Here is a 72,089-nt window from a genome sequence, read left to right on the forward strand (position 1 = left end):
CTTGTTGCTGTAACAAATTACCACGGACTGCGTAATAACATAAATCTATTCTCCCATGGTTCTGGAGAGCAGAACTCAAGGTATCTGTGGGACCATGCTCGCTCTTAAACTCTACACTCTTCATTTTTCTAGCTTTTCTGTGACTCTAGGCATTCCTTGGCTATATTGCTCTAATCACTTCTACCATCTTCACCTTACCTCTTCTGTGTGTAGAATACCCTCTGCTTCTCACTTATAAATACTCTGGTGATGGCACTTAGGCCACTCACATGATCTGGGATAAACTCATCTCAAAATTCTTAATTCCTTAATTTCATCAACCTCTGTGAAGACCCTTATTCCAACTGCATTAACACTCCCAGGTTCTGGGCTTTAGGATGTGAATATATCTTTGTGAGTCCTTCTTCATATCTCATAGGGTGCCTTAGTGGTTGTGTGTGGGGGAGTAGTATGAGAACAATGCAGGTGCTAGCTCTACTCTCTTTTCTTCAAGCCCAGACATCAGCATGATTTATACATTCACTTCTGAGCCCTACAAACTTGAAGAACAAGGAGAACCTGGGGATCATTCAGAAGTAAATAGGATGGTAAAGGGCCTTTCCAGGAAAGGACAATGGGACATTTAGTAGGGAGAAGTGAAGGCTCAAGGCAGCAGGATGGGGCACATGAGTGGAAATACTAAATGCAGGTTGAGGGATGACCTCTGTGAGTGAGGCTGGAAAGTGGCCCGAGGCCTTTGTGTTTTTGCCGAAGTGGCCTTGTGAGGTAGAGTCCAGAGGAGAAGTTGGAGGAATGGACTTTGAGATTCCCTTTGGTCTCTGGTTCCTGTGATTCCAGAGGGTTTTCATCCATTAGGGAGCCCAGCTCATCACCTTAGTTTCAGGACAGGGACTGCATGCTGTCAACTTTTGGATGCAAAGGTATTTTCACCTGTTCTGGGAGAGTTATGGAGCCATCACAAATTGAGAAGCGAAAAGCAACAGTATTCCACATATTTTTTGCAAAAGTCTGTGACCATTTAAATAGATGTATTCACTGAAGAAAGGACTCCAACATGAAAGCATTAAATACATGAGGAAGTGCTTCTGTACTAAGAACTGCCTATGGCCAAAAATGATTTTTCTAGCATCACTGGAGGAGTTTTAAAAGAATGCTCTCCTGAGAGCATAAACAATTTCAAATAGAAAAACTATAGAATAATTTACTGAAAACCTATAACTAGACATAAAAAATACAATTATATAAAACTATATGTAACTATATATATGTGTGCACATACTTTTTGCTCTAAAGATCCTCAGTGTAGGTCTTTTGTATTGAAAGCTGCACAGATGTTTCTGTGCATCTATCTTCTCCAAATAGAATGACTCATTCGCCATATGCCTGGCACTTGGTAGGTCATGGTGTCCTCCTGTAGCAATAATTTGGAACCATTTCTGTGTTGTCATTCTGGCCACAGATTGGAGGACAATGGGGAAGTAAGAGGTCTTGGATCTTGGCTAAGAGACTGTTTCTGAGTGCCCCTGGTCTTGGTCTAGAGGCCAATTTCCTGTCCCCAGCTGACTGCATATTTGTGTGGTTGTATTGGGTGAGATTAGAATTTTAGCTGTGGAGAGATGAACAGAGAGAGGAGCAGCTGTCAGCAGTGGGTAGACGGTCTCCTAGGATTACCTGGGTGTCCCGCAGTGTTCCAGCAGCATTACTATATCTGCACAAGTCACCCACCCCTGGAAAAGGTGTAATCTCTGAGCCCAAGGAGTCCAACTCATTTATTTGCTGAACTTCTTAGTGAAGGATTGCCCACTTTCAGGTAAGTAAATAAAGTCTAAATGTACAGCCTGAGCTTTTCCTAAGTGTACTCAGCCTTTTCTGAGCACGCCTTCAAGTGAGAGAACACTACCATCACCCCAGAGATTTGTTTTGGTCTCCTCCAGTTCCTGGACACCAAGAGTGATCAGTTTTTTGACTTTCTGACAGAGTATTTTAGAACAATCTTACCTGTTTTTGTACATTATATAGATGGAATCATGCCCTAGGCACTCTTGGTTGTCTGGCTTTTCTACCCGTGTATGCTGTGACATTCATCTGTGTTCTAGTGGCTGTTTGCACATTCTCCTGCAGAAGAGGAATCCCAGTGGTGAGTATACCACAATTTATCCTTTCTATTATTGATGGAGTGGTCGATTTCTCTGTTGATGGCCAAGTACTGTTCGTTCTACTCTTTGGGTTGTCTCCGGTTTGGGGGATATTACAAAAACTATAAACATTCTTGCACATGGTGAATGTCTATACACATATCTGTTGGCTACATACCGAAGAGAGAACTTGCTGCCATGGTGTAGGACTATGGTCACCTTTAGTAGACATGGGGGCCTTACATTCATGGGGGCAACAGGGAGACCCCTCAGCAACACTAAATGTAAAGGATGTGAGGATAAAAAGTAAGCTTGATGAACTAACTGAATTCTTTTCCTTTCTTCTTGCACAGAGCTTTCCATCCTTTCTGCTGCTCTGATTTCTGGGCACTTACACACTGTGTCAGGGGCTGGACATGCAGTCATCTTGTTCAATCTTCATGATAATCATAGGACTCTGGTACTACTTCAAATTTCTATTTTACAGATGAGAAAGCTGAGGCTGCTAATGACAGAGCCAGATTCAAATTTGACTATTAACTCATGTATATGCTACTTTAAAAAACCCCATGAGTTTAATTCCTTAAGACAGTCCAGGGGGAATAAGCCAGTGGGTTGTCATCTGTATATTTTCCTCCCTCCATTCTTAGACGTGTTTATGTAAAGATGAAATAGGATTAGATCAGTAATTAAGGCACATGTCAATTTTTAAAGAGAATTAAAACCATGACGTGAGCCCATTGGGACTTTTCTATCAGTCTATTTTCTTTCCAGCCACCATCCAGTTTTCTACACACACTTTAGGATGATGGACATTTAATTATCACACCAATTTTATTGCTCAACAGTGCATGGGTGAAAGGGAGCCTTCACCTGCCCTTTGCACCTTTTAGCAAATTTGCCTTATGGTGTTTTGAGCTGGGAAGTGAAAAGATAATTACCTATCTAATAGAGTTTATAAGAATGAGTGCAAATATTTCAGTGGCCTGTTTATTAAACAGGCCACTGAGATTTCAGGAGTCAGGGAAAAGTCACACTTTCCTTAATGCAATTAAAGTAGAATTATGCTTTAAGCTTGTTTTCTGTTAAAAGCTTATAAAATTTAACAGGTTGTAGTATCCTGCAATGTATCATACTGCATAGTAGCACCCAGATATTCCTTACAAATGGAATGTATGTAATTTAGAAAGGTGACCGGGTTTTATAGGAGAATCTTATGATAGTATAGTCCAGTTAATGGACTGCCTGGGTATGGTATAACCCAATCAGGAGAACGTCTCATTTGGCAGATGTGATCTAATTCCCTGGCCAAGAAACAGTGTGGGCCTGCTGTATACAAAGCCCTATACTGGGAGCCCTGGAGTCTAGAAGGTGAAGAAGAAACAATCTCTCCCTTTAGGAGCTCATATTGTCTTTAGAAAGATAGGTGTGCAAACAACTAAAAGTAATATGAGGTAGAAGAGTGTTGTACTAATGGAATCCTAAGGATGTTAGAATTTCTGCCCTTCCAGCACCCCTTTCCAGGAGAAAATGCCCCACTTGCCTTGGGTAGGGTTTTCTAGCAACAGATCTTGAGAAAAGAGTGTGACTGCAGGTAGTTCATTTTGGAAGGTGATCCTAGGGCCCTGCAAGGAAGTAGGAAGAGAGACATGGAAGGCAGCCAGTAAAGGGTGTTATTAAGCAAATAAATGATTCTGCTGGGCAGGTCTGGGACAGTGTGATAAACAGCCTGCATCATTATCCCAACAGAGCTCTAGAGCTGGGCTAGTTACTATTAGTCATTGGTTGAAAGTTTTGATGGGGTACCAGTTCCCCAGCACATCTGACCTTCTCTATGAGGCAGCCAGAGAAAGCTCTCAGGACAGTGCTTTAGGTGCTGGCAATAAGGCACCATTGGATTGGTGTGCAAAGGAATGGTGGGAGGAAGGGAAATGAGCAGGGTGTCCCCAGCAGATGGGCTTGTCTTAGGATACCACTCAGTGGTGTACCTAACCTGGGAAGAGGCAACATTGGTGGGGTGAGAAAATGGGCTTCTCTGGGAATGTGAATAAGTGGCAGAGACCTGTTGAGGTGGCACTGGACATTAGCCTTCCAGAAGGGTGGGAGCTAGAGTAGGGACCACAAAAAAGATAGAAGGCTAGGAGAAGGTGGAATGTGGGCAGAGAGAAGAGCTTTGCTGAGAATGTCAGTCTATGGAGGGAAGCAAGTGATGGAGGAGAGAGAAATAGAAGGGACGTGGGGAGAGTCCAGGAGATCTTGGGGAGCCAGCAGCCTAGAATCCCCACTTGAGGGTTTGAGTCTTCATGTGGCTTGGCTGCCCTTTATTTCTTGTCCTAAGAAGCTGTGAGACTGAAAACAGTGTCCCCTGGTGCACATCTCCTTTACCTAAGCTACCTGTGGAGGGTTTCTGTTTTTTGTAGCTGGCCAATCTCTAACTAGAACCATGGTGCCAATGCTGCCAGCACAAGGAGTGGACTGGAAATGATGTTTGTCGGTGTCTGAAATCTTGTAAGTAATCAATAAATGTTGTCATAATTTGATATCCTTCTCTAAGAATTATGGTCTAAAGAGTAGCTAGCTATTCTAGGAGGAGGTAGAATGAATAGGATATTGTAGTTACTCAAATGAGAGCCTGAACTATTAGTGTGGCTGAGGAGGAGGGAATGAGTTTGTTTTAGGATTACTGGATTGGGAGGAACAGAAAACCCAATTCAAATTAACTTAAAATATAGAGAGATCTACATATATCTAAGTGGAGTCCAGTGGGAAGCCTTCAGGCAAGGCTTGATCTATCAACAGTGTCACCTGGCTCCCTTTTCATATTTCCAATCTTCTTCAGGTGGGTTTCCTCCTAGACTGGCTGCCCATGAGGTCACAGGATGATCACTGGCAGTAACCAGTGGATAAGTGTTCTCTTATCCATCTAACAGGAGAGAAAGCATTCATTTCAGTAGTTCCCATGGAAGACTGAGAATATTCCTTTCCCTGGTGCTTTCATCAAACATCTCACATTTCATTGGTCTGAACTGGATCTTGTGCTCACTGTTTATACTCCCTCCTGGGGCTGGTGGTGGCCAAATCCACCTAACTGAACAGCATGATTGGGAAATTCAGGGTCCTGTTGGGAAGGGGAAAGTGAGGAAGGGGAGGGTGGTGGGATCACAAACCATTCCAGGAATTAAGACACATTTCCGAAGGATCCTCACAAGTATGACATGGGAACAGATTGGCTGGGAGGGAAGGGAGAGAGAGGTGGAAGACAAAATGCAAGTTTCCAGCATGGGCATCTGGTAAACAGATAGGTTATCGACTGATGATAAAAACAGGACAGGTTTTGTGGAGAGCAAGTGGGGAACAGGCTACTTTGTTTAACTTTAAATGTATTGATTTCTAGTTATCAATTGATCACTCTCCTTGGTCACAAAATATCAGATTAATTTTAATCAATGGAATGGACATACAAACCACCCTGGAGAAGTGCTTTGTATCACTTTTGAAGTAGAAATCATAAATATATGAAGAGATGAGGTGTTCATGTGCTTTCCATTTCAAGCTTTCAAGTGCTTGCAATTTTAGAGCGAGTGTCCTTTGGCACCTTAGCGTAGTGTTCCTCAGGGGCTTTTTGGCTTGCTCCTGTCAGGATTGTGCACACATTCTCTGAAAGGCTCGGGCTTTACAGAGATAGCAGGAACAGAATAGGTCCTCTGGGCGGATCTGTCCCCACAGTGAGCATTCCCTCTATGCCAATGGAGCTTTGGTATGGGCTTTTGAAAACTGAGTGCTTAATGTGTTCTCCTAAATCCTTATGTGGCACCTGAGTGGTCTGAAAAACAGATTCTGCTTTGTAAAGGACCAGAGAATATATTTTTTTCAGTAGGTTGAAGTCCAAGGACATTGGACTCAAATCATGTGGGGCAAAGAGCCCTGAACTAGGAATCTGAAGTCCTGACTGTAGCCCTGGTTTTACCACTGACCAGCTTACTGGTTTGGGCAAGACAGACGAGCTCTCTATGCCCCACTTTTACTGCAACACAGCAGCAACGAACTGGATTTCTACCGTATTCTATCTCTCAAGTGTGAAGGTCTATAATTCTAGTGCTTTTCTTAGACATAAAAACCTCACCTAGGAGAAGGTGAGTGATAAGTAAATGGGAGATATGGGCTGTTTGACACATATACCACCAAAAAAGAATGAAAGGGCAATATGGAAAGACATAGCCCTTATGTTCTTGGTAAGTTAATAGCACAGCAAAATTACCATGTCTGTATCTATCTAGACATAAATATATTCATGGGCCAGCTGCTAATGGATCTGAAACAAATTTTCAAAATTGCGTACCTGAGAAGCATGTTATTTCTGAGGACACGGAAAGGTGCTCATTACCAAACAGTGATGGAGGAATTATTACTAGTATGAAGTTCATCTCAGAGACCAGACTTTTTTTTTTTTAAGATTTTATTTATTCATGAGAGACACAGAGAGAGCGAGAAAGAGAGAGAGAGAGAGAAGCAGAGACATAGGCAGAGGGAGAAGTGGGCTCCATGCAGGAAGCCCCACGGGGGACTCGATCCTGGGACTCCAGGATCATGCCCTGGGCCAAAGGCAGTGCTAAACCACTGAGCCACCCAGGCTGCCCAGAGACCACACTTTGATGCAATGTGCTTACAAGGCTCTTGTTAAATCACTCAGATTTCAGGTGTTATGTAGAAAACAGTCAATTAAGTGGTTTCTTCCTCCCTGGTTTTTGATTATAATATGGCTCCTGAGTGGTTAATCTTCCCTGGGGAGAGTCTCTCATTACATACCCAACTTGAATGTTATGCAGATGGATATGAGATAGTTAATGGAAAAAACATAGGTTGCCACACCCTTGGGCGTGATTAATCTAATAACACTAAAGATATTGTTGAGTTCATGAGTTCATTTGAGGTTATGTATAATTTGGATGTTCATTCTTGCCAACAACAAAAGATATAGAAAGTAGAACTCTTCTCAGGCGGTATAGCTGGTTGAGATCAGAAGCATGCATTCTGCAAAGCTCGCATTCGCAGTATCAGTAGTTCTAGACATCCTTGCAGGTGTTAGGTGAAATGAGGATGCTAAAAACTAGAGAAAATTCAGTTCATGATGACTTTGTACTTGAAGCCTAAACTCTGAGCAACTGAAGTCAAGACAGCACATTCCTGACAGGTATCATGAAAAGCCCAGTCTGAGGAAGAAACCATTGGAGCATTGACCAGACTGATGATGTAGATCTTTTTCTTTCACTCATTCACTCATTCATTCATTTATCCAATTTGATGCATTCTGTTTCAGACGTACTAGGTTTGAGTTTTCCCTAGCACGTTCAGAGGGAGATGACAAATAGCTATAAAACAGCTACTACCCTTTGGTGAGGGCATGTCCCATGGCACAATGGCGTCCAAGCTTCTTGAGAGTTTATCCTAGGCTAAGCCATGTTCTTTCCATTTCTCAAAAAAGGGGCAGAAACTTAGAGTCCTAATTGCTTGTCCCAAATCACACAATTAGAAAGATAGCAAAGCCAGGTATTTTTTAAAAAGGCTTTTTGTAACATTTAAAAAAAGATTTTTATTCATGAGAGAGACAGCAGACTCCCTGCGGGGAGCCTGATGCGGAACTCAATCCCAGGACCCCAGAATGACCCCCTGAACTGAAGGTAGATGCTCAACCCACTGAGCCACCCAGGCGTCCCTGTAACATTTTATTATAGAAAATTCCAATTCTCACAAAAGGAGAGAAATAACCCACGTTATTTATATAACCCATATATTGATACTAATGTGTAGCGTCACTCAGCTACAACAATGATCAGGTTATCTTGTTTTATTTATACCTACCATTGGATTATTTTGGTAGCAAATACCATTTCATATATAAATATTTCAATGTGTCTCTAGAAGATAAGGGCTTCAAAAACCCCTCTAATCCTATCTCCCCCCATTAACAGTAATTTCTTATCAGCAAAGGTCTAGCATATGGAGTCCCCATTGTCTCATACTTTATACTTTTGTTTAAATCAGTCTCTAACAGGGTCACATATTGCAGTAAATTGATATGTCTCTTGTCTACTTTAATTCATGGTTTTCTTTTATAAATTGTTGAAGAAACCTATAGAAGTTCACTTGTGTATTTCTCTTATTTTCTTCCCACAGGGAGCCACTTTCAAGAATTATTTAGTCTAAGATCTTTTCATGCCTTACATATACACATATACAAAATATGTGTATTTTATGTGTAAATGTGTATGCCTTGACAATCTCTGTGTGTTGGAGGATACAGATTCATATAATTCTTTTTAAAAAAATTTAAAAATTTTATTACTATTGTTTTTTTACATTTAAAAAAAATTTAAATTCAATTTGCCAACGTATAGTGTAACACCCAGTGTTCATCCCATCAAGTTCCCATCTAATCCTTCTAGGTGCTCTATGGTAATTCCATGGGGTGAGTTCCTATACTACAGTGTATTCCAGTGAGGCACATTTGAAAATTTTTTTTTAATATCTCTGACTCTGGCTATGGAGCATAGTGGGCAGGCTCAAAATCTTTCTGTTCTGTTGTCATGGAAGTAAGAGAAATAATAACTGTTAGTATTTGTAGAGGGCTTGACTTCTTTACTAAATAATTCTATACTAAATATTTTCATAACCCTTTTCTTGTAGAACTTTGTAACTTAATTAAAAATATTTCTTACTCAATGGAAAGTAGGCTTGGTATAGGAATGAAAATTCTATTTTGGAATTATTATTACTCCAATCTATTTTAAAGCATTTGTCTGCCCAGCTTCCAGGGGCAATATTAGAAAGAGTACTATTGGTGGGGCCCTCTTGTGAGAAAACTGTATTGTCACCCAGGAGCATGGAGGGCAATGGGTCAGGCAGTGAGAAGTATGAGCCAGAATCAAGGGGACAGAGGCAAAGGTTGGTCATTTTGGTAAGAGTCAAGGAAGGAAATAGCTCGCTCTTGGTGATTATAAAGACGCAGGAAAGTTTATCAGTTCAGAAGCCCAAACTGGGAAACTGAGGCTGGCCCTGCCTCTCTTACACTCTTACTGTAGAACTGTATCCCCATTGTTATCCCCATAACCCAGAGTCTCCGATGCTATCACCAAGATCCTGACAGTACCTGCCATGTGCTAAGAAGAACAAGAGAAGTCAGTCTAACTTACTGAAAACTCTGAATGGCATCCTACTAATATAATAACGTAATAGATTGAACCAGATGAGATGCTAATAGGTTTATTTTTGAGCTACAAAAATGCCAAATTTGGGGGCATCTGGGTGGCTCAGTGTGTTGAGCATCTGCCTTTGGCTCTGGTCACGATCCCAGGTCTTGATCTCAGGGTTAGGAGTTCAAGCCTGGAGTTGGGCTCTATGTTGGGTGTGGAGCCTACTTAAAAAATTAAAAAAAAAAATCTGTATTGCCCCTTAAAGAAATTACCATGGTATCATTATATTGTACACCCAAAGCTAAAAAAGACTCCCACTGCATATTAACTATACTGGAATTAAAATAAGATTAAAAAAAAGAAACTGCCATAGACAAAAATCATTTAAATCAAACTCCCCCAACAGTTGATGGGAATATAAGAGCATTTAAAAAAAATTCTTTTGAATAGACAAAATTCTTGAAAATGATGGAAGTATGCTAAGTGGAGTAGTATTCAGACTTTTCTAGAGACATGATTAAAAATGTTTCAGATGATGATAATGTTGAGGCCTGAAATTGCAGAAGAGGTGAGAGGCAGTTGATGTGAAAATGGGACTTGTGTATCAGAACACATTTATGTCTTAATGACGTCTCACAGGTAGTGTGAGAAAATCTACCAGCCTATTGTACTTTTTTTTTTTCTTTTCTTTCAAGTTCTGGTTTCTAAGAGCTGTTTTTATCCTTCTATAGACCCTTTAAGTCTATCTTATGTATATGGAGTAGCCTCAATTCCCTGACTTCATCTCTTTCCCTTTCGACCTATTGTCTATGCTACAGTCAGAATGACTTTAAAATACAGTTCTGATCACACTACTCCCTGGTGATGAGGCTTATCCATACCCACACAATAAGGCCTAAAGCCTTAATATCTGAATCCAGGCTTTTCATCCTTTGGCAGTAGAGAGGTATGAAAGAGCCTGGTCCCCAGAGCCAGACGGCCTATAGTGTACGCGTGAAGAGCTGAGGAAAGTGCTGCACACAAGGAACACTTAGCTATGAGGATGATCTGGCTCTGGCATATCTCCCATCTCCTTTCCATCCTCAACCCCTCATGTCATCCGTCTTTCTAAGCACTCTCTAGACACTGAGTATTTATTACTCACCCCTCACGACAACCCACAGAACTGAGTTTTTAAAATCAACTCCTATTTATAGTGAGCTCTGGGGCTCATATCGTATTGGGATCAGTTGGTACCCTTTTAAAAATGCTGATGCCTCATCCCACACCTATTGATTGTGGTGTAATTGGTTTGGAGAGGGACTCAGGCATTGGTTTTTATTTTTTTAAGCCTCTGATTGATGCTAATATGTGGGTAGAGATGCAGCATTCTGGGTTACTTTAGAGAACTGGCCCAGTTCTTTTTCCCTCTGTTGGACTTCTGGGAAGAGAAGTTCTAAAGTCTTGTTCTGAGCATGACCTGTATTATCCTCCACTTGATATTTTGTAGGTCAAATCCTTAATGTAGGAAATGAGTCTGAGTTTTCATTTTCCTCTGGGTCTTTGGAGGGAGGCATGGGTAACAAAAATGTAGTTTCTTACCATGTCCTTCAAGAAAAAGTCTGGCTATCTTTCTTTCCTGAGAATTTCAGGGTCTCTGAGAAAGACAGTTGAGCTTATGAAAAGCAGCAGTTCAGGAGAAGGAGAGATTGGACTTGTCCCTTGGGAACAGAAGACTGTGTTGTGTGGGTGCTCTACCCTGGAGTTACTGTCCTTCGCCAGCCACGTGAGAGCCGATGGTGTCCTGTGGTTCTAAGCTTTGGGAAGGTTGCTGACCTAAGAGCCTTGTGCTCAGGGGGTGGCCTTGTGAAATTAAGATGCCAATTCTGCTTGGAAAATGCAGTTAAGATACTCTATATATCCAAAATAAGATTCCCCAAGTCAACAAATTGTTTTTCTTTCAACTGTAAGATTTATTATTTTATAAAAAAAAGTTGAAACAGGGACATGCAATGATGATTACTTACTGTATCTGAAAGAGGAATTACATTGTTTTCAAGTTTCTATCAAGAGAAGTTGATTCTCTTTGTGTGTGTGAAACCGTTAGGGATTATAGTTTTGGCATGGTAAAGAATATTTTCTTACTGTGTTGACTATTCACGTTACAAAATTACCATAAACTATGAATAAACATTAACGGAGATGTTAGAATGGTTATCCTTTCAAATCCCCAGGGTGTATTTGTGGAAAGCTGATTATTTTAACCCACCTTAATAGGTTCTAATTCTTCTAATAAAACAAAGGTGTTGAGAAAGAGTGGCTCGAGACAAGTTTTAAATAAATGAATCAGCTTTCTGTGAATGTTTTAATGGATAGTTTTGTGGGGTTCAAATTTTAATAGTGTTCTAGTGCCACTATGGATTTCTTTTCCCTCATTAAGACACTTTGATTTTATAAAGCTTATTGGAGAGGTTTGTAGAGCGGAGAGACACGCAACTTATATTGATGTGTCTATATAGGTAGAGGCATTAAAAGTGGCTACCAGGTGTAGAAATAGCTGAATTTTGGGTGCCCAGCCATCCGCATTATCAGCTATGCAATTTAGGCCTGGGTGGACACATTTGATATGAAAGGTTCTCCATGACCTATTTTGTAGTGATTTTTTTGTTTTGTTTTGTTTAATCTTTTTTTTTAGCGGATTTGACAATTATTCTTAGGTGGGTAGCAATCACTTTTTTTAAATAATAAATTTATTTTTTATTGGTGTTCAATTTGCCAACATACAGAATAACACCCAGTGCTCATCCCGTCAAGTGCCCCCCTCAGTGCCCGTCACCCATTCACCTCCACCCCCCGCCCTCCTCCCCTTCCATCACCCCTAGTTTGTTTCCCAGAGTTAGGAGTCTTTATGTTCTGTCTCCCTTTCTGATATTTTCCTACGCATTTCTTCTCCCTTCCCTTCTATCCCCTTTCACTATTATTTATATTCCCCCAATGAATGAGAACATATAATGTTTGTCCTTCTCCGATTGACTCATCTCACTCAGCATAATACCATATGCCTCTTGTGTTTCAATGAGTTAGTATTTTACCACCATCAGATTGGGGTCAGTTTTATTTCAACTTAATGACGAAAGCAGAATGGTTGGTTACCTGAATCCCCCTGAAAGACATAAGACACTCAAGGAAGAACAGTTTGGCAAATATATTCTTCACATGCCATAAACAAGGATCCAAAAAAGTATATCTCCCTCCTGCCCAGTGACTAATGTGCTTGCCAGCAAAGATTGTCTCAGGATGGGGCTCTTGTATTTCTATCATAAATTATACTTCTCTTGGTAACCTTTTTCATACCAGACTTCTTTTTTTTTTTTAAAGGCCAACACCTAATCGAGGCACTCTTTCCACATTAATTACCTTAAGATGGTAGTTACAATAGCATCTAGAATTTCCTTCTAGAATTTTCCAATCTTTAATCAGTAGGGTAGAAATAAGTGTTTAATGATATTTTTAATAGAAAACTTGGTTCCTAACCATTAGCTTTTTGAGAGTTTCTTTGGTTTCTCCATGCTTCACAGAGTTTCTGGGGTCTTTTAGGCACCTAACAGGTGTTTATTAAATGAACAAATCTTTTTGCCTGGCTTAAATCACAGGAAAAAAATAACTTTAAAAAAATTTTATTACTTGACAGAGAGAACACAAGTAGGCAGAGTGACAGGCAGTGGAGTGGAAGAAGCTGGCTCCTCGCTGAGCAGAGAGCCCAATGGGCTCCATCCCAGGATCCTGGGATCATGACCCGAGCCAAAGGCAGATGTTTAACTGAGCCACCCAGGTGCCCAAAAAAATTTTTTTAAAAGCAAAAAATAGAAGTGGGATAGAAGTGTTATAAATATGGGGATTTTCTTTTATCTGCAGCATGATACAATCTGTGGTAGAAAATGTGAGGCAGGTCCTATATGGTTCCTTGCTCCTTCCCACCCTGTTTTTTCAAAGTCATGCCCTTTAAATTCTTTGGTAAAGAAGGGAATTGTAACCATTAGTTAGAAGTTGACCTATTCATCCCCTTTAAAAGTGCTCCTGTGAAATACAGACATGTGATTAGTTCACTGGTTCAGATTTAGCACGTGTCAGATCATGTTCCCTAGACAGAAAGAGCCTAAGAATGTGGCAGTTGCCTAGGGTTTGTTGTGTTCCTGTGAGAGGTATTGTGCTCTGTAACTGGGGATTGTGGGAGCCACAGGGAGGAGAAGGGAGGTTACTTTCTGCCTTTCAATGGCAAATTTTTAGATCTCTACATTTTTAAAAAATATTTTATTTATTTATTCATGAGAGACACAGAGAGAGGGGCAGAGACATAGGCAGAGAGCAGGTTCCCTGCTGGGACCCTGATGTGGGGCTTGATTCCAGGACTCCCAGGATCATGACCTGAGCCAAAGACAAATGCTCAACCACTGAGCCACCCATGTTCCCCAACCTCTACTTTTTAGAACAAGCAAAATTCCTTATAAGGACTATCTAAGCTATTTTCACCCTGGAACTCTGTATTAGTTGTCTAACCTATCTGGATTGAAATTTCTTAGTTTCTATGGGAAAGAATTTTATATGGCTACATTAAATATGGTCAAAATTAATGCTTAAGTAGTTTAGAAATATGAATTTTTGTAAAAAAAGATATGAACTCATTACATTTAAAACTCAGAAAAATATACAGATGCAAGGTAAAAAAAATCTTGCCACCTAGAGATAACCAGCTTTTTAAAATATTTGAACATATGTATACACAGAGTGACAGATGAGCAAAAATGGCTTGGAAAAAATTGGATTATAGTATATTTGCTTTTTATTAACAGACTATTAAATTACAATTGTTTGAATTTAATTGAAGAAAAATAAGTGAAATAAAATGAAAGGATTGCTGGATTTTAGAAAGATGTCTCTGTGCCGCTGTTGGTGAGATTCTTATTGCTCTCCATTGTATCCTGCAATACCTTGTCTAAAGCAGTGACCTTACAGATATTTGTTGAAAGAGTGTATGAATATGTTTCTGTATTGTTTTTGAGAATTGATTTTTTTTTCTCAAGACAATAATTCAGCCTTGCGTGGCTTTGAACTCAAGGTTGATTTTGTGTTTGTTCATGGTTTATTATTTCTTCTGTAAACAGTTATGGAGATATTATTTCTCAGGCACCATGCAAAGGACTGGAATGCATGTTAACATGTCCCCTCCATCCTCGTGTGATTTACTCCTAGATCCCCAAACTCCTGCTAGACCTGCCTCTGTCCCTCTTCCACCTCAGCTGTGGTTGCCCAGCCCCGCAGTCTGGTACTCTGGCCACGCTGACTTCCAGTCTTCTTAAATCCTTCTCCCTTGAGGCTTTCAAGTAGGTTACTCTTTTCTTGGCATGCTCTTCCTTATCTTCTTGCTGAGAGTGAGGCTTAACTATTTGCAGCAACACGACTGGGTGCCTAAGTATTTGGTTAGGCATTATTCTGAGTGTGTCTGTGACACTTGAATCAGTAGACAGAGTAAAGCAGGACTGCCCTCCCCAATGTAGGTGAGTGTCCTCCAATTCATTGAGAGACTGAATAGAACAAAGATCAAATAAGGTAACATTCACTCGCTCTATCTTCTTGTTGGGACATTGATCTTTTTCTACCTTTGAACCTGGATGTGAACTTATGCCATTGGTTCTCCCAGGTCCCCAGCTTGTCAACTGCAGATCTTGGGACTTCTCAGCCTCCATCACTGCATGAACGAATTGCTTATAATAAATTTCTTTGTCTATGTCCATAGATCTATAGTTAGATACATAAATTTATATATATATATATATACACATATATATATTTATATTTATATTTATATATCATATGTATTTTCTTCTTCTCTGGAGAATCCAAATATACCCAGCTTCTCTCAATCCCTCCTTTAACTTAAACATTTTTCCTAAGGGAAGCCTTCTAGAACAAACCAAATCTCTTTGTGGTACACCTTGTACTTTTTTGTGTATAGGGTTTTCACAATGTATAATTGCACAATTGTTTATGCGGTCATTCCATTGTCTTTCTCCCTAACTACATGCCACGTGGGCAGGATGCCAGGGTCCTCACATTGTAGTCCCAATGCTCAGTGAGGCTTGGCCATGAGGTAGCTACTCAAACGTTTTATTTTCTAAAACACATGAGAGTTAAATAAAACGTGGTTCTTATCCTCCAAGAACTTATACTCTGCTGAGATCAATGAATTAATTATTGTAGCAGATGTGAAAAGTGCTAGAAGAGATGTGTATTTGTAGATATTGTGGATTGGGTAATTTTGGTGTTTGAAAGATAGCTAGGGAGGTGCTGGATAATGAAGTGTTTGTGTGGAAGTGGAGGTAGAAGTTGTGGTGGGGGGAGACATGGGATGAGAGCATGCAGAGCCAAAGCACTCTGGCCAGAGCCACTGTGTGAAAATGCTCAAAAGCACTGAATATGTCAGGGGTCTGCAGGTCATTCAGCACTGCTGCAGCCAAAGTCAGGGAGTTCAAAGGGATGAAGGTAAAGAGGATCATGGGGCAGAACATCATAGACTTTAAATGCTCCTGGAAATTTATGCTTCATAATAAAAGTGTTTCAAAATGGAAAAGAATCCTTGCATTTAGGAAAAAAAATATGCATAGCGTAAGAAATTTATTTATAGGTTACAACAGGTCACTTCATTAGTCTCACTAAAAATTAAATTAATTTCTTATAATGTCAAGTTTTATTTTGGTATTTATATGAAGCCATGGAAGTAACACTTGTTATAAAAATTAAAACCATAATTAAACCTGTGGGTGATGGATTTAAAATTAAATGTAGGGAACTCAATAGAGAGCTAACCTGGATGCCTAGATAAAAGAGGAAAGGAGAAGGGTAAATATCTCTAATTTTTTTCATGTAGGACTTTTAAGAAAAAAGTCTCCCTTTTGTGTCAAATTAGACTCTTTCTGGTGATAATTTAGAGGATTCTATTCTTGGAAAAATGGAATAGTTGGATTAGAGACTCATAAGAGGAAACTTGTTGTAGGGAGGGACATTACCTAAGAAAATGATGACATGTAGTGTATGCTTGCAGCTTATTACTTCTAACAGGTGGACTGTTAAGCTATACTTGTTCTGTTTATGGAGAAAGTTTCTTGAAAGTACTAAACTGCTCCCCTGTTAGAGTTTCTGACACTAACATTCTCTTAGGAAATAGATTTTCAACCTGTCTTTGCCAATAACTAAGGTAGTAAAACTAGGGAACATAATCAATTTCTGGGCCCCACACTCAGACTTTGGGTTCAGAAGATCTATGATGGAGCCCAGGAATCAATTTTTAAAAAAGATTTATCTATTTATTAAAGCGGGGAACAGGGTGGGGTTGGGGGTGGAGAGAAAGAGAGAGGGAGAGAGGAAATTCCCAGCAGACTTCTTGCTGAGTGTGGAGCCTGATGCGGAGATCAATCCCAGGACCCTGAGACCATGACCCAAGCTGAAATCAAGTCAGACGCTCAACAACTGAGCCATCCAGGTATCCCCAGGAATCAATTTGTTAAAAGCTCCTGACTGGGGGCTTGATGCCTTAATCTTAAACTAGAGGATAGGAGAAAAAGTCTCAGTGCCATGAAGGACAGAAGTCTATGCAATGCTGGGAGCCAAGAAATGGGGTATGAGAAGTTCCATTGACCTGCCTGTGGAAGGAACAAGAAATTAGGGGCTATGTATGGAGTGATAGAAGGAAAATAATCTATGAGAATGTGGACACTGACCAGAACATTAGGACTCCCGTGAAAAATGATGTTGCTTAAAGATAAGCTCCCCATGTAAAATATTAAAAGCTCACATGAGAAAGCACCATGAAGGAGGAGAATTATCACCCTGGAGAATTTACACCATAAGAACTAGAGATAGTAACACAATAAGATATCAAGAAGACAAAAGAAGAGCTAGAAAACATAAGGCAAGAACAGGACGGGAGGATAAGTGAATAGACAAACTTGAAAAGGAACCGAATAGAAAGGATAGAAACCATTACAGGTAGAAAAAGTCCCTCAGATGAGGAGTCTAAGTATAGATTAGACACAACTACAAGAGATTGGCTTACCTGGGAGAAAGATCTGAGAAAATTATCCAAGATGTAGCACAGAGAGGAAAAGAAAATATGAAAGAGAAATTAGAAGACATAAAAGCAGAGATTGAAGGAGTATATGGAGTCTCCAGTAGGAAAAGAAAACTCACAGGCAGATGTCATACATAGGGAAATGGCCGAACATGAATATCCAACAGAAATCCTAGATGCTGCCAGAGATAACACGTAGATTATCCACAAGGACTGACTATAAGCTGTGATGGTAGGATTCTCATCAGAAATAAGATGCCAGAAGACCATAGAATGATGGCTTCCTAATGGTGAACATGACACTCAACTAGAATTTTATACCTAACTATTCAGGAGAGATGATGAAAAAAAGACACATATAAACCTACAGAGCCTGAGAGTTTGTCTCTTGCAGACCCGGTGGATAGGGATGCCTGACAGATGTTTCCCTCTTGCTGAAGCACAACACAGAAGGAAAGAAAAGGATGCAAGAAAAACCTGATGGGGATTTTGTTAAGAATGTTAGCACTTCTAAATAGAAGTTGACTTAGGAAAGACCAATTTAAATGGGTTTTAAAACCAAGTGAATTCAAGAGCAGGCTGTGGTAACAAATACAGGAAAGAAAAAAGAGGCTTGGTAGTTAGGAATTATTCCAACCTTGTATTAATGTAAGCAGGATTCTTATTAACTTTAGATCTGTCTAAATGTTTATGGAAAATATGAGTAGCCACAGAGAATAAAAATGGGAAGCATGACTTCTAAATCAGTATGTAAAAAGAGACAAAACTCAATAGAAGAAAAAAAAGTAGCAAAGAAAAATCAAGGTAAGTAAACACAAAATTAGATTGTAGAAACGTTATGTTATTATTCACAACAATTGTAAAATTCTTGATTCAAAGACAGCCTCAAAAGTCATGAAGTCAAAAAAAAAATAGAGCTTAAGAAATATATAAAAAATACAATGACAAAAAAAAATACAATGACCATTTCAATGAAAATAAATGAAATGCATCTTTATGTATCATGGATAAATTTAGAATAAATGTTCAGTAAAAAAAATATGTACAGCACTATATGTATATTTTAAAACCCAAAACCTAAAACAATATAATATGTTAGAGACATACACATTTATACTAAAAATCTAAAAATACATATGAGAAGGGAACATACCATCTTCAAGATAATAGTTGTCTTGGGAGAGAAGCAGAAACTATGGAGGGATGTAAAGCATACTTGAAATGTATCTACTGTAAACGTACTGATTTTTCATGTAAAAAAAATCCCGAGAAAAACCTGGAAAAAGGGACAAAGTGTAAGTGATCAGTGCTGGGAAGTTGGCTGATTAAATATACTGCACTTCTGTATGTTTGAAATGACCAGGGATATTTCAAAGCTCTAGAGTAATTCTTTTGTGCTACTAGTTTGGGAGTGAGTAGGACCAATGACCCTGTGTCCTTTTCCAGTTCAAATCTTGTTCAAGTCCACATATTATTTGAAAAGTGCCTTGTTGGTGCTTATGTAGACCCAACTGTCTGTTCCTGGAGAAGCTAATAAGGATAGGGCCACAGAACTGCTGAAGACTTAAAGGGAGCAATTTAATCGTGGGCTGTCATGTTGAATTGGTGGCTTCTGCTTGAGCCATCTGTTCCAGTCATAGTGCGTTGAATCCCATCCTGCGTGCTTGGCAGGGTCTCCTTCCCATCATTATCCTTCAAAGAGCTCCAGATTGGAATTTTAAAAAATTTCAAATTGGATGTGAGGGAGAAATCGGTGGGTGAAAGGCTCTAGATGACATGTTTTCACCCCTGGCATTTTGCATGGGGAGAGTAGGGGGTGTGTAAAAGTATATAATTAGATGGCACTTCAAAATTTTGTCCAATAGAGCTCTGTGGGCAATTCCCCCCCCCCCCAAGCAGAATTATCTCCATTTCTTGCCAATGTGTTCTTTTCAGTTACTCTTAATATCCAATCCAGAATTAGAAATGGAGAAAATAATTGGGTCAGCTCATTTTTGCTTTGCCAATGCAGGTGTTTCCCAACAACATGTTTTTCATGGTGCTGCCCAGTTCTTAATAGCAAGCCTAAGCGCTGTGCAATTATTGTGAAAGGAGATGATAAAGCAGTGGCTCTTTTGTTCAGAGAGGGTGCTTTCATCACAGCTGTTGTACGTAACATCGTTGGGGAGCTGATGGATTTCCATATCTGCTTTGAAGGCCTTTGACAAACTCCCCTGCACATCAGGAGTGAGAAGGATCTGGATGTTTTAGGAGATAAGCAGAGCTTCAGGTTGCCTTATTTTTGAAGTCTTGCTCTAGCCAGATATGGCCATACTCCTATAAAGGAGTATGACCCTAATCTTAGGTATTTCAAGACAGCCTTGATTTGACAGGATCTGTCCGATGCTTCTTCTAGTACTCGACAGATGATGGTCGTTTTAAGTAGAATTCTTTCCAAAATGGAATCAACCACCTTCAGTGATAGACCTACCATTTTGTGTTCTGGCGATCTATCTGCCTCTCCCATTATATTGATAACAGAGATTGTGTCTTGTTTGTCCCTATTTTCCTAGGACCCTAGCACAGTACTTGGTACATAATAGGTATTAGTAGATATTTTTGAGTGGACGAATTAAGCCTTAATTTTAGACACTCATGAAAGGGAGGTGGTTAGGATGCCCTAATCTCTTACGGGTTACCATGGTTACATAATTAGTGCTGGCAAATAACTTCAGAAAATATACAAATTTTACTAATCACAGTAAGAATTTGAGTGTTTTTGAGCTAGTAAGATAAGGTTTTAGAGGCCATGCAGGGTACAGCGGAGACCTCTTCCCTCTCCCACAGGGAAGATAAGACATAAATAAAAACAAGAGTAATGAAGTGATGCTAATTGGGAATGTTGACAAGAATGCTTCAACAGGCTAGAAGGTGATAAGAGTATTGGGCTAGTTCAAAATAAGTTGGTATCATCTCTTTAGGTAGTGCAAGTTGGAGTTTTAGGTGAACAAGAAGTGGCATTCCTTTTTCCCCCATTTACATTGTAAAAATATTTTATTGTGAATATGAACACTTTTATATGACCACAAGGCAATGATTATATAAAAAATTTAAGATGGCACACAAAAATATTATCTAGTATAACGTCCATATTTCTAGTTGCCCAATAATGTCCTTTATAGCTGACTTCCCCCCATATATTATATTTATTTATTATGTTTCTATAGTTTCCTTTAATCTAGAACAGTTCCCTTAGTGTTCATGACAGGATACTTGGGAAGTCCTGACCTGGGTGTCTTGTAGAATATCCATAAACTGGATTGGTCTATGTGTTATGATCTAATAAAATTAAACATTTTTTCTAAGACCTCCATGCAGGTGATATGTCCTTCCTATTGTGTCACATCAAGAGGCACAAGCCAGAATTTTGTCCCAGTGGTAGTAATGGTAAATTCTCTCACTTAGTTCTAGTATGCCTCTCTAGATTACTGCATTGTAAGAATTCCCTAACGAATTCATAATCTGCGGGGTAGTGCTTTGAGACTATCTGAATATCTTGTCCTTGATGAGCTTTACCCGATAAATTTTACAAAAGGATGTTAGTGTTCACAGATGATCCTTGCCTAAATCAATTATTACATCAGTGGTGGAAAAACAGTGATATTCTAATTCTTCCTTTTACATTTCCCAGTTGACATTGTTCAATAAAGATCTCCCTCACTAATTTTTTAAGTAGTAGTTTGGATTAATGGGTTTGTTTTAAAAAACCATGTCATTATTCTTTTTACTCAATTTGTTTCAAATTTGGCCAATGGAACCCTTAGAACTGATTCTAGTATTCTTTTGATATGCCTTCATTCTTTGGGCATTTCCTTGTTATTTTTTGCCCAGCAGGATGGTCTAGGCTCATCTTATACTCTCCCTGCCCCAGATATGGAATCAGCTATTTCTCCAAGGAGCCCTGGCTCCTTTTTTTTTTTTTTTTGAGAATAATATTTAGAACAAGAACTAGACACCACGTATGCTTATTGCTGCTAAGGTGTATTAGATTCTAGACCCTTTCAGTGGACAGAGCTAGGGGAAAAATGTTTATTTTAACTCATGAGCTTGTATTGATACCTCTACTTCAAGTAGACTACCATAGAGGGCTTTTTCTCTGTCACTCAATATTTCCTTTCTCCTTTTGATAACTGGTCTCATCGCAAGTCACTATATTTATGAATTTGTTCTATCTCTTTAAAAAAGATTTTATTTAGTTGAGAGAGTGTGCGCGAGAGAGCACATGAGAAGGGGGATGGGCAGAGGGAGAAACTGACTTCCCGCTGAGCAGGAAGCCTGATGCAGGGCTCCATCCAGGGACTCCAGGATCATGACCTGAGCCCAAGGCAGATGTCCAACTGATCTAGGCACCCAGGCACCCCAATAGTTTCAGGATTATTATGCTAATATCACTGCCTTTGACAAACCACCAACTAAAGTTCAAGACTTTGGGGCAATTCTTTTTGTTCTTAGAATATATCCTAAATCTGTGCAAAGGATTGTGCTATAAAAAATTGAATTAATTCCTTATCTTTTCTACATGGCATTGTTATCAACTTGATACAGTTATATTAACGTGTGTCTGTCTTCAGTTTTATAATTTTTTCATTGTTTAATATTTGAAAAAGAAAAACAAAAAAACAAAAAACAAACAAAAAGAAAAAGGAAAACAGCTATATAATTCAAAAGTCAAAACTACACAAAAGGTATACTTAGAAGTCTCCTTGCCATCTTTATTCTTCCTAGAACTCTATTCCTGCTCTCCCCCTAGATAACTTTTACTAGATTTTGGATAATCCTTGTGTTTGTGAAAAATGAAGTAAAATGCATACATGTGTTCATGTATGTGTGCATTATTATCCTTTACTGTTATGCAAAAATGATGCTAAGTAATTATTTTGAACTTCACATTTTTTTTTCTTTTTTAAGATTTTATTTATTTATTCATGAGAGACAGAGAGAGGCAGGTTCCATGCAGGGAGCCTTATGTGGGACTCCATCCTGGGTCTCCAGGATCACGCCCTGGGCTGAAGGTGGCACTAAACTGCTGAGCCACTGGGCTGCCCAAACTTCACATTTTTCATTTAATAATACATTCTGGAAGTTATTCCATATCGCTTTGTAGAGATCTTCCTCATTTTTTTTCAATGGCTAATATTACTGTTATGTATATGTACCATATTTATGAAACCAGTGTTCTGTGAATAAGCAATTGAACTGTTTCCAATAGTTTGCTATGTCAAACAACACAGCAGTAAATAAGTTGTGTGTATGCAGTTTCTCACTTGTAGAGGCGGCTACTCAGTGTAAATTCTAGAAGTGAGATTTCTGGTAAAAAAGTTACTCACTTGACTTCTGAGTCGATTTGAAATAGAGAAATCAAGCAGTTTTAAACGAAAACGTCAGCTCCATCATTCTTAGAGCAGTTGAAAAGCCATGGCTTTGGTCCTTTCTATTGCAAATCTCCAAGTTGGCAGACTTAATCATCTAGTCCAGCTCATTCTGGAAAACTGGATTGGTCCCTGTGGGCAAAGTTTCTATTGCTAAGCCTACAGCTTTGCCCAGAGGAGTCCAAAGCACTTAACACACTGCAGGAAGGCGATGCTAAGGGAAAGCAAAGAAGCAGAACCACAACACCCAAGTCTTTATTCCAATCTCACCCATCGATGAAGCACCTCCTCCTCCCATAGATAGGGAAGGTGAAGATCAGAGAGAGGCAGAGGGTGTTACTCTGACAGATTTCCTTCTATGTGGAAACAGGGAGGGAGAGAGAGAGAGAGCGAGAAAGAGGAAAGTCTTCCTTCTTTCCCAATACCCCCTAGCATCAGAGTCCTTTTGGTGGACTCTGGTAGAGTGAGTGAATGCTAGGAACATCTGAAGGATGGATAAAAATGAAAAAGCAGAAATGAGTAAAACCTAGGAAGCATAGAGACTGCTATTCACATACTCAGTTGAATGGCCTAAGAAGCTCTGTGCCAATTTCCCTCTGTTTGCCCAGGTGGTATAATTAAAATGTAAAATTCTCTGCCATAATGGCACTTGTAGGGTGGGGATGGGACATCTTCATGGACACCACCATGCTGGAGGTTTAGTTCTTTGCTTACATGTCATGTGCTACCATGATCTCAGGGAGGATTTATCATGGTACCCATGGGTTCTAACTGAAAATTTCCTGCATAGGTGGGTGGGGGGTGGGTAGGAGGGGAGCACTATTCCTTCTTGTCTATAGAGTGTTGCTGAGGCATTTTGGATGCTGGTGTGGGGGAGGGGGTGATGGTGGTGGCATTTGGGGTTTAAATTCTCCAGAGGCTATTTGACAAATAGCTATGGCTTTTAAATATTTTGTATAAAGGAGGGCAGTGCTTTAACTTGTCACAGTCACACTAGTACATTGAAAAATATACTCCAAAAGAGTTTAAAGAAAACATTTTCATGTTTTCTTTTAGATTAAAAATTAAACATTTTCAATAATGTTTCATTGAAAATATGAAAAATTCATACCTGGAACCTGATAAGATTTTGGGCTTTTTTGAAGTTTTATTTTGAAATAGAGGAATTTTTTCTTACTCATGTGGTAAACGTTGAAACCCTAGAGAAATGTGTAAAGGAGAAAGTGGGAATTCTCCATAGTCCTGTACTATGGAGACCATCTTCTTTATAGTTTGGTTAGAGCCCTCCAGCTTTTTGTCTATTTTCTTGCTGGTTATTTTTTTCTTACAGTTGGATTGTTCAGTCGAGTTCCTTTTTCTTGGATTATAGTGCCAATAAACTCCTTTTCTAACCTCATTTGGATTGTGTTTCTTGCTACTTATACCCAAAATTATCTTTACTGATACATATTTCTATGCTAATAAAATTTCTATGCTATGTTTTCCTGGGTAGATTTTCTTAATATATAAACTCATATTTTAAAAATCTATGATTTGTATTTTGAAGTTTTGACTTTAGATAATGAGGCAATAAGTAGTTTTATATACTCACACAGTTGTTGAATAGATCTCTAGAGAAAGCTAGTAGAAAAGTAAAAAGGTTCAGACATTTTGGGGATAGATTATATCAAATTACCATAGAAGAAAATGGCACCAATTTATGTTCTATCAATAGGGCAGAGAGTGCCTGTGTCTTCCCAGCTAGATGGTAGTTTAAATCTTTGCAAATAGAATAATAATAATAAATAACGTCTTTACTTGTATTTTAAAATTCTGGAAGAATACCTTTTAACATATTACATATAGTGGGACAAAGACAAAATGATAGCAGATTTCTTGTTTAAAATGATACAAACTAGAAGACCATGGAACAATATCTTAAAGTACTGAGAGAAAAACCAACAACCCAGAATTCTATATCCATTGAAACTCTACCGGGCTTTTTTGGTTATCATATAAATCGGTAGGCTGATTCAATGCAATTCTAATAAAAATGTCAATGGGCTTTTTTTTTTTTTCTTTAAAGGAACTGACAAGTGGATCTCAAATTCATATGGCAATGCAGTGTCTGGCATAATTAAAGCAACTTTGCTGAAGAACAAAGTTGGAGGACTTACACTATCTGAATCCAAGGCTTATTCTAAAGCTATAGTGATCAGGGCAGTGTGGCATTGGGATATACAAATAATGAATGGAATAGAACAGGGTCTAGAAATAACCTATGTGTACATGGTCAACTTATTTTTTGATAAAGCTACAAAGGCAATTTAATGAAAGAAGGATAATTTTTTCAACAGATGTTGGAACAATTAGACATCCCTCTGTAAAAAATTAACTTTGATACCTGTCTCACACATGTACAAAATTAACTCAATGGATCACAGACCTAAATGTAAACATAAAACTACAAACCTTCTGAGAAAAAATACTTGCGACTTGAAATCAGGCAAAGATTTCTTTAAAATGGCATCAAAAGCAAAATCCATAAAAGAAAAATTAGACCTTATCAAAATTAAGAACTAGGGCAGCCTAGTTCTTTTTTTTTTTTTTTATGTTGGAAATGAGTTTAATATGTACAGTACTGAGTACATTCCATTGGCAATGGGAATTAGCTGACGAAGACTCCTTTTAAGTGTGTGCTGCTTGTTCTCTGTTTCTGAAGGTGCAGATGCCAGCATTTTTCAATAAAAACTCAGTAAGTCATGAACCATAAAAGAAAAATTAGACCTTATCAAAATTAAGAACTAGGGCAGCCCAGGTGGCTCAGCGGTTTAGCACCACCTTTGGCCCAGGGCGTGATCCTGGAGTTCCTGGATCGAGTCCCGCATCGGGCTCCCTGCATGGAGCCTGCTTCTCCCTCTGCCTGTGTCTCTGCCTCTCTCTCGAATAAAAAAAAAATTATGCTTATAAAAATTAAGAACTGCTCCACTTTGGTGGACACTTGTAAGAGTGAATATACAAGCTTTGGAGAGAAAACATTTGTGAATCATTCTGACATAGTATTTATGCCCAGAGTATAATTTTCAAACTCCTAAAACTCAGTAACCAGAAACAATGTGTGAAGATTAGGACACTTTGCTAAAGAAAATATATGGATGGCAAATAGATGTATGAAAAGATACTCAACATTATCATTATTGAGGAAAATGCAATTTAAAACCAACAGAGGCCATCACACCTTGTAGAATGTTCAAAATTAAAAATGACCATCATATCAACTATTGGCAAAGATAGAGAGTAACTGGAATTGTCTGATACGCTGCTGGAAGGAATATGAAATAATGACAGGACTTTGGAAAATAGTTTGGTAGATTCTTTAAAAGTGAAGCATGCATTTATGATCCAGCCACTTCACTTCTAGGCATTTACTGAAGAGAAATGAAAACCTACATCCACACAAACACTTGTACACAAGTATGATGGCAACTTTGTATGTAACAGCCAAATCTGGAAACAACCCAATGTTCATCAATGGATAAATGGAGAAACAAATTTTGGTTGTATGTATGTAATGAAGTAGGCAATTCATGTGGTGCATTATTGATACTTGCAGCAATACATAGGCCTAGTGACAGGAACCAGACCACAAAAATGACATGTTATGATTCCATTTATGTAAAATTCTAGAAAATGCAAACTAGAGAGCAAGTTGTGGAGAGTGGGGGAGAGGGCAGAAAATAAGGGGAGGATTATAAAGGGATAGAAGGAAACTTTGGTGATGTGTAATGGATACACTCATCTTGATTGTGTTGTTGGTTTTATGAGGGTGTATATGTCGAAACTTCTAATGTATTCTGTACGGGTGTATAGTTCATTATATGTCTATTATATAAATTATATACTTCAATAAAGAGTTTTTTGTTTTATTTATTTTAAAAAGATTTTATTTATCTATTTGAGGGAGAGGGGAGAAGGGGCAGAAACTGAAGCAGACTCCCCGCTGAGCAGGGAGCTCAATGCAGGTCTCAATCCCAGGACCCTGAGATCATGACCTGAGCCGGAGGCAGATGCTTAATCTACAGAGCCACCCAGGGATCCCAAGAGTTTTTTTGTTTCAAATCTTGCACCAAAGAAACCAATATTAACCACAGGTGCATTGATCTAGAACATGGACTTAGAGGCTGATACACTGGGGTGACAGATCCAACTCTGCACCTTGGACAAATTTCTATCTGTAAATCTCCATTTCTTCATTAGAGAGGATAATGGTGAATTAAAAATGTATTCTCACAGACTTAGCATAATGCTTCAACAGACTTATGACAAGGATCACTTGTACTAGTGTATATAAATCATATGTAATTATAGAAGTGGGAACCCAACCCCACTGTTGGTGGGAATGTAAACTGCTTTGGCCACTATGGAAAATGGTGTGGAGATAACTCAGAAAATTAAAAGAACTCCCAGATGATCTAGCAATTCTATTGAGTGTGTATCCAAAGGAAATGAAAATATCAAAGATACCTATACTCCATGTTTATTGCAACATTATTCACAGCAGCCAAGATATGGAAACATCCCAAGTGTTCATCAGCGGACAAATGGATGAAGATGACATGGTATATGTACATATAGTAGAACATTCAGCCACGAGAAAAAAGAAAATCCTGCCATTTGCCAGAACATGGATGGACCTTGAGGACATTATGTCAAGTGAGATAATTCAGATATAAAAAGACAAATAATGTATGAAATAGTTTATAGGTGGAATCTGAAAAAGCCAAACTTGTAAAAAGCAGAATGGTGGTTACTGGGAGCTCATAAGAAAAGAGGAATAGGAGTGGGAAAAATTAGAGAGGGAGACAAACCATGAGAGACTTCTAATTCTGGGAAACAAAGAGTTGCAGAAGGGGAGGGGGGTGTGGGGGTTGGGGTATTGGGTGACGGGCACTGAGGGGGGCGCTTGATGGGATGAGCACTGGGCGTTATATGTTGGCAAATTGAATTAAAAAATAAAAGTTTTTTAAAAAGAGGAATAGGAGAAATGTTGTTTAAGGGTTTAAACTTGCAACTGGCAGCTGAGTAGGTCCTGGAGAGTTAAAGTACGGAATAGTGATTATAGACAACAATACTGTATTATAAACATTCAGCCTGTTAAGAGACTAGATCTTAATTACTCCTTTCACAATGAAGTGAAAATTGGGCGATAGGTCAGCTAATGGTACAGGGTGATCATACATTATTTGGGTGTGTTGAACCCCACATGTTGTACACCTTAAACATACACAATGATCAGTCTATTACATTTCAGTAAAAAATTGCCTGCATGATAGTAACTACTCAGTAATTAGCCTTTTATTGTTAGACTGGAAACTGAGGGATAATTCTCAGGAAATACACTTTTGGGTCAGTGGGAGATTGAGGCCATGCAGTAAACACAAATGCAAGTGTCCGTGAAGTTGGTGTCTGTCTTTGCCACATCGTGAAATTCAGCTGCCTCACTGCTGCAAGCGTGCTCCGAAGCTTTGCAGAAAATACAAGTTGCTCTTGTACCAGGAACCAGTCCCTTTGGAATCTGCTTTGCTGGATTGATCTTGAGAATTCTGTAAAATAAGTTATAAACAAACTCTTTGCGTGGTGAATGCTAATCAGCTGAAAATGAGACCAGTGTCTAGAGCCTGGTTTAGAGATCCTGTTCCTCTGCTGCACAAATCCTGCCTTGTTCCTAAAGATACATCCTGTAAGAATAGATTTTGAGGGTGGACGGAAGTGGCTTTTAACACAGATGGCAGAAAGGGAGATGCCAGTCAATTTAAGCCTGACCCCCAGGGGCCTCATGAAGGCCGTCTGTGCTTTCAGATTTTAGAAATTGTAGTACTCGAGGCTGCACCTTGGATAGGGTAGCATTTGTGCTGGATTTGTGGGAATCATGATAATATGTTATTTGTGAATACTTCACTGTGGGTGCACTGTGGTCAAATTTTCATCCCAGTACCAAGGAGCAGTGATTGCTAGTGGGGGAGAAAGTAAACTTAAAAAAAGTGATAGACTAGAGTTGTTTATAATTATCCCATAATGCCTTCAGTTGGAGTGTTCTGAAGACCAGTCAGCCTTCAAAACCGTAATGCATCCATTTTTTTTTTCCACAGATAATTGAGCTGATGACACATATCCTGCTCAATCCACATCAAGATGGCAGTGATTTGAGCATGTCCAGTACATGGAGACTCCATGCTTTCTTGGAAGACAGCACTGAGGGCTCTGTGAGACTAAGAACCCAGTTTGAATGGTTGTGGTCATAACCATAGCAACAGGCCCAGAGCCTGCCTGAATTTCCTAGGTGTTGAATCAATGCTTGTTGAGTGGCTGATTGATCTCTGAAGCCTGCTACTCTCTCAATGACTTATTTTTAAAAATCTATTTATGCATCCTCTGTCCATCTACTATATTCCTTCATGGAATAGAGGTGCTTTTCATGTATTCATGCATATAATTCCCACAACCCTATGAGGTGGGTACTATAATTATATCCACATCTTACAGATAAGAAAACTGAGACACAGGGAGATTAAGCAATTTGCCTGAGGTCACACAGCTGTGACTTGTGGAGCTTGTACGAATAACTTTGCGGTGTTTTCCATACCTTGATTTCATTCATTTGTTCACTCATTCACTTATTTTTACAAAGACCATCTTTCTCCAGAGGCCAAGGACAAGGTCCTTGGGATGTAGGAAGAACTGGAGTAGGATAGATTTTCTCCCTCTCTCTTTAAAAAAAAAAAAAAAAACTTTTATTATTATTTTTTTTTAAGAGAGTGCACTTACAAGTGGGGTGGGGAGGGCAGACAGAGAAGGAGAGAATCTCAAGCAGACTCTGCTGAGCCTGACGCTGGGCTCCATCCCATGACCCTGTGACCATAATCTGAGCTGGAATCAAGAGTTGGATGCTTAACAGACTGAGCTACTCAGGCATCCTGAGATTTTTCTCTTTTCACACTTATCCTAACCTATGATTTTAATTTATACTGAAGGTAGAAAAGGCGAAGGCCCAAAGAAATTCAGCTATGTGTATGTGTATGCAAATGGTGCATGAGTCCACAAGGTACGCCCTGTTTGGGGGCGGGGGTTGGGGAGGCATGGTGGAGAGAAGTATAGAGACTCAGAGTAACCTTAGGATCCTAGTGAGAACTTGGCAATGAATCTTTTTGGAAACATAACAGTAAGACTTTTCTGACATTAAAAATTTTTGTTCTCGTGTCTTGGGTGATGACATTCGCCTTGAAGAGAAGATTAACAACATTAACATAGCTGAAAATTCTCTTGAAGCTAAGAAAAGTAGCATTTAATAACAAATTTTGACCCTTGAGCATTAAAATATGTATCAGTGACTATACATAATCAATTAGATTTGGCTTTTCTGTAACATTAACCATGGTGATGTTTGGATTTTAAGGAAAAAATAATTAGGCTAAAAGCAGCAGTAGTGATTGTAATCCATATTCCATTTTCTAAAACTTCTGTGGGTAAACTTCCCCTAACAGACATGGTTTGGTTTTGCTGATGGCATAATCTTAATAATGAATAATTCAAAGAAGCGCACAGCAAATGTTAGCTGAAGACAGGAAAAAATACCTTTGAATTCCTATTCCTTTTATGGGTCTTTGGAAACCACTGCCTATCAATATAGAGCCTCTCTCTAAGGGGGAAATGGGCGCCCTTCTTAGGCTTAATGGGAAATAATGGTGTGATCTGTGAAGCTCTTTTCCTGGAAGCCTAAAATAGAGATAAACCTGGATCTCTCCACATCTCTGCTCTAGCATTTGGAATATTAGCAAATGAGGGATGTCCAAGTGGCAGGCTTTTTCCAGGGGAAGCCAACAATCCACCTGAAGTAGTGCTGGTCTCTGGTGTGCAGGTCTGGGGGGGAAACCAAAATGAAAACGGATCCTGTAAGTGCAAATTCCAGCTTGCGCTGTTGTTTTCCAGTTTCTCCATGCCCAGAATGAAAATCCTTTGCTTTCTGAATTCTGAGACTGTTAGGCAGCCGGCTTGCGGAGGGGAGCCAATGGGATTGCATGCGGTCAATCAGAGAGCCTAACTCCCTCCTCCAGTCATCAGGGGGCACAAGGCTGCTCCCGATTTAGCTGACCCCCTCCTGTAAGTGATCTTATACTTTGTTGGTCACATACATAGAAGCAGACATCTCTGCAGAGGCAAATGTGTTTAAGTGAATCAAGTGGTTGAATGTCTTTGTCTCCATATACTCACTGTTTCTACCTTTGCTATGGAGCCCCAGTTTCTTCTGGATATGTTAGGAGCCTTTTAATCTGATGAATTGGCACTGACAGAGGAAAAGGCAGGGGTGATGGAAGCTTGAGGAATTGGGAGCAGGAAGGAAAACTTTGCTTGTCCCCTGAGCAGTTGTGCTCAGTGGGCTGGATGCTCCCTCCCCTGCAGCGAGCATTTGAAAATGTGGGGGTGTTTCTGGTTGTCACATGACTGGGGGGCGCTACCAGACCTTTCTGGTAGGTCTTGTAATGTGGAGACAATTGTATAAAACAAAGACATGCTGTATCAGTTTCTTATGGCTGCAGAAACAAATTGCCACAGACTTACTGGCTTAAAATAACATAAATTTGCTGTAATTCTCGGTTCAGCCTGGGTCTCTGGTTGGGCTAAGGTCAAGGTATCAGCAGAGCTGGCTCCTTTCTGGAGGCTCTAGGGGAGAGTCTCTTTCACTGTCTTTTCAAGCTTCTAGAAGCTGCCGGCATTTATTCCTGGCTCCTGGTCCCTTCCACCATCTTCAAAGCTGGCAGGGTAGCATCTTCAAATCTCTTTGAATTCCACCTTCCATTGTCACATTTCCTTTTCATGCTCCTGTCTCCCTCTTTCCATTACAAGGACCCTGTGATAGCACTGGGCCCACCCTGATATCCCAGCATTATCTTTCCATTTCGAGATTTTCAACTTCATCACATCTAAGTCTCTTTCATTGTATAGGTAACATATTCAGGAGTCCCAAAAATTAGAGCAGAGAAGTCTTTGACAGAGGGCATTACTCTATCTACCACATATGCCTTCCCCCAGTGCCAAAAGCCATGTTGGACTTGATTTGCCAAGACTTGGGTGGTGGTCTTTTCTTTTTGGTGATCGCAGGAGTTTTGTTTCCTTCTGATTTGATAGACCCGATGCTTTGGCAAGGGCTTTTGAGTAAATGAGTGGGATGCATGAGTAATGAGTGGGATGTTCCAGGCCAAACAAACTTTCCGGCCTCCTAAGACTAGTGCTGGGCAGTATTGATCATACCCATTTACCCCATCTTTCTCTGAACTATCAGTATGAGGTCCCAGATATTTTTCAAGTCTCAACAACATATCTTTGACTGGAGATTCCATAGTATGGCCAACTGAATTACTCTTTCTTCCCAGAAGCAACCCTCATGACTTCCCTTCATCGCCTGGCCCAGCTAAGTTGGCCAGTTTCCTTACTGGTTTCACTTCCATCCCTGCTCAACCATTTCCTCCACACGTACTTAAATTTGTCAACCTAGATCACGGGTGGGTTTTGTATTCTTCTCTATGCTCTGTGTAACGTCCAGGTTTTTTTCCAATAAGTATTTCAATAATTAGAAACCCCTTTAACAAACTCCCTGATTAAGAACCATCAAGGGTGTCTTCCCTGTCTTCCAGGATTTGACTTTCCTTTCCAGTATGAGCTGTGTTTTTTTTCCTCAGGGCCCCTCTGGATCTTGCATTCCACCTCTACTATGACACCCACTCATTTCATCCATTTGCAGCAATTATTTGAGTATGGGCTGTGAGCTGGGCCCTGTGTTGTCACACTGCAGAACGTATATAGTTTACACTTCTGTCTCCCTTGTAGACTGAGTTCCATGTGATATATAAATTTATGCAGACGGAATCTTTCAAAACTATGCTGACATACAGATATCAAGTTGACTACAATGCAGGAGGAAACACATTTTCTAAGAGGAAGACAAAGTTTTACAGCTGCTCTAAGCTGGCATGCTATTTTGCTGTATAATAGCTTGACTATATAATTGCCTAGTGGTTGGTATGAAGTGTTGGGCTTGAGAGATATCCATCTTGAGATTTCCATTTTGGTTCCTTGGCCTAGATATTTTCACATCTTTTTCTGAGGTTAAAATTGCCAGAGTGACATTGAGCTCCTAGTCCAAGGCCAGCTGATAAGACCTTGAGGTAGCTCTGGGGATAGAAGTCAAGGTTAGAAAGTTAGTCAGGGGTCTACCCAGCCTTGATTCCAGCCCTGCCCTCCCCTGGGACAGCCCTTCTGCTGGAGTGGACAATGTGTAGAAAGGCCGTGCCCAACAACTTATGTAAGGGAGCCATATTGGGCACTTGGACCATTTGGAACTTAGACTGAGACTTGTCAAGGGGAGTAGCTAAGGTCTTAAGACTCCCAATCTGTGACAACTATTGTATCCCTGGCTTTGTCATTTCTTTATTCTACATGTTTCACCCTCCCCAGATCTAATGAAATTCTTGATCTGTGGCTTCTCATCAACCAGTTTACCACTTGTCTTCTAGTCCCTTCCCTGTGTCCCTGTCTTTCCTCATCTCATCTCTCTTCCTCTTCCTCAAACATTTAATGAGAAACTATTCCTGTGTCAGGCAGGCAATTTGATAGAGAATGGCCTCATAAATAAATGGTTGATTTCTCTCTTTACCACATATGGGTATTGAGGAATTGCTGTGTGTCTGACATTGGGACTAGCATGTTCAGAAGGTGGGAGATGAGAGATGATGACAAATTTGAGGAACTAAGACAGGTCCAGCCTGACTAAGCACAGAGTAGGAAAAGGGGGGCAATCTGAGCAATGATGCAGGAGGGGTAGCTAGCAGCCAGGACATGCAGGGTCTTGAGAGCCATTTTGGATACTGGCCTAAGAGCAGTGGGAAACCATGGGAGCATTTAAGCTGAGGAGTGACATGGTCAGATATGTATTTTGTTGGTGTTTCTGTGGACAGCTGAGCTAAGAGGTGGGCTCAAGGAAGGTGGGGCAGTGGGAATAGATGGGAATGCAAAGATTCATGACATGAACAAATATTCAGGAGTGGGGCCCACCACCCTTGGGAACTGATCAAATATGGAGCCCCCTGCATTTAATTCTGTTATGTGCTGCTTAAATTTTGGTAACAGGTCTCTCTAGTTTCTGACACTGTGTCCATGATTTGGGATTGGGCAGATAGGGGATAGCTGGGGTAGGATGGTGAAGCAGGTGGGAGGCAGTCAGGTGTGCCAAGTGAGAAGCTGGGGGTGAGTAGAGTGATGGACCCTACGTGTCCTTCTGGAAATGTTCTTGGGAACACTGATAAGGACATCTTTGGTGGTGGTGCGGAAGGGAGCTGAGGTTATTATTACTTGGTTATTAAAGGAATAGTGGTCTCTGGAGGGCTGTAAAACTCAGTTCTCACATGTTGTCATAGAGGACTGACTCCCATGTGACAAGAGGAAGGAGTCACCAACTCTTAGGATGCATTTTGGTTCCCAGAATATTTGTGCATTTTCTGGCTGTGCCCCACCTGTTTGTTTTTCACTGGAATGCAGAGCCTCAGGACTGACTTGGTCTTACAGCCTTTGAAGACTGCCAGCCCAAAGGAACTGGAATCTAGTTCAGAAGCAATAAGAGGGATTATAAAATACGGAGAACTTATGGGCATGGAGTGCTTCTGTTCTAGGCGTTGTGTTGGATTCTCATAACTTTTCTATAGGGGAGGGGAGGCTCAGGAGAGGTGAAGGCTGCCTGGCTGCTGGGCAGGGATCACTCAGATCCTGAATCAGGTTTCAGTCAAGTGGGCTGACTGTGATTAAATGCTTAGCATTTGGAAAAGTGAACCCAGGCTGGGTGGGCTCCCACCCCAAACCCGGGGCCAATTCATCCATGTATGAGAACTGAACTCCAGCCCCAGAGCCCTCTGCTGGGACCCCTGTGATCCTCACCTTCTGTCTCCACTACTGACCAGTGGCCCGTCTGCCCAGGGGAAACCCTGGTCAAGGCCAAGGTGTTCCTTAGGTGGGCTTCCTGCCTGCTGTCTAGGAACCCCAATGCACTCAGCTAGCTTGGTTCTGCCTCCCAGGCTCAGGAGCCACAGGTGTGCTGTGCTTGGCACAGCCCAGGTGAATATTGCTCCTGCAAAGCAGGTGCTCCACAGAGAGCTTTCTGGCTTCTGCATGAAAACAACAAATCACAGCCCTCCTTAAGGATATTATAAATCAGATCCCTTTGGCACCTTTGTGAAGGAGACCAGTTGGCAAATCGTGCTGTGGAGGAGTTGATCAGCACTTAAGCTTATTGATGCTTATTGCAGAATGAATGGAACCAATCATGGGATCTCCAGGAAATAGAGGACTGTGGTCCCAGGGGTGGAGATGGAAAGTGATCACCCTGGCTGCAGTATGGAATTTCTGGAAGGCTATGGGTTCACAGGATGCTTTGTAGACTGTGTAAAGAGCTGAGGCTCCTGGCCCCAAGGATTGCAGGCCTCACCAAGACCGATGTCACTGAGGATCGAAGTTCAAATATACTGACAACCTTGCGAGATCGTTACCGGAAATACTTTAGACAGAAAGGCTAAAGACAGCTGTTGGCTTTGAGCAAGTGTTTAAAGGAGATTAAGAATGATGAGCTACGAAGAAAGGCAAAATGTTAACTTAGAGTAAAAAGGAAACGTCTGTATGTCTTGAATGCCTCAGAGACACGGAGCTATATTAAATGTCAAATTAAAAGCCAAGTAATCAATGATAATAAATGCCAGCATCTTTAAAATGCAGCAGAAGTCGGCCATGGGCTCAGTGAGGCATGGATTATTTCTGTTCCACTGATCAAATTACCTTGGTTATATCTTCTCCGGAGGCAAAAGCCTCCACATTTGGAAAGATTGTGGTTAGACATTTAGGTGAACGTCCTGGCATGAAGTAAGAATTCGAGAACTGGGTAGGAGAGTGCTTAACACACACATCCTTGTAGTGAACACACACCACTGAGCTGCTTTGCTAAGTCTGATAAATTATAAAAGGCCCCTCCTGCCCCTCCTCACTTCCACACCATCTCCCTTCTAGAAGTTTTGAAAAATTAGCACTTGATCACGCATCATCTGGTAGATGTGACACATCTTTAAGTCATGTTGTAAAACCTCAGAACATATTAGTTGTGCCTACCATTACCCCCTGAAATCCATGTTTCTGTTTTGAAAGCTGCAATTTTCCAACAAATGTGTGTTCCAAAGGATAGGCTGGACCGATAGATAACTCCTGACCTCACTCCAGCTGAGCTCTCCAGTAGGTGGGAAAAAAGGAAAAAGAAAAGCTTCACTTGGTGCTCATTAGCTTAAGGAAAATGCACATTATGTTTTCCAGGCACAGGGTTTTATGCATTGCCCGTATCCTGCCATGTTGAACTTTGTGCTTCCAAATGAGTCTGTGGAATTGGAATCATATGTTTCTGCAGTTCTGAGTGGAAGGAAAATAGTCTGGCAAGCAGTACCTGGGCTGTGTCCTCCCTTCCAGTATGAGCGCTCCTGGCTCTGACATTTGGAGGGCCAGTGCTGGGTCCCCCCCAGGAAAGTCCTGAAGGTGGTTCAAACACCGTACAAGACTCTGGTCACTGGGAGGCTAACGGGCTGCTGGTCAGAAGTGATCCTGTCTACCTTCCCTCCTCCTCTCTCTTCTCAATTCTTTACCCCTATTTCCCTCTTTTTAAAATATCACAGTTTGAAGGGCAGGTTGGATGGCTTTGGGACTCCCCTCAGTTGGCCTTGGTCCCAGTGTGCCCCCGTCACCTGATGTCCAGGGGGCACCATAGCACAACGGCAGAGAATGCCCTGTGTGCTGGTTGATTTTATGTGTCCCCTTACCTGGGATAAGTAGTGCCCAGAGGGCAGGGAAAATAGTTCTGGGGGTGCCTGAGGGTGTTTCTAGAAAAGATTAGCATTTGAATTGGTGAACTGGGTAAGCCTGGCTGCCCTCTCCCGTGTGGGTGGCCCTTCAGATCTATGGAGGGCCCCAATAGAACAAAAAGGTGGAGGAAGGACGGACTCACTCTGCTTGAACTGACCTCCCATTTTCTCCTGCCCTTGGACACTGGTACTCCTGGTTCATAGGCCTCTGGGCTCTAACTGAATGACACCATCAGCTTTCCGGGTTCTGACAGATGGCAGGATTTCTCAGTCTCCATAGTTGTGTGAACTAATTCCTGCAATATGTCTCTTCTTATATATCCCTGCACATATTCCATTGGTTCTATCAAGCCCTGACTAGTATACCCTCCTGATACTCGATTTTTGGCTGGTCTTCGGATCTGAGACCCAGTACAAATCTCCCTGGTAAGCGACATTTGATCTTTGACCTTTGTTTCCTTTCCTTTATTTTTTTTTTAAAGATTTTATTTATTTATTTGACAGAGAGAACGAACAAGCAGGAAGAGTGGCAGGCAGAGGCAGAGGGAGAAGCAGAATTCCTGCTTCTTGATCCCAGGACCCCAGGATCATAACCTGAGCTGAAGTCAGACACTTAACCAACTGAGCCACCCAGGCATCCTGAGGCCTTTGTCTCCTACACCTGAACTGCAGAGGAAAGCCACCTACCACTGCCACCATCTCCAGGGACCTCATACACAGAAGCAGATAGCAAGAAAGAGCCCTGTGTGTCCCCACGCCCAGGGCTACCATGGCCCGGCTCCTGTGTAGAAGACAGAGGAGCCCTCATACCCCTGCAGCACTCCGCAATAAGTGTGGCTCACCTTGGCCTGGAGGCCAAACAGCTGGCCCTAACAGAGCCTCGTCTCCACCACGGGCAGACAGGGATGGAGTGTGATGGACAACCCTTGAGCTGCTTTCTCTAGAGGCCACTGAAAATCACCCGTCTCTATTCTTTTTGTGTAACATCTGCCCTTTTCGGAGGATCTCTATTACTTCCACTGTGCAGAATGGTGCCGAAGTGAGGATTTACACAAATCTTAAAAAACATGGAGTAGTGTGTATTTTAGATACTGTTGCCACATCTAATTAGCCATTGAAGTCAAAATGTTTCTAACGAAATAGGGAGTTTGTAAACGATTAAATGCGAGGTCCCATTTTTCCTTTTGTACATTAGAAACAATTGTACTAGCCCCATAATGTCGTCCTGAGATGTTATCTGAAGATGAGATTGCTTTATCAAGATTGTTCTAAATAGTCAAAAGAGCCCAGCTTCATTTTCCAAAAGCTGTGAATCAAATCTGTTTTATACAATCAATAATGAGGGCGCTGACCTCATTTCTTTGAATTCGCACCAATGTAGTGTTTGTGAGACTTCGAGGCATGGATTAATGGTGAGAAACAAGGTGTTTGCTTTCCTCCCTACTTTTCCCAGCCAGCTGGGTGGTGGCTGTGCCCATCTGACCCTGAGACACAGGCCAGAGCAGATCCTGTGAGGCCACCAGGGCTCCTCTGCAGAGAACCTGACCTGGGCCCTGCTGCTGCGAGCCTCCCGTTGATCTGTGGGACAAGTGACTGCAGCTGAGGGCCTTACAACAGCAAACCACCCACATGTAGGAGCTCCCAGTTCTGTAGGTCAGGGGTCCTGCTGGGCCTCACTGGGCTAAGGTTGAGAGGTCAGCAGGGCCTGCCCTCCTTTCTGAGGCTCTAGGCTTCAAAGGAATCTGCTTTCTTACCTTCCCGCTTCTGGAGGTTTCCTGTATTTCCCTCTAACAACTTCAAAGCCAGTGACAGTAGGTGGAGGGGCGTGTCCACGGGAAAACTCTTGGACCTTGTCTTCTGTCTCCTCTTTTTCCAGGTTCTTTTAAAAAAGATTTTGTTTTTTTTCAGAGAGAGAGAGCGCACACAAGAAGGAGAGCAGCAGGGAGAGGGAGAAACAGGCACCCCACCGAGCAGGGAGCCTGATGCAGGATTCGATCCCAAGACCCTGAGATCATGAGCTGAAGGGTGATGCTTAACCAACTGAGCCACCCAGGTGCCCTTCTCTTTCCACTCTTAAGGACTCAGGCAATTAAGTGGATCCCACCCAGGGAATCCAGGATGACCTCCCATCTCCAGGTCAGCTGGCCAGCAACCTGCATCATGGCATCTGAACCCTAAGTCCCTTTGCCATGTGACATTCATAGGTTCCAAGAACAGGATATGGGCCTCTTGGGGAGGCATTATATTGCCTGCCATGCTGACCGCAGGCCTATGTTTCTGCGTGCTCCGTGCTGCTCAGTCTACCTGCCCGGGGCCTCCTGGATTCTTTGCTTTTCACATGTAGGTCAGCTTCTCTACCTGGAGCCCGAGTAGCTGCAGCTTGGGGGAAGCTGGGCCAACTGGAACACAACCCGGAGACTGCGGGGTGTGGGAGCTCGGGGCCTTTACAGAGAAGGTGGGAGGACCCGCAGAAGGTGTGGTCTTGTCTGGTCTGGGAGGTGACCCAAGGAGGGTGGAGGGGGTGGGGCTCTGGGTAATCTGCAGGGCCAAGAGCCCACTGCCGAGTAGTGAGGACTTAGCTGTGCTCGCCTGGACTCAGCAATGCCAGACAACCCGTCTCTTCCTGGAGACCACGCCGCGGTGTATGCAAACCATTGCAAAGACACAGCAAACAGGGCAGCCCGGATGGCTCGGTGGTTTAGTGCCGCCCCTTCAGCCCAAGGTGTGACCCTAGAGACCCAGGATCGAGTCCCACGTCAGGCTACCTGCATGGAGCCTGCTTCTCCCTCTGCTGGTGTCTCTGCCTCCCTCTCTCTCTCTGTGTGTGTCTCTCATGAGTAAATAAAATCTTAAAAAAAAAAAGACACAGCAAACACTGGGATTATGAGGTGCAGTCCGACAGCAGCTTAGGAGAATAACTTAACTCTGGATGACTAGGGGTTGGGTCTCCCCTTTCCCACTTACTGGAAAATCTATACTTGGCTGAAATTGATGTTTGATTTTTTTTTTTTTCTTCTGTATTCTTACATTCCTGAAGGTGACAAATAGTCTTTTGGCAAATACTGAATCTCTCCGAAATCCTGCTGACTGTGGCCTAATTTTCTTCCTCGTGCACATTGACGAGACTCCCTACAGAAGAGATTGATCCAGCTTGTTTACAGTGGGGGGAAGCAATTGATTTTAATTAAATCTTCTTTTTAGAAATCAGCAGAACGTGTCCATTTTGGGGCCCCCTCTTTTCTCAACATTAATCAACTTGTTAAATAATTTCTTCTAATTTATGGGCCCCAATTAGCCTCTCTCTGGAGACCTGGAGAATTAAGTGAGACATACCATTCACTTCCAATAACCTTGAGTCATTAATTTTGAATCCTCACATTCAGAGTTCAGGGAAATTATTCAATAAGACTTTAGACCATTTTCTAGTTTTTTTTTTTTTTTTTCATTTTGCATTCCCTGTGTCAATAATTGGCGCACAGTGGGTAAAAGTGCTGTGGATTAGAATCCCTTTGTTGAAAGGGGTCCTACTCCTGGCTCATCTTGTCTCTCCACTGCTGGACTTATCTCTGGTGGTTTCTCTGCCAGGGAACCTCAAACTTGAATGTACATGAGAACCGCATAGGGATCTTGTTAAAACAGCATTACAGGTCTCTGGTTCTGCTTTACTGGGTGGAGGTGAGGCTTGAGAATTTGCATTTCTTATTTTTTAAAATAAAATCATATATTTAAGATGTATAATGTGATTTGATACAGTGAAATGATTACTACAACCAAGCTCATTAACACATCCATCTCCCAGTTAACCACTTTTTTTTTTTTTTTTGGTCACGGAAAGTATCTGAAATCCACTCAGCAAATTTTCAGTGTTCAATACAGTATTAACTATAGTTCTCATGACCGGACATTAGATCTCTAGACTCATTCATCCTACACAACTGCAACCTTGTCCTCTTTGACTTCTCCCCACCTCCTCACCCCTGGTAACCACTGTTTGACTCTCTGGTTCTTTGACTTCAAGTTTTTTAGATTCCATATATAAATGAGATCATGCAGTTAAAAAATATTTTTAATGATTTATTTATGAGAGAGAGCATGAGCAAGTGGGGAGGAGGAGCAGAGGGAGAGGGACAGCAGACTCCATGCCGACTGGAGAACCCAATACAGGGCTCAATCTCAGGACCCTGAGATCATGACCTGAGCTGAAATCAAGAGTTGGATGTTTAACTGACTGAGCCACCCAGGTGCCCCTGAATTTTTGGAAAAAAATTCTGTCTGCCTTATTTTGCTTACCATGATGTCCTCCAGGTTCATCCATGCTACAAATAGCAGGATTTTTTTTTTAAGGCTGAATGATCCATTATGTATACACCACAATTTCTTTGTACATCTATTTACTTAGGTTGTTTCCATGTGTTGGCTATCGTGGATAAAGCTCAATGGACGTGGAATGTAGATCTCTTTGAGGTACCGATTTTAGTACCTGGAGAATTTGGATTTCTTTTAATTTTTAATTTTAATTCCGTTTGCCAACATATAACACCCAGTGCTCATCCCATCAGCTGCCCTCCTTAGTGCCAGTCATCCAGTCACCCCATCCCACCACCCTCTTCCCCTTCCACAACCCTTTGTTAGTTTCCCAGAGTTAGAAGTCTCTCATGGTTTGTCTTCCTCTCTAATTTTTCCCCATTCATTTTCCCTCCTTTCCCTTATAATCTCTTTCACTATATGAGTGAAACTATATGATGATTGTCCTCTGATTGACTTATTTAACTCTGCATCACACCCTCCCGTTCCATCCATGTCAATGTAAGTGGTAGGTATTCATCCTTTCTGCTGGCTGAGTGGTATTCCATTGTATATATAGACCACGTCTTCTTTATCCATCATCTGTCAAAGGACATCGTGGCTCCTTCCACAGTTGGGCTATTGTGGACATTGCTGCTATGAACATTGGGGTGCAGGTGTCCCATAGTTTCACTACATCAGTATCTTTGGGGTAAATCCCCAGTAGTGCAATTGCTGAGTCACAGGGTAGCTCAATTTTTAACTTCTTGAGGAACCTCCACACTGTTTTACAGAGTGGCTGCACCAGTTCCCATTCCCACCGACAGTGCAAGAGGGTTCCCCTTTCCCCACATCCTCTCCAATATTTGTTGTTTCCTGTCTTGTTAATTTTAACCAGAGAACTTGAATTTCTAACAGGCTTCCAGGTGATGCCTATGCTTCTGGTCCATGGCCACACTTTCAGCAATGCTGGTATATCTGGGCAGAATGTATTTGGAGATCTGTGTAAGGAGGAACTTTGATGGGCTATGGGGAAGGAGGGCAAGGTGATTCTGTGTCATCAGACATTTTAATGCCACAAATGGCTACTTCTGGGGGACTCTAGGAAGGAAACATAAGACACTAGGTCTCCAAAAGATAGAAATTGAGTAATGGAGGTGAGCTAAAAAATAAATCTTATAATTCTTGACTTTGGTAGCCCAGTTTTCTCTCTGTGCGATAGTACACATGAAGAGTTTCTATGTATTATCCCTCGTTACTTCTTAAAGTTTCTTTTGAAGTAATAGTTGCCACGTAAATACATCATCACTTTTGCTCAGATCTTTCGTGGTAATCCAGATTCATTGAAGTTCATCTGTATGCATTGCCTTTTTCTCCAGACTTTTTCAGTGAGCATAATTTGGGGAAGAAATGGAACTTCATTTGAGAATATAAATATCTTACGAAATTGCCTCTAAGGTAGGTAAAAATTTAATTGGCTTAATTTTCAGAGGTGCCTTAAAAAATCATTCTATCACCAGTTGATGTCAGTGAATAAGGACACCCCTCTGAGTTTGAGATTTCCTGCCTATACTTTTCATGTCTTATAAAAAAAATTTGGAGACCGATGTTTTGCCATGTTTGGGGAAGAAGCAATGATTTTGATGGAATGAAACTCTTTATAAGGCTTATTTTTAATGAAGATCATCAATGACTATAATAGGGACACACAAAACTTAAAGAAGTTAGTGAAGGTAGCATCCTGATTTTTTGATACTTAAAATATGACTTATAAAACAGATTTGTGAGGGTGCAAATATTTATAGGACACTCTGTGTAGTCTGTAAACTATTTTAGTTAAGGGTTTTCCTTAAGTAGAAAGATACCTGTCTATGATGTAGAGTCTGATTCACTTTTCAAAAATTGGATGGCACTATTTTTGGAACAAAATCATTGTGAGACATGAGGTAAAGATGTGCTGGGCAGTTGGAGAGAGAAGGGGTGAACAGATAATCATAACTAGGAATTTGTGGAGTGTCAAGGGTTTCAAGTTTTTCAGTTACGTTGGCCATGACTCAGCACTGTTTTTTCTCCTGGAAGCCAGAGGAGTTTGAAGAGACGTAAAGCTTAAAGAAAGTCCCTGGGCGACTCAGTGGAAAGTGCTTGGAAAACCTGCAGATGATCTGGGGCCTTAGTAAGGAAGAAACAAGAAATACGGAGAACCGTCAGAAGGGAGGAGTGTGTGGAAGGGGACGCGAGCCGGATTCATTGCTGCAAGTTAGTGATCCACACTCTGAATTAGGTTCTGGTCTCTTGAATTTGCAGCCCAGTTTTAGCTTTCCTTCCATATGTCCTTTTAATCGTCATAGTTGGTTATTTTTAAGCATAATTCCAGATTTTCGATGCCACCTCTACAAGGCTTTGTATAAATGCCAGGAGAGCCAGGCCAAGGAGGAGAACCAAGCAGGATTCTTCAGTTCACAAGGTGACTTTGTCAACTCCTGCTGGCTTACTTCCGTGTTTTTTTAGTTCTCCTTTTCCTTTTTTTTTTTTTAAATTTATTTTTATTTTTATTTTTTTTAGCAGTCCAATCAGGAGCAGAGAACTGCTCCTGGGTTCCAGAAATACAGAGTGACAGAGAACAATTCCTGTTAGAATGTTTAAAGATTTTATTTATTTATTCATGAGACACACACACACAGAGAGAGAGAGAGAGAGAGGCAGAGGCACAGGCAGAGGGAGAAGCAGGCTCCATGCAGGGAGCCCGACTTGGGACTTGATCCTGGATCTCCAGGATTACCCCCTGGGCTGAAGGCGGTGCTAAAATGCTGAGCCACCCAGGTGTCCCAATTCCTGTTAGAAGGTTAAAGGCTCACCGACCCCTCTCTTCTGGACTCTCAAAGAATAAATAATGACTGCCCCCTTGTTCTGGGACTGTGTGTTTTTTGACTCGCAGCTGGAGCATAGAAGAGCTGTTATCCACGCTCCATTCGTTTCACGAGCCTGCGAGGCCTCCGGTGCCTCACCTCCAGATTGCTAATTCAAACCACACTGCAGAGGAGGAGAAGGAGGGTCAGCCTTGCTTATTAAAGAGAACTGGAGCATTCCTAACGCTTCCCCTGGTTTCCTCAGGTTCCTCTTAAATACAGACCTTTCTCAGTAACCACCTCCTACTGTGCTTTGAGGCTCGGTTCAGAGTGCTTCCTCTGAGAAGACTCAGCAGGCCACTCAAGCACAAGCTGGCACTGTCCGTCTGTGTCACCCTCCAATTTTCACACGTTATCTCTAGGGTGGCAGTGGCCTCGTTGTTTTAGGTTGTTTGCACTTCTGTGTTTACAGCTCCTAGCGTAGCACCAGGCGTGCAGCCCTTATTTGGTATGTGTGACCAAACATGCTCCTTCATCCACGTTCAGCGCACATAACACGCATCTCAACACACCCCTTCAACTGGACCAAGGCCAATGTCCAAGGACACAAGTATGCAAACTGAAACTTTTCCTCCAACTATGTTGGAGCCTCCATAGGATGAGTCCAATTCTCTCTTTTTTAAAGGGCCAGTGTAAATAGAAGGACAGAGGTGTCTGGGGTTAGACCTGGATGCAAGTCCTAACTTTTCCCAATAGCCACGTGCATTTGGACAAGCATTACTCCTGTCTGTGGCCATTTCTTTATCCATGGAATGGAACAGAAATAGCATCCATTATGAGCTTAATGGGAGGATGACATGAGATGTCATCTTAATGGGAGCATGTCATGTGCTTGGTCTAGTGACTGGGATTTCTCAGCAGGTAACGGTGGCTATTCTTAACATAGAGCCCATGGCACTTGGATGCTTGCTTTCCCGTCTTAAAATTTCTCCACAGAACACACACAGGCACACCCACACTCCTGTTTCGTTTTTTTTTTTTTATTTTATTTTTTGGGTATAGCTCAGTCTTTTTGCTTTTGTACCCTGATCAGTTTAAACCATTTTGCTTGGGATCCCTGGGTGGCGCAGCGGTTTGGCGCCTGCCTTTGGCCCAGGGCGCGATCCTGGAGACCCGGGATCGAATCCCACGTCGGGCTTCCGGTGCATGGAGCCTGCTTCTCCCTCTGCCTGTGTCTCTGCCTCTCTCTCTCTCTCTCTCTCTCTCTGTCTATAATAAATAAATAAATAAAAAAATTAAAAAAAAAAATAAACCATTTTGCTTTTACCCCAGTCCTGAATATGGTTGTCAAGGTCCATGTGCCCTTTCATTGTTTTTCAGTCTCAAAATTTGCTCTAGTCTTAAGAATGCGTTTCCAGTAGTATCTTTCGTGAAATGAATCTGTCTCCCTGGTGTAGGAAGGGTTCGAGGTGACAGGTTCCCACTGGGAATCATGCCCTCTTGGCTCTGTCCTGCAGCACAGATGGACTTGTGATTTATCCATCTGGTGGCCTTAAGGGAAAATGACAGAATAATGGTGTATCCAGATGACTCTATTCCTGAGACTGAAGAAAACATGATAGAACAAAAATCAGCTGGAGCACAGCAGTGACAGCATCCTTGTTTTGCCTCTAGGGTATAATCTCCTCAGGGAGGGCTAAGACTATTCCTCTTTGTGTGAAAAAGTCTAGTGTCCTAGAATGCCAGATTTAGAACTAGAAAGAAAACCTGTTATCCTCAAGAGCACCCCATCCATCCCTGACCACTTCTTCCATTTTACAGACAATGAGACTGAGGCCTAGAGAAGAAAGGGAATGGGCCACCCAAGGAATTAGTGGGAGAAACAGGAAAACAGGGCCCAGGTCTCATGACTCCCCTAAACATAGTTTTTCCATGGAATTTAAGGCTCTTTGGCCAAACTTAAAAATATTTGGAGATCCCCCCATAGACCTGGATTTCTGTGAATACCAATGATGAAAAGGAAAACGGGCTTAGATGACATTTTTCTTCCTTTACTCTCCTTTACTCAATCTTTCCATTTCTTAGAAAGTCTGTCTACCTTGGTTATTAGGAAAATGCCACATCCACTCACTGAATGCTTTATCTCTGCTTATAGACTCAACACTCTCATCAGGTCTTAGTTTATGTCCCATAGCCACTTCACCTATATAGTGCTCCTAGCAAATATTAGCTAAAAGTGTGAAAGAACGTGTGAATGTACATTTCTCTTACCTCATCTTTATAACACCTCATCTGATTACTTTAGCATTGCTCTCCTATCCTATATGAGCTGAATATAAATAATTTTCAATCGTAATGCTTTTAAAACTAGTACTGGAATCTTATGCTCTTCTGGGGATTTGAAGCAAGTTATGGTACCCCTAAATTAGCATAAGTATATAAATTTAGATTTTTATGATTCCAAATATTCTTTAAAATGTTCCCTTCAAAACCAAATTCATAGATTCTATGCTTTTCATTTGTGAATGATTTAGGATATTTGAATCTTGTTTGAAGTTAAGGTTATTACAGCTTAGTGATTAAGGGAAAGGACAGGGGAGTCAGATTGACTGTTTGGATGCCTGCCCAGGGATCCCTGGGTGGCGCAGCGGTTTGGCGCCTGCCTTTGGCCCAGGGCGCGATCCTGGAGACCCGGGATCGAATCCCACATCGGGCTCCCGGTGCATGGAGCCTGCTTCTCCCTCCGCCTGTGTCTCTGCCTCTCTCTCTCTCTCTCTCTCTGTGACTATCATAAAAAAAAAAAAAAAAAAAAAAAATTAAAAAAAAAAAATTAAAAAAAAAAAAAAAGAATTTTTGGATGCCTGCCCAGCCTCTTACTCTCTGTACAGGCCTGGAAAGCTATGTAACCTCTCCCCAAGCTTTAATTTCCTCATTAGTAAAATGGAGACATAATAGGACCTACCCCATAGGATGATTGTGAGAATTAAGTGAACTAAAGATGCAAAGTATTTGGTTAATATCTGTCATATAGTAAATGTGTGATGAAGATTAGCTGTGATGATGATCATAATAAAATATAATAATTGTAGTCAAATGAGTATGAATGTCAAAGAAAAAAAGTGACATTGAGTAGGAAGCTTATTCCTGAAAAACTGTTCCTAGAGGTTCCCAGCAATCTAAGGAATGATTTCCATCCTTGTGTTGGCTTTATATCATGTCAATGTAGGTGGAACTGTGTTTCCCAGAATTCCTTGCCATGTCTTATTCTGGATTGAGGCTGGTCATCAAAGGATTTTGCACAAGATTTACTAGCAGAAGTGAAGTGGCAGCCACAACCCTCTGAAGGTCAGTGTAGCATGCCCCTGCTACAACAGACCCGTTGTCTTGTTGATAGTTCATTTTATTGGTGCTGGTGAGCTCACAACTCCTCCACCTTTCTTAGGACCACTTCCACCAGCTTGTCCAGGTCCTGGGGCAGGTGCATGTGCAACTCTGTGGCAAGGGACACCAGCTTCTGCCAGTTACCACATCATCGGGTCTGATGTTCTAATCTGTGTGTGGGTTCCAGTTTGTCAGTGTGTGTTCTAAACAATATTTATAGTTCCCATTGTATCCTTACCTCTCCCTCTTCATTTTCCTTCCTGACTTTCATCTCTGTCACCCTACAGTTACTTCACCCTACAGACCCATCACAAATGTGAAGTCAGCAACCTTCCATAGATTTCTTTACCTGCTCCCATAGTTTTACAGGTAACCAAGTAGTAGTTGCTGCCACAGAATATTTTAGTGAAAATAAGGAGCACTGGATAACATGAGGCAAGTTATCCATCTTGTGTGTGTTTTTGTTGTTGCTGTTTTATCACAGATATCTGCAAGTGCTACTGGGCAGCACCAGATATTTAACCGCAGGCCATTAAGTGAGCATGTGACCTGAGCCACCTACCATAAATTGGATGTTACCCACCCACCAAGCCATAAGGTTGGGTGTGCCTAGTAGCATTCCATCATCCAATATAAGCAATGTATATGAGATTAGGATAGAGCAGATAAAGTGTCAGTAGATGCATGCTCATGGAATTTACTCATTTAACCATATCCACATTGTCCTGAAGCAGCTAACCTGGTAGACCCTGAATTGCCTTTTAGAATATCCATTTACAGTGCCAGTTGGGCAAAAACACCTTGTAGGGCTGGGATCATATGCTCTAAGTCAGGAGCCAATATATGGTGCTGTTTTCATTACCTTCTTGGGACTGGGAATCAAGGAGTGAACATCAGAGTGGCTCTTCTTCTTATCCCTAGTGACCTAAAAGTTTTACTTTCCTGTCTGAGGCTTTGGGCCTGCTTGTCTAGAAATCTTAGTTCCCAAGGGATGATTGCTTCTACCAGGAGACAAAGCAATGGTTCCATTAAATGGGAAGCTGAGGCCACCAGCCAGCCACTTTGGGCTCCTTATCACAGTGAATCAACAGGCAAAAAAGAGTTTTATACTGACTGGACGGAGTGATCCTCACTGTCAAGTGTTGCTTCTATGCAGTAGAGGTAAGTACCTTTTGATACCTCTTAAAATACCCATGCCCTATGAATAAAGTCAATGGAAAAGCACAATAATAAAATTCAGCTTTGACTTCTAATAGCCTAGACCCTTTAGAATCAAAGGTTTGGGTCACCTTGGCAGGCATCATGACTAGCTGACATACTTGCTGAAGACAAAATGCCTATGGAGTAAATAGTGAAGGAAGAAAGTTATGCCAGCTATAACCACATGGTGACTTGCAGAAATAAGTTACAGAAGCCATAACAGTTATGAGCATTTCTTTGTTATGTTGACATGTCCATACTTGTGTATGTATTGCTTTGTTCCTCTCTTGCCCTTCTCCCACCATCCTACATAAGACGTATCAATAGTAGTTAACTTTATATCTCAGTATTTAAGTTACAGGATATCAAAAGGAAAGTATGACTCAGAAGAGGAATGAAAATGACCCAAAGATGCATAAAAAGATTCTGTATCCTCTTTTTTGGGGGGACCATGTTTTCAATGGTTCAAGGAATATTTGCTTGAGGGCAAGTGGAAGCATGATTTTGCTATTGTCTTTATTTGGAAGTTAAGTTTGGTTCAGAAGAGGTATGTATGGATGCTTAGCTGACAAAGGGTGGACTGTGGTGGCTTTATACTCTGTCAGTTGACCTAAGCTAAAATGATCAGTGAAATTTCAAGAAATGAGATGAAATTACTATACAACACATTAAGCTGCTGTAGATACTTTTTGCAAGGAAATAGAGTTTAAATAAAATAAAACCTTTAAAAATCCCATCACACGTATTTTGCCCAGAGTCTCCGAAACATTAGCAAATGGGGCAAATTGTAATTCTGATTAATAAGTGTTGTGGAAAAGTTGGGATTTGGAGCAGTCAAGAAATTCTTGAGATGTCTTTGGGTACAAAAAGGTGGTTTTATCAAAGCATGGGTGCAGGACCCATGGGCAGAAAGAGCTGCACTGGGTTGTGAGGGAATGGTCTATTATGTATTTTCAAGTGTATAATAGAGAGAGAGAGGTCAAGAGAGGGTTAGGGGTAGCATAAATCTCCAAGGTATTTTGAAAACAAGGCTTCCAGGACCCTCAGGGGGCTAGCTATTGTTAGGAAAAGGTCATTTATTACTGTTTAGTAAGAACTCAGTCATGAGACCCTTCAGATGTATCTCAGGGGCCATATGCTTGCAGGGTGACTGCCAATGTGTATCTTGGGGGGTCGAGACAAAGGAAGTTTTTGAAGGAATTTCTGTATGTTTGAAGAAGACTCACAGGATCCTGGGGGGTCGGACTGAGATTACCTTTTGCCTTTAGCAAAGTGTCAGCATTGAGGCAGCTGAGCTCCCAGAGGAAGGTCACTCTGCCTATTTCAAGGACTTACCAATGGGCTGTTAAGTAGGAAGGAGATTCAATTTTTTCTTTTGCCTTTGTTTCCCACATCGATAAGCACTCAGGAGATAAAATGAAACCTGGCGAGTTTTGGCAAAAGAAATTGGCTTCACTGGGTTGTGTATTGAATATAGGATTTTTTCAGAAGTCTTGAGAAACAGATGAAGCAAACCTGATTCCCCATGGTCAGAAAGCTGAGCTGAAAATAGTTGAATATCCAACAAACTGAAAGACACAGCAAAGTCAGGGCTGTGTCTGCAAGTGCAAGATGAACAATGACCGTGAGGCAGGCTCACATGAGAGAGGTGTGAATTAAACTCCTCTCTTCCTTGGCTGGTTGGGGTGTCTTGAGTCTGTAAGAAGGAGGGCATTAGCAGCCCTACTGATCCACTCTCATGATATGAAAGTCAAAAGAAGGTGAAAGAATCTTTTCAACAAATTGTGCTGGGAAAACAGAATTTCCTAACACAAAAGAATGAAGTTGGACCTTTTTCTTATACCACTTACAAGAATTAACTCAAAATGCATTAAAGACTTAAATGTAAGACATCAAACTTACACAAGAAAATGCAGGGAAAATCTTCACAACATTGGACCTGGCAATGATTTTTTTTTAAAGATATAACATTAAAAGCATAAGCCACCAAAAGTAAATAGATGAATGGGACTATATCTAGCTTAAAATCTTTTGTGCATCAAAGGACACAATGCCTAGAGTGAAAAGACAATCTTTGAAGTTGGAGACAATATTTGCAAACCCCTTTCTGATAAGGGGTTAATATCCAGAATGCATCAAGCAGTCCGGCAAGTTGACAACAAAAAAAATCAAATAACCCAATTAAAATATGGGTTTAAAACTGAATAGACATTCCTCCAAAGATTATATACAAATGGCTAATAAGCATATGAAAAGATGTTCAACATCACTAATCATCAGAGAAATGCAAATCAAAACCACAATGGGATATCACTTCATACTCATTAGGATGGCGACTACGGAAAAACCCCTGCAGAAAATAACAGGGTTGGCAAGGATGTGGAGACATCAGAACTCTTGTGCACCGTTGGTGGGAATGTAAAATGGTGCAGACACTACGAAAGCAGTATGAAATTTCCTTAAAAAGTTAAAAATATGATCCAGCCATCTCACCTCTGGGTATCTATCCGAAAGGATTGAAAGCAAGGCTTCAAAGAGACATTTGCACACCCCTGTTCATAGTAGCACTGTTCACAACACTTGAGAGGTGGAAGCAACTTGGGGCACCCAGGTGGCTCAGTCAGTAGAGCAAGACTCTTGATCTTGGGGTCATGAGTTCAAGCCCTATGTTGGGTGTAGAGCCTACTCAAAAACAAAGGTGGAAGCAACCCAAATATCCAGAGATAGATGAATGGATAAATAAAATGTGGCATATACAGACAATGAAATATTGTTCAGCCTCAGAAAAGCACTGTCACATGCTACAGCATAGAAGAATCTTGGCATTCTGTTGTATGAAATAAAGCAATCACATAAAAACAAATACTGAATGATTCTGTTTATATGAGGCATCTAAAGTTGTGAAATTTATAGAAACAGAAAGTAGGGGGGTGCCTGGGTGGTTCAGGAGGTTGAGCGTTCGACTTGATTTCAGCTCAGGTCATGATGTCAGGGTTGAGAGATCCAGCCCCTACAAGGAGCTCCACACCCAGCAGGGGGTCTGCTGGAGATTCTCTCTCCCCCCTCCCCTGACCTCTTGCAGGAGTATGAAACAGAAGAGTGGCTGTCAGGGGCTGAGGAAATGGGATATGAAGATGATAAATTTTGCTGTGTTTACAACAGTTTTTTAAAAAGGGAGAGATGGTGTTCAGTGGAGTTTTTTTCTTTCCTGCAGTATCTCCTAAAGAGAAAACTTTATAAAAGTCTTCCTTCTGCTAAGCCTCAGGGAACCCTGATCAGAAATGCAGCAATTCATATGCAAAACAAGTTGCCCTGGAGCATTTCACCTTCCTTCTCCAGCTGTTGCTCATCTTGAAGGGCCTGTGTACCAGGTGCCATCTGCTAGCTCCCAGAACCCTTTTGTCATCTGTGCCCTAATAAGACTTTCACTACCTCAGAATTAACCAGAAGTAGCTGTCGCTTCTTTGTACTGAGGCCACGGAAACAGCTGGACCCCAGTAGTTCCCAATGATCAAAGCATTTCAAGATGTTTTGATACATACAAGAGCCAGTGATCTCACCTCCCATCCAGTTGAGTAGATCCTGATGAACGTAGGTATAAGTCTTCTGTAATCTAAATTGGAAAAACAATCAAATGGTGAACCCAAATATAAGATGGAGTAAGCCTTGTCTAACTGGTGTCAGTACCAAGACATAATGTCTTGGAAGCCAACTAACTGGATATACTAACTGACCAGAAATTCCCCCTGCATTCTGTTTCATTTATTTAACAAATTTAAGCAGTGTTACTGGGTATAGGTGCCACTCTGTTTTGCAAATACTAGTTCATTTAATCTTTTACAAGAGCCCTAGAGTTCACTACAAACATGATCCCATTTTATGGATGAGGAAATTGAAGTACAGAGAGGTTAAGAAACTTGCTTGGGTTCACCCAGCTACTAAGTGGTGAATCTGAACTCAAACCCAGGCAGTCTTGTTCCAGAATCATGTCTCACAGGGGAAGAAAAACAGAAGATCTCAAGGAAAGCAAATATCAAGGAAACAGACATACTTTAAAAGTAAATTTCTGCTTTAGGATTCGTTTATTGTTTCCTTTCCCAGCTAAGGTATCCATAATAATGACTATTAAATTTCACTTTAGCTAATATTGCTTGAAGCCCTACTATGGACCAAGCATTGTGCTGTTTCTTCCATGCATTTGTTCACATTTTATGCTACAGCTGTTTACTTACTTATCTTTATCCTCCTTTCACAGATTACAACACTGAGGCTTAGAGAAAGAATAGAAAGCCCAGAACCACATGGATGTGTATGAAGAGTCATGATTGGAACTACCTGCTTTTGGACCTCATGCTACTTACTCTATAAGAGATCAAAGAGAAATGGGCAGTCCTGTGCTTTTATATATATGAATGCATTCTTTAAAAATGGGGTAAGTGTTAGAGAGGGGTGACTAGAGTGCTGGCCCCATGAGAAGAACAGGCTCTGGCAAGCACTGGGCATGTATAGGGTCTGCAGTCTCCAGTGGAACACGGCACTAAGGTGAGTGCCACCACCTGTGCCAATCATCACCTGCCATCCTGGCTAAAATGGTTGTCAGTGGTGCCACCATTTATCCATTCATTTGACATTTTTGGAGCACTTGCCATGTTGCAAGGGATCAGACACAGGAGGTATCTGCCTCGTTAGTCTCTTTGGAGGATTAAATGGGATAATGCAAGTACAAGTGTTTGGCTTCTTGTAAATGCTCAGTAAATCTACTAAGTAAAAGCGCCAACCCTCATTCCAAATTATATATGTTCTAGATCCACTCAGTGTTAGACAACAATCCAACAGCAGATCTACAACAGCTGCTTCAGCAGGTGCTGTGACCATCTCCATATCACAGGTGAGCAGACTGAGGCACATAGAGGTTAAGTAACTTGCCCAGGGTTACACAGCTTAATGAAAGACATACCCCCCTAACTGACTGATCCAGGGGTGGAGATACCATTCTCATCAGGCCAGTCCAGTAGCTCATTTCCCTGCTAGCAGGGGAAGGGAAGGGAGATAGAGGTGAGACACCTTGAAGCTCTCAGAAGGATCTTAGACACCAGCGGGGCAGTGGCACTTTCTGGGGTCCCCCCATCCCATTCTGCTTTTCCCAAACTCTGGCTGTTCAGTTCTGCCTTTGATTCTGTAAGCGTCCTACTATCCTTCCAGAAAGCTTTTCCCTTTTGTTTTTCAGTTAGTTATAATCAGATTTGTGTTTTGTTTTGTTTTTTGAACTCATGAACCTGAGGTAATGTGGGGCTTGAACTCATGACCTTGAAGTAACGATCTGAGCAGAGATCAAGAGTCAGATGCTTAACTGACTGAGCCAGCCAGGCGCCCCTGTAATTGGATTCTTTATTTGTACCCTCAATAAACATAATGTGCCTATGTTGAATTAGAAATTTGGAGGGTCAGCCTGGACATTTACTTTTGGAAAAGGCCATGGGAATGACACTGCCCAAGGTTAAGAAACACTGCCCAAAATGACTGAGAAACTACTTCATGCATATTTAAAGATTTCTAACTACACTATGATCTCTCTGCACAAATGGACTCCAACTAATTATGTCCAATGGAAACAGATTGGTCTTGCTTATAAAGCTATGCATCAGGTATGGGTAAAATTTCATTTACACGACTCTGTTCTTTTTGGGAAGAAATGCCCTTTGAATCAGTGGAATTTAGCTGGCTGTGTCCTGTCTACCACAGTTCATAGTTCAATCACTACCCAGCAAAACAGGCCTTAGGGACATTTAGAGAAAAGAATTATAGGCTGTGGTAGAGGCTGCTATAGTAAAGTCATTCTTTGAGGTTAAGAAACAAAAAACAAGAGGCACCTAGGTTCTAGGTGACTAATGCACTGCACAGGATATGGTTGGATAACTAGCCATGTAATTTCATCGTGGTGCAGGTAGGTTTCTGCATCTAATAGAATATAGCATCACTGGGCCATATGAATAGAGTGGTAGGATTATTTACTCTTCAATGTCTGTTGCATTCCCCCACCCCCGCCCCCACCCCCTGGCAGTTAGATTTCCTGTTCTGGCCAATGGGTCATGAGTTAAGGTGACAAGTGTCACCTCTAGTCTGGAGTATTTAAAAGATTGCATGTAATTCTCCAGCTCTTGAATCCCCTTCCTTAGCATCCTGGTGATGTCACATAACGGGAAGGTCTGGATTGCCAAGTCATGACAGAAAGGACAGTCACCAGTCCGCAGTAGATTTGCAACAGCAAGTTGCAAACCTTTGATAAGTGTTAAGCCATTGAAACCTTCAATTAATTCCTTCCTTCCTTCCTTCCTTCCTTCCTTCCTTCCTTCCTTCCTCATCTTCATTTCCATCTTCATCCTTTTGTATTACTGCCTGGTGTTATCCTAATGTGAAAGATAACTCAATTTTCTCTGAATCAAGTTTTCTAAACCTTGGTGCTATTATTTTGGGCCAGATATTTCTTTATCACTGGGGGGCTGTCCTGTGCACTATAGGATGTTCAGCAGCATCCCTGGTTTCTACGCTCTAGAAGCCAGTAGCATCTACCCTAACCCCTCTACCTGTTGTGACAACCAGACATTGCCATGTGTCCTTTGGGGGCCAAAATTGCCCCAAGTTAAGAACCACTGCCCTAGGTAATAAACTAGCTTTTTATTTATGGTATTAGTCCTGCCATCTTTTCTGTGCTGGATAAGATATTAATATCACTACATCTTACTGCATGGCACAGTACAACCAACACAAGTGATCTTTGTTCAAGACTGAGAGCTTAGGCAAATTGCAAACGTATTGTTAGGTTCTTGGTCATAAGCAACAAAAACTATGATTAACTCAAAGAAGAGAAAACAGATCTGTTGGGAGCAGACTGGAAGTGTTGCAAAAGAAAAGAAGATTTAGGCAATCAGGCCACTCCAAGGATCTTGGGCATTGTGGTCTGTCCCTCAGTTCCAACAGCCTTGTGCCTTGAGTTCTCTGCTTGGTTCCAAGTTGTGGGAGACAGAAAGTCTGATTGGCTTTTTTTATTATTATTTTTTAAAATTTAAGTGACGACCCTCTCAACATAGGGAGGTTGTGGTGACATAGGAAGTAGCAGCAGTGTCTTGTGATTACCAGCCTCATGGAAACCAAATGTGAGGTGGGTGGAGGTTTTTCCTAAGTGAGAGGTAGACATCAGTATTAGAGAAGGGAAGGGAGGTTTGATGAGCAGAAAAAGATGTCTACAGAGAGCCTTTGTTTTTGTTTTTAAGATTTTATTTATTTGAGAGAAGACAAAGAAAGTAGGAGTGAAGGAAGGGGCAGAGGGACAAGCAGACTCCATGCTGAACAAGGAGCCCCAATGTAGGACTTGATCTCAGGACCCCCAAGGTCATGACATGAGCCAAAGTCAGACACTTAACTGACTGAACCACCCAGGTATTCCAGGAGCCTTAGCTTCTGTATCTCTAGGATGCAGATGATAAAAACAGCCCTTCTTGCTTCACAGCATTTTAAGGATCAAATGGGATGAATGTGAAAGCAGTAAATATCAAACAGAAAACTGGACATGTCAGAAATGAACATGATCCACAGATTTGTGTTAACAGGATGTTGCCATACAATGGTAAGTCAGGAGTCTGGGACATACTAGAACTTTCTCATTCTCAGTGCTTGGGGATAGCCAGAAGTTTTGGTTTCAGGTGAAGTTTTATGAGATTTAGGGCTTCTTAGGACATCTCTGAGAGTAATGAGGAGTATGAGAAACTTGCATCTGTTCTTTCCCTTCTTTGGGCCCCAACATCAGACCGAGGAACTAGGCTATGGGGAGGACACATTATGAAAGCAATTCTATTGTCCCTTCTGTTTAGAAAAAACAGTATCCCATCCTGTTCTGTGTCCTTCCTTTCTGTTGAACAAAGCGTATACATGGTGTTAGAGCAAAATGAGAGATTTTTAGAAACATACAATTTAATCCCTTGAGGTAAAAAAAAAAAAAAAGGTAAAAATAAACACAAATGCCAAAAGGAGAAAGTTAATTTATACTCAACCCCAAATCCTGAAAGCTATTAGAATCAAATGAAGTCATGAGAAACAAGAGAAAGGGCTGAGGAGATTGTAGGACTGGAAGGCCGTGGCCTCTGCAGGCTGATTGTGGGTCAGTGCAGAACAAAGAATGTTTACCTGAGATCTATTTGGCTCAGGATTTAGAGGGAGTTCTATTATTTATTGACAATGATAAAATTAAATAAATGAAAGTCTCTATTGTTGTCTCCAAGATAGGAGAGGTGGAATTAAAGTTAGCATCAGCTTTGGGGTGCCTGAGTGGCTCAGTTGGTTAAACATCTGCCTTTGGCTCAGGTCATGGTCTCAGAGTCTTGGGATTGAGCCCTACATTGGGCTCCCTGCTCAGTGCGGGAGTCTGCTTCTCCTTCTCCCTCTGCTCCTCCCTGGTGCTTGTGCTCTCTCTCTCTTTCAAATAATAAGTAAATAAAAATTTAAAAAGAAAGCTAATGTCAGTTTTTCCCAAATCCTAAATGCATTTGCATTCATTTGGAATGACCACTTTGATTCAATTGTGCTCTGTCACTGATTCCTAATCCCATCAGCCTAATTTCATGTACAAAAACCTCAATCTGAGCTCCAGGGAGGATGTGGTTTGTAAAAATCCATTTAGCCACAGAAGCAGACAGGAGACCATGACAGTAAAACTATGTGCATGGAAGAATGACAAACATCACACTTTGGATATTTGATCAATTTGTCATGGAGCCAAAGAACAATTGTTAAAAGAAATCATGATTAAAATACATCAGAGGGGATCCCTGGGTGGGCAGTGGTTTGGCGCCTGCCTTTGGCCCAGGGCGCGATCCTGGAGACCAGGGATGGAATCCCACGTCGGGCTCCCTGCATGGAGCCTGCTTCTCCCTCTGCCTGTGTCTCTGCCTCTCTGTCTCTCCCTGTGTGGCTATCATGAATAAATAAATAAAATCTTAAAAAAAAAAAAAAAACATCAGAGATTGAGGCCCTCTAAGCATTAGGACTGAAGATGGTTCCTCAGCACTTTGATCCCTCAGGTGGGAAGTTTCCTGAGGAAGGAAGAGTAACATATCCGGTGAGAGATGAGAAAGCTAATATCCATTTTGCAGTCCATCATATCACTCATATCACTCATCACACCTGGGTTACCAGGCTGATTGGTCACCCATTGAGTGAATGCCTATTGAGGGCCAAATCAATAGGCATTCACTAGATGCTGAGGACACAAAAGTGAGACAGACTACTTGTTTTCAAGAAGTTTAAAGTCTAGTGGAGCTCAACACTAACCTCAAAAACTGTACAATGAACACAATTCTGTCATTGTGACAGGGACTATGGAAGGGCGGCACGTTTTGCTCTTGGAAATTATAATGGCTCATTGGCAGGTCAGGCAGGGGTGATCTCCTTGAGAAAGAGAGAATTTAATTGAAACCCGAAGTGTTGGAACCCACTAGGAGTAGAGATTTGGAGGTTGGGAGGGACAGAGAGGACTGTAAGGCTGGGAATTGAGAGATGCTTAAATGGAAAGAGGGTGTAGAGCCCATGTCTGACATTCAAGGAAAGGCAAGAAGAGAACATCTTAGAGGTGGAACAGCATGAACAAAGACAAGAAAGGAGAGGAGTAAGAGCTGTCTGTGGAATGGCCAGGGGTCCGATGTGGGATTGAGAGGCAGGAGAGTAGTACCTATGGGCACACACTGTGGACCCAGACTACCTGAGTGCCAACCTCTACTATAATGCTCCTAACCTTTGTGACCTCAAAGAGATTCCGTTACTGCCTGTGGCTCAGTTTCTCCACGTATGAAATAGGAAGAAAACCGTTCACTTTATAGAATCATTATGAGCACTAAATCTTCAGATAAGCACTTGTATAGGTTTTAGCTGTTATTATGGCAGTAGAGACAATATTATTATAAATAGTAGTTGAGTCTATATTGTGAAGGAGTCAAAAGCCAAGCTGCAGAGTTTGCAAATAGTAAGGATTTCCCAGATATTCTGTTATTTCTAATTCAAATCATTCAAAGTATATTCTCTCATCAGACTGGAATTAAATTTAAAATTATTGAGTCCTTTATGGCTGAGGATATTAGAAAATGTTCCATTTTCATTTGAGATCCATGTGTATTCTATGATTGTTGGATAGAGTGTTCTATAAATCTTGATCAGGTCAAGATGGTTGATAGTGCTGTTCAGCTAGTCTATTATCCATACTGATCCTCTGTCTACTTGTTCAATCAGTTGTTGAGAGTGGAATTGAAATCTCTAATTATGGACATGTCTATTTCTCTGCACATTTCTTTTAGTTTTTGCTTTATGTTTTTTAAATCCCTGCTAATAGCAGCATGAATATTTATAACTCTTATATTCTCTTGATGAATTGACTCCTTTATCATTGTTAAATGGCTTTTAAAAATCACTGGTAATATTTTTTTGCTCTAAAATTTAATGTTAAATATGCCACTCCAGCTTTTTTTTTTCTCAGTGTTAGTACATATTTTTTTCATCCTTTCAATCTTTTAGTGTCTGAATATTTAACGCATGTTTCTTATACACAGCATATAGTTGGGTCTCTCTTTTTTTTGGATCCAATGGGATAATCTGTACCTTTTGGTTGGAGTATTTAGACCATTTACATGTAATGTAACTATTCATATGATTAAGTTTAAATAATTTTGCTGTCTTTTTTCTATTTGTTTTGACTGTTCAAACTATTATTTTCCTCTTTTCCTGTCTTCTTTCACATTAGTTATTTATTTTTTTTTACTATTTCATCTTCTCTGTTGGCTTATTAACTATACTTTGTCTTCTTGGTGGTTACTTTAAGGGTTATGGTATGCATTGTAACTTATAGTCTATCCATACTAAAGTGGTATTATGTCATATAAGAACTTGACAGGGGGATCCCTGGGTGGCTCAGTGGTTTAGCACCTGCCTTTGGCCCAGGGTGCAATCCTGGAGTCCCGGGATCGAGTCCCATGTTGGGCTCCCAGCATGGAGCCTGCTTCTTCCTCTGCCTGTGTGTCTGCCTCTCTCTCTCTCTCTCTCTCTCTCTGTGTGTGTCTATCATGAATAAATAAATAAATCTTTAAAAAAATCCAAAAAAAAAAAAGAACTTGACAGTTTATTTCCATGTCTTTTGTCCTGATACTTTTGCTATTTTGTCATACATTTTAGTTTTACATGTTATAAATATTATTGTTATTGTTTTAATAGTCAGTTATCTTCTAAAAAATTTAACAACAAGAAAAAAATCATTTGTTTACCCAGAAGTTACCATTTCTGGTGTTCTTTACTCATATTTCTTTTATTTTCTTTTTTTTTTCACTCTTATATTTAGATCCATATTTCCAACTTTATATTTTTTCTTCTGCCCAAAACACTTTCTGTAACATTTATTGCAGTGTGATTTTGCTGGTTATATACTCTTCCTACTTTTGTATGTCTTAGAAAGTATTTCACTTTTGTTTTTAAAAGATACTTTTTCCAAAAAAAAAAAAAAAAAAAAAGATACTTTTTCCTGGTTTGCATTATTTTCTGTCAGTACTTTGAGGATTGTTTCTACTGTCTACTTGCTTCCATTGTTTCCTACAAAAAAATCTCAAAAGGATTGTTGATCCTTTATATTTAACATGTCTTTTTTCCCTCTGAATGCTTTTAAGATTTTATCCTTATCATATCCTTATCATTGGCTTTGAGCAATCTGATTATGATGTAGTTTTCTTCATGGTGTGTGTGTGTGTATGTACGTATGTATGCACACATGTGCTTTGGGTTTATTGAGATTCTTAGATCTGTAGGCTCTAGTTTTCATCAAATTTGGAAATTTTTAGACATTGTTTTTTCAAATAGCTTTTTAGTCTCTTCTTTTGTCTCTTTAGGAATCTCCAGGAACCACATATAGTAGGCCACTTGAACTTTTCCTGCAGTTCACTGATGCTCTGTTGATTGTTTTAATTCTCTGATTTTGGAGAGTTTCTACTGTGATATCTTTAAACTCACTAATATTTGTTTCTGCCATGTCTAATCGGCTATTAATCTCATCCAGTGTATTTTTCACCTCAGACATTGTAGCTATACAATTTTGCAAATTTTGTTGAGCTTTGTACTGTGACAAATTTAGGTTACTTAGAAGCAGTTTGGCCCTTTGGATCTTGCTATTGATGTTTTAGGTGGGACTAGAGCTATATGCAGCCTAGGTTTAATTATTTTTCATTAGTAAGGTAAACTCTTCTGTGTACTCTACTGAAGGTTTCATGAATCATGGAGTTTTACAGTCTGACTAGGAGAGACATATTCTCACTCCCAGGTGAATACTAGGCACTATTACCTCTAATCCTTCCAGATGATTTCCTGGCCTCAGGAAGTTTCTGTACACACATGTGCTGACCAGGATTCAGCTGATGAATGAAAAGAAGGAACATTGTACAAATCCAGAGTTCTTTCTTTTTTTTTTTTAATTTTTATTTATTTATGATAGTCAGAGAGAGAGAGAGAGAGAGAGAGAGGCAGAGACATAGGCAGAGGGAGAAGCAGGCTCCATGCACCGGGAGCCCGACGTGGGATTCGATCCCGGGTCTCCAGGATCGCGCCCTGGGTCAAAGGCAGGCGCTAAACCGCTGCGCCACCAGGGATCCCCCAGAGTTCTTTCTGTGCATCGTTTTTGTCCCTGGCACTCTGTCTTGTGAACTATAGCTGTCTTGGTCTCTCTGGACACTCAGCTCTGTCTCTTTAGTTCAGGGACTTTGCCAGGTTCTGTCTGGTATCCCCAGCCTGTGTTGTGGCCCAGAAACTCTCTACAGTATAGAAGAACAAGTGTAGGGCTCACCCTATTTCCTATCCCTCACTGTTCTTCATTGGCTGATGTCCAGTGTTTTGGAAACCATTATTTCCTATATTCTATATTTTTTTTGTTAGTTTGGATGGGAGGGTAAATCCTCCTGCTACTCTATCTAGTCCAGAAGTGCAGTAAATTCCTTGCTGCAAAACTTCAATGTCATTCTATAGATGATGTGGAACCATCAAACTTAGAGAATGATGAGCAGTCCTAGGTATCCAGAAAGTACTTCTAGTAATGTTTGGAGGAGGGACTGGAGAAGAGAGTCAGAGGTGGGGAGGCTTTGCAAAACTATAGGCAGTGAAGACCTAGAGAAGGTATGAATTTGAGAACCCCTGAAATCCTATATGGGAAATATCTATCCTAAAATAAAGTGCAGAGGTCCAAGCTTGCATAATAGAAACATTGCATAAAATATCTTATTAAGACTTTATAGCATTTTGTGTGCCCTGACAACACATATTGAAGGCTGGATTAAGGCAGACATTGTGTTTTCCACAGTGCCTCCCAAATGCTAGGTACTTAACACCCTTAGAATTGGAGATTGAAGGGAATCATCAGAAGCAGCCCCAAAGGCTCCTGCTGATTTGGATGGCTGGAGTATCTGTGGACTTATGTAACCTCAAAGGGCTTCCAAGTGGCTTTTCTTGTTTGGACAACATTTTAGGCTATTTCCCATGAGAAATCATGATGTTTTATTCATGGGCACTTATAAACTTTGTGAATAGCAGAGACTATTTTCAGATTTTAGAAGGCAAATCTCCACATGTGCTCATCACAAAGGCTTTGAGTTTTCAAATCACATTGGAATGATAATATTTTTCTTCCAAACCACAGTCTAAATCCAGCTGGGATCTTTACATTTGAACATTATGTTTCTTCAAGTGACTAGTGTGCTAAATGCTAAAATAATATATTTAAGATAATAAAATGGGCAATAAAAAAGTACAAGCCACAGTCAGATAAAATCAGTCTTGAGAAAATGTGCCTGCCCTTCCCACTTTGAGAAAGCTTGGGTTCACATGAATCGTCCTTAAACTTGAAGCAGGGAACGTTTGTCCAAGAAACAAGGATATGAGAACATTAGGAAATTAGTGATGGAGAAAAACCATTAGTAACATTTTAGCATTCATTGCTTTGGGGGTAAATCAGTTCTAGTCCCAGAGATGCTCTCTCTCTGTTCAGAAATGAGGATGGTAAAGAATAATGGGTACCAGCAGCCTGTGGCTGTGTGCTGGCTTCCTCTCCACTTCAGGAGCCTGGGGCCAAAGCCACACATGTTCACCTTGAATTCCCATAGCTTTCAAAACGATTCACATACCATCCCCCAAGATTCTTACTGATAACACCACAAGAGGACCTCCAGGAAATATAAACACCCTCATGCACAAACCCTTTACAAAGAGAACTTCGACCACCAACAAAAATAGTTCCCTTTCCAGAAGCTTAAATTTCAGGAAAGAGGACCTGCTATTTCTCAGACTTTTAAAGATAATGTAGCCACCAAATAACTTTTCATTATGAATAGGGAAATGGGGGAACAAGGCGGCAGGAGAAAGAAGGAAGAATAACAGAGAACCTAGATACATCAGTGAACATGGTAAAAAAAAAAAAAGTCCTAAAACTTCCTTTAGCGTGCTTACTGATAATATACCCTTGACGACCATAAGACAAGGAACATGCTGTTAGCTACTTTACAAGATTGCTGCAAATCTGTGTGCTTTTTGATGCTGGGGTGGTGCTTTTTGATGCAGGGGTGCTTTTTGATGCTGGGGTGGTGGAAATACCACGCCCCCCCCCCCCCACTTTTAATGGGAATGTCTTACTTCCTTTCCCATCCTTGTTGATGCTCTTGGAAGCATCATGTTTGAGGGCTGGCGTGATGGTGGCAGCTACAGTTCCCACTGAAGGTTACAAAGCTGGCAGGATCTATGAGTCCAGTTGCTGGCTGAATGCAGTTGAGGGAAAGGAGGATGCCACCAGGGAAATGTAGACAGTGGAATCAGAACCTGTTTTTATAATTTTGTTAAATACCCTAATGAAGCCTGTTTTGTAACAGATGTAACAGGATTTTAAGGATTAATGATTTTTTAAAATAGCTTTATAATTGCAGACACTTATTTTTGATACAAATATGCTTTCTATCACGTGGATTAAAACTATCATTCAATTGCTTTCCTGTCCACCTGTCAAGATGACAAATGACCCATATCAGGAAAGTACCAGCTGGCAGGAGCTGTCAGCCCATAATTTCACCACTACATCAAGGGTGGTGGCAGTGGCTGCTATTGGCGGGTGTTGGTCCCTCCAGGAATTGATTTCTCTGTGGAAAATTATTCCCTAACATCCAGTGTACATGGATATTTGGAACAAGAAGCAATCCTCTTACATAATTGGTAAAGTTTAATAGAAATTGGCTGCCCTTCTAGTGGTTGGCTGTTCTTCGTGAATTGTGTTAGCTGAGAAGAAGGCGGAAATCTACAATTTCTGAGAAGCTAGAATTTAAATCATCCACTAAATGCAGGATTGGCCAAACCCATTACTGAGCAAAGCAGTGAGATTCTTTACAGTTGGTTTCCATTTTGAGTATGTGCAAGGGTGCAGGGACCATCGGCTGTGTTTCTAATACTTGAGGAAGAGAGAACCTATTTGGTGTCATTTGTCAGGTTGATCCAGGATGAAAGATGCAGATTCATTCTCTCTGGAGGCCCATCCAAGGCCATGAACTTTGCTCTGTTCCCCAGGAATCTTTCCTTTCTTGGTTGGCTGAGCAGTCATGGGAAGTCTCTTGGGGTACACCACAACTCATTATCTGTCATTGTCATGACTGAGAAAGGTGCGTCTTTTCCCCTCTTGTGAACACACACACACCCATTGGAAGCACATGCTTACTCTATGGCAACCTGGGGAGGAGTCAGAGAATTTGGAAGATGTCATAGAAAGGAGTTAGTACTAGGATTGGCTAACTTTTTCTGTAAAAAGCCAGATAGTAAAGAAGTGACATGGCCGTGTGCCAATAAAACTTTATTTATAAAAACAGATGGCAGCTGGATTTGGCCCATTAGCCTTAGTTTTCTTACCCCAGCAGGTCCTATGCCCTAAGTAAGGAAACTTAAAGTCAAAATGGTCTACTTTGCCACATTGCTAGTAAGAGGTCCATAATTCAGACCCCTGAGGCCCAATCAATTCCATTCCTACTGTCTTATATAGCAATTTTTGTACTTAAATCCAAGCAGGTGAGTTATCTAGGCCTTCTTTCGATAGAGAGTTAAACACAGGTGTGGGGGATGAATTCTCTTAGGCTAAGCACTGCCATCTGGGTGCTTATGGCTCTGTTCCCATGTATGTGCCATGTGTTGGAGGCTGGCCTGTGTCAGGTTACAGCACAGCCTTTAAGGGAGACCCAAGAACCAGAAGGTGTCTCTAATGTCATCCCTTCCTGGTGAGTGGGAACTAATGCTCTAATACACAACTTGTACCTACTTATATAGGCCAACCTCAGAAACTGCACAGTTAATTCTGTAGATAATTCTGCAAATTCCTGCAGAGGGATAATTTTGCCTTCTAATGGAATTAGCAATATTCACATTTTTTCTGAACTTTCCTGCTCTCTTCTTACCTACTGTGCCTCTACACCACCCCCAGAACCTCTTCACACAGTTGTTTATTCCTTTTAGGTAGTCAGACGTGCTTATCTCTACACCTTTACTCTTTATTTAGCTTGGCTGTAGCATTAATTATTTTAATCTTGTCTCATGAATCACACTCCCCTGATTTTGAATCACTAGCCTCTCTTTGCCTTGAATATTCTCTGGTTCACTTTTATTCCAGAAGTGGAATTTGAACTGTAAATAGCTATAGGAAAATACATGAAAGTCCAAATCTTCCTTCCACATACTGGAATTTTGTCTTATGAAAGACTGAAAAATATTTTATTAATTTAAGGATTTGCAGATAAAAGGAATGCCAGGATTGTTTTGGCCAATTTGATGTCTTTTTTGGCATGAGCTGAAGGAGATCGAAATGTCATTAAACCTAATTCTGCTAATCTGTTTAGGGATCGTTTGGTCATAAGGAACAGACACATAGCCAAGCTAACTTTTAAGCAAAGGTCAAAATCAAAATGAAGTTTACTAGAAGAAAATGATACAGACCACACAGACCAGCTAGGTGTCCACAGGACCCAAACCAGGATTTGGTATGTCATGGCCAGGATCACCTTCTACATATCTCTGGGACTTTAGCTCTTGCCTCCTTATATCTCTGAAGTTTACAAAGAAACTGGAAGCAGCCTGGTCTAGAGCTCAGATCTCTAACTTTGAGCCCCATCCTATTCTTCACCAGTATTTACCAACTGAGTTCTGCAGGAATGCCACAGAGCATCTCCAAATAACTCCAGAATCTCCAAACCAGTGAAGATGCAGACCACCTGGAGAATCCCTTCATCACTTCCCTTAGCTTTATATGTCTGGGTTCTATCTAAGAGAGGCATTTGACAAAGGGGTTCTGCTACCTATTTTGTGCTCCCATGGAATCAGTACTGGAAAAAATTGAGTTAAATAAAACAATCAAGAACTATAATTTATTGGGCAACTTTTTTGATAATTATACTTGATGGCAAATGAGCTAGTTGTCTTGTTAGCCTTTAGAATGCGTTTCCTTTTAGTTTCTTAGGGCAATAGTCCATCAGTTTTCTGGCTCTTTAAATGTAGGACAAAGCATGACTAAAGCAGCACACTATAGTCCTCATATGAAATCCGATAGCTATCTGTTGATAAAGTTTTATTAAAAGACACCATGGCCATTCATTTACATACTGTCTATGTTTGCTTTTTGGGTGACAATGGCAAAGTGGAATAGTCATGACAAAGACTATCTGGCTCACAGAGTCGTAAGATATTTACTGCCTGGGCCTTTACAGAAAATTCATTGGTCTCTGGACTAAAGACATAAAAACAAGAACAACTTTTTGCTTCAATATATCAGAGAGAGATGTCTCAGATGGCTCTGGAGCCAAAAGACAAATGGTGCAAGAGTCTCCAGGGAGGAAGCCATGGACCCAGCATCCCAACTTCATGGTGAAACCTGGCCATAGACTTGTTTCAAGAGGTCTGCCTAGGTGAGGTGCTAGATCAAAGTTTTTCAAGTACAGGCTGCAGTTCAAATGGTTTGACCAGCAATAAATAAGCTACAGGGGAGTGTGAATTATGACCAGATTCTGGGTGTAGGTTATTGTAACATCATAAACTGTGGATTGAATAGTATCATCCCAAGCCTTGCTGAAACTGAGATGTACGTTCTAAGGTAAAATCTAAGGTAAAAATCTAAGGTACAAAGAAAACATGATGGGTAATGAGAATACACTTTTAGGTGGCCAACTGGATGATTCAGACAAAAATTTTGATATTTTTATTTCAAGTATTAAGGAACAAACTTTGCTTGGAGCTGGCAGGGATAGACTGTGTTGGCTTCCATGACAAAGTATAGCCACTGCTGTTCTTCTACAAGTAGAACCTCTACTGGCACATCCAAAGGAAAATGTTGTCTGGATCCCCTCTTCCTTCTGGCACCTGGTTAGCACCCCCAGTCTCTTACCTAAGGGGAAGCTTCCTCCTTATCCAATTTACCTCTCTATGCCTTCATTTTAATCTGATAGACTTCCCACATTATTAAGTGTTTCCCAGATGTCTCTTTATCACATGGTTTACCTTTTTAACTGTGTTCTCATTTTAATTTTAATATTTGAATAAATTAGCTCGTTATGTCTGTAATATCAATGATAATGATATTAGTTATTAGTTATAACATGGCATTCGTCTCTCAAGCACCTTTTATGAGTCAAGCATTTAAAAAATACTTCATCTCATTTGACCCTAATGTTGGCCCTTGGGAAATGAATATAACTATAATTTTTATTTTACAAATGACAGAGGCTTAGGGAGATTAACATCGTATTCAAACATTCAACCTATATATACTTACCATCTACATGTGCTTGGTATAGTGCTGGATGTACTGCAGTGAGCAAATATTCATAAAGTAGGAGGTTGTACTGGAGCAGAACAGAAAGATAATGAAAAAAAAAAACCCCACACAATTCCAAAGTAGGATGAGGGGTCAGTAGGAAAGGACAGACTTACTTATTTGATAGAGCATGAGTCAGGGAGGGGCAGAGGGAGAGAGAGAATCTCAAGCAGACTCCCCACTGAGCATGGATCCTGATGTGGGGTTTAAGCTCATGACCCTGAGATCATGACCTGAGCTGAAATCAAGAGTCAGAGTCAGACACTTAACTGGCTGAGCCACCTAGGTGCCCCTCTGAGATCTCTATTCTTACACACCTGCCTGTCCTTCTTCCTTCAGTGGAACATTCTAGCCTAGAGTCAGATGGGATCTTGAGATCCCCTGGTTCTGCCTAATTAACTCACAAGGTGAGTTTCTCCATTATCTGTTTTAGTCTCTGTCTTCTTTGGATATAGAGACCCTTAAATCTTTCCCAGAAAACTTTTCTACTAATTGTTTCTTTCTCATTTTTGAATGAGCAAGTTCCTTCCTTCCATTTACATTATTTTATTTCTACCAGGGAGTGTAAGGTATTTAATTCAATTCAGCCACTATGAGAGATGCCTGGGGCTTCTCGGAGTGCTCTCCATAAATATTTATTGAATAAGTGAATGTATTAGGCTTCAAACAAATTTAAACCAGATGGGATCCCTGTCCTCAGGGAGTTGACCTCTGGCAGAGCAGACCGACCCATAAACAGCTCCGCATAGTCTAAGGCAGGGAGAAGCAGGCATTGATGTGGTCCATTTAGGGTGGCCCTGCAAAAATTGTACTCTGCACAGTTCGAAGAGATTGAGTTTGTCTTACGATTCCATTAAGAGCTCACTTCGATGGTCAGCATTGATTTGTCTTTTGTCCCTGAATTGTGTCAAATGATCTTTTGACTTGAAAGGAGGACATTTTTTTAAAACTCAGATAAGGCTCTGCAGGCCATTGTCCAGGATGGATTTAATAGCACTTTTCTCAGTGGCATAAATTTGTTCAGGTGACATTACTGGCAGCAGTGAGCAGAGAGGTAGTGAAGGGGAAGGGGAATGTGTACATGTGAAACTCCCTCAGCTATGGGTGATCAATTTGGTTACACAGGGCTCCAAAGGTAGGGGTTTTCATTTGCATCATCAGCGCTCCAAGGAAGGGGATGGGGAGCTGCAGCTGGGTATGTAATTTATGGCCACGGAAAGTTCCTTCCATCATTAGGATATGTGTTCCCTTTGCTCTAGCTCTGCAGAACTCCATACCATTCTCAGAAAGCGTGCTCTTCTCTCTCACAATCTTGTACTAATTTCCCAGGGCTGCCAGAACAAAGGACTACACACTGGGTGGCTTGGAACAACGGACATTGAATCTCATACAGTCTGGAGCCAGAGTCTGAAATGAACGTGTCACTAGGCCCTGCTCCTCTGGAGGCTCTCGTGAAGAACCCATCCTTGCCTCTTCCAGCTTCCAGGGGTTGCTGGCAATCCTTGGCCTACCTGCCTTGTCTTGTGGCTGCACCCAACCAGTCTCCCTCCCTGCATTTCTCTGCGTCTTCACATATGTCTCCTGGTGAGGACACCGGCCATTGAATTTCGGGCCCCATCCTAATCTGCTGTGACCTTGTCTTGATTGTATCTGCAAAGGCTCTACTTGCGAAAACGATCGTGTTCATAGGTATTGTGGGTTAGCACTTGAACATCGTTTTCTGGGAGACACAGGACAACCCACACAGCCCTTCCTCCTCTGAAATGTCTGGAATCTGAGCCATTTCTCATCATCTCCAATGTGACCAGCCCGGTCACCACCACTGTCTTCTCTCTCCCAGGTCAGGCATCCCTGCTTTGTCTCCGGTCTCCCACAGTCTGTCCTCTGCCCCTCAGCCAGTACAACCTGTCTAAAGTACAGATCACAGTTTTTTTTTCAGGGACTGAAAACCAAACTAGAACCACCACCACAAACAACCCTGTAGTGACCTCCTGCTGGTACTGGAGAACACCAAGTCCTTCCTTGGCCTCCCATTGCTCATTGCTGCTGGCCACTGTGGCCACCTTCTGCTCAAATGCCCTGAGCTGCCTCCTGTCTCCAGTCTTGGCACTTGCCATGGCCTCTGCCAGGGAATCTCCCCATGACTTCCGCAAGTCAGGCTCCACCTTCCAGATCTCATTTCACATGTCACCTTCAGAGAGATCTAGAAGACTTGTCCTGCCCCTGGTTCCCCACCGACTCTTCTCATCCTTCCATCACTTGGTTTTCCACACAGCAGTTATAACCGCTGCATCATTTTGTTGATTTAATTAGGTGTTGTCATCTCTGCTTTCCACCAAAATGTCAATCCCATCAGACAGGAGCCCAATCTCTCAGTGCCTTGATGTCCCCAGTGCCTGGACAGTGTCTAGCACAAGCAGATGGTGGAAATCATCCGTTGAGTGACTGAACAGAGGAATAAAGTGTGCCTTTGTTTTGCTCACAAAAGAGCTATTCAAATAGTTGGTGACATTTGGTTTTCTAATTTCCTAGACAGGAAGATCCAAAGAAAGCAATGAGGGGAGGAGAGCTGTGAGAGGGGAGTGGATGGACCCGGCTGGTGAGGCAGGAATCCAGGAATAGTCAGAAAGCACCACCAGAGCTCACACGGATAGTGTGATGGGGGGACATTTCATGGTGGGGGTTGGGGGGTGGGGAGGAACTGACCTCCCAACAGCCCACAAAAATGTGCACAGTGAAGTTGCAGGCATAGTGGGGACCATGATGCACTTGTTCCTGTCCTCACCTTACTCTGCAGTGACTCCCCAGTTATGGCCGGCCAGCCCCATGCCTTCCTGGTTTCCACTGGAGTTGCTCTGTGGGATTGCCGTCTCTGTGCTGGAGGGGTCCCTCTCCTCACCACCCAAATCACCAGTCCTTGGGGGCCCCTGTGTCCTGGGTCCCAAGTGGAGCTGGAGGGAAAGATCTACCAGCCATGGCAGGCATGCCCATGGCTCCTTCTCTGTGCCAGGCACTTTATAAACTCAACACATTTCACCAAGTCAAAGACCCTTCCCCTTCATTCCTCACATTCTAACATCTTGGCATCTGCAATGTGGTAGAGCCAGTTAAATCCAGCCTTCTGTCCTGCTAACGGCCCTGTGAGGAGGGCACTATTACTGCCTCATTTAGGGAAGGTGCCCAGGGATCTAATGTAACTTCTGGTATGTGGCGGAGCTATGATGGAGTTAGAGCCCAGGCTCTTTCTTCATGGTCACACTTTCTGCCACACCGGGATACCAAGCCACACAGTTACCTGCCCCTCCTTCCTACCCAGCATCTTTGTGAGGCAGATGCCTGTGAGTGAACATCTACACTCTCTTTCATCATTCATAGTCCAACAAAAGATCACCTTGAATATCAACTTGTGCAGTTACTTGGAATGGCTGCTGGGTCACCTGTTCCACAAGTAGTCTGGCTCTGAACCCCAATTTAGCCTCTCCTGGAGACCTTGCCTATCAGCTAAGCACTTTTAGATGCAAGAAAAGGATCCTCCTGACTGCAGTGACTTCGCAAGAGGATATTTATCTTCTCACCTGCCCAGAAATCCTGGGTCCTATCCAAGCCTAATTCAGTGGTTTAGTGATGCTTCCCAGCACTCAAGTATCTGCCATCCTCAGGTTGCTATTCTGGCCTCCCTCACTGCGGGCTGTGACTAAGTACAGAAGAGCATCTTTATTTCCTTCTCATCTCTTTTTGTTTGGACCCCAAACAGTAAAACCCTCAGTTACTCCCACCTTTTCCTAATGTGCCCCAGAATGTTCCATTGGCTAAGTTTGGGTCACATGTTTAGGGTGCAGCTGCAATGCAGGGAAGGCTAGTGCCTGACCATATCAGCCTGGACAGTGGGTATTCAATAGTGCTGAACTTGATTTCCCAAAAAGGTTTAATTGAGCTCATTCTCAAGATAAGCAGACAGGGAAATAGGGCTTATATTTTGGAAAGCATCCAATCCTTCAGGCTTAAAAAGAAAGTTTTCATCTTTGTCAGTTTTCTGGAAAAACCGTAGAATCCCTCAGCCTCTGACAATTTCATATCAGTTAGATATTACTGTAAGTGAACAAGTTGCTCTTCCAATCAGACAATCACACCAAAGAAATCCTAGTAAGTGATTGCAGATTTCTGAGCTCTGACAAATTTATACAGTCTGGCCAATTGTTAAAACAGACTTCACAGATTGCTTGTAAGGCCTCTCCATTTTCTCCATTCTTTTGCCTTTTCTAGCAGAGTAGCGGAAAATGGATAAAAACTGAAATTTAAGTAATGCCCAGACATTTTTGCTCTGGATGGAGTATTGATGGAGTGGAATACTTGAGACTCATGGTTTCAGAGAGTTTTGGGCTTATTCTTTAGTGGTTGAGTAAAATATGTCTATTTTTTCTTATTCTTAGATGCCTATTATCAAGTTGATGAACCATTGTGCTTTATTTAATTTTTAATTTTTTTAAAAAAACCATTGTGTTTTAGGGTGATAATGCACACAAGTTCAGAGTAGTTGTATTTTTAAAAGATGAATGATTAAAAGTACACCAACAATGCTTGCTATTATATAATCTTGAATATTTTTTCTTGCTGTTGAGGAAACTGAGGCCCAGATGACTCATTTGAAGTCATAGGTGGTTGCTGGCAGAAGATTATGAACTTAACCAAAGCACATTGTCACGCCTCTGCCTGATGGGAACACGTAATGA

The 72,089-nt window shown here is 41.2% G+C and overlaps 1 long non-coding RNA gene across 1 annotated transcript; it reads left to right on the top strand.

The window, feature by feature from the left end:
- Positions 1-1,596: 1,596 nt before the first annotated feature.
- LOC140595737 (uncharacterized) lies at positions 1,597-40,488 on the top strand. Its single transcript, XR_011997603.1, has 3 exons — positions 1,597-1,810; positions 2,020-2,137; positions 37,258-40,488. It is a non-coding gene; the product is annotated as an uncharacterized lncRNA (long non-coding RNA).
- Positions 40,489-72,089: the final 31,601 nt, after the last annotated feature.

The sequence above is a fragment of the Vulpes vulpes genome, chromosome 15 (assembly GCF_048418805.1).
Source record: "Vulpes vulpes isolate BD-2025 chromosome 15, VulVul3, whole genome shotgun sequence".
In the NCBI taxonomy this organism is placed as follows: domain Eukaryota; kingdom Metazoa; phylum Chordata; class Mammalia; order Carnivora; family Canidae; genus Vulpes; species Vulpes vulpes.